Genomic DNA, 70,983 nt, shown 5'->3' on the forward strand with positions numbered 1-70,983 from the left:
TAAGATCATCAGTCCTAAACTAAGCACCATGCTTAATTAAGAGATAAATGAAACTACTTCAAACCTAGACATATACTAAAGCAAATAAAGGTAGCATGAGAGCATTTATAGAGTTCTACTCAAGTGGAGATGAAGTAGTGTGATTAGTATTTAACAAATTGAGCATGTCTCAAAGGTAGGGACAACCAACATAGCAACATGGCAAAGGATGTTTTTATGTAATGTACTCCCCCAAGCTTGAATTTTTGCAAAATTTAAGTTTGGAAGAATTTAATTCAATGTTGTATGATGATTGGTTGAACATACCTTGTGCTTGTCATTCATCCGATCTTCTTGCTCCAATCCTGGAAATGTTAGTGACAAGAATACCCGAAGAAATTTTTTTATAACTATACTTATATGCTCAATACACAAGGTAATGTTGCAAATAATTAAAAGCTCATGTTACGATCCGATCAGTGCTTGTTTTAGGACACTAAGCTTGTCCTTGGAAACCATTGATTTATGACGGCGAAGTGGTTTCCCCTCTAACGCTGACCTATATCAAGATCAACTCAACGAGATCTGCAATATTTGTTAAAGACATATGCATCGACTACCGCCCTTTTAAAGTTTTTATAAATAGAAAGGAAGAAGGGGTTGGAGATCTCAAATGTGGTGATGTTGGAGAGACCAATGGATTGGGAAGATGTTACATATGAGCATGGAGTAAATAAAATGACTATGAAATAAATTCCATGCTCATTAATGTTTGGAGCGAAATCCATGTGGTATGGTGAAAATGGTAAGGTGAGTGTGGTAAAAAGAAAAGAAAAAGGATACACGGGCGACTTGGTTCGAAACTAGCACAGCTACCGTTCCCCGGCAACGGCGCTAGAAAGCTTGTTGGGTATTTTAAACGCAAACAGAAAAATCCGCAAGCGCACGGATACCGATGTAGCTTTCACCCGGGAGTATTCCAGAGTATCGATTTTCCACAGGGAACGTGAGTGTACTAATTAAGATTCAAGATCGCCCAAGAATAACTATATAATTATTTTTGGTGGGAAGAGAGGAAGTTTCCTGAGAGTTCTCTAATTGATCTAAGAATCAAGAATTACTTCAAAGATTATTTATTTCGGGACATCAGAACACTAACCACAGAAAGAGATGAGAAGGGGGCTAGGAAGCTCTGACTACGGTCCTACAAACACCGATCCGAACGAGGTAGAATACGTCGACCGTTAGGGTTGTCACTACCCTAGGGCTACCACAACAATCCGCAGGATTGAGTGCAATTCCAGGTAATTGCAAGACTAAACACCACGTCTAATCTATTAATTACTACTCTAGCGTTATAAAGACTAGAGCACTTGATGCAAGCGGGAATCCAATAAATAACTTGAATGTAAATAAAAGTAATTAAAGAACTCAGGGATTATGAATTGAAGAACATGGAGAACGATGAAGAACAAACCAGTTGCTGCAAAAGTATAATGTTGAGAAAGATCCGACAGATCCGGCTCCTTCTCCGCTCTCCTCTTCTCTCTCCCTATTTTCTAGATTACAACTAGAACTAGAACTAGAGGAACTATAACTAGAACTAGATGAACTAGAGGATCCTCTCTACTTGGATGAAAAATTGAAACCCTAGCTTTGATTCTGTAGAAGAGGTATGCTCTCCAGGGGCCAGGAGGCCTTGCTTATATAGTCTTTTCAAATGAATCTGGGCCGTCGGATCAAACCGACATCAATCGCACGGTTTTCCTTGATCCCTTAGGTCGATGGAGCACGATCCGCAAAGTTGATCGTGATTGGTGGAAAAAGGTGGGCGGGCGCCCTGTCCCCGAGCCCTCTCGGCTTCCCGTTCGTTCCCGTGGCTTCTGGAGTCTTCTAGATGATAGAAAATTGCGCGGCACGTTAATATCTCTATGTAAACCCGACGTGTGGGCTTTTCTTCCGTATTTCCTGATAACCCTCTGCAGAAATAGATAAACACCAAAACTCGTGGAATTCTGTCAGATAAAACCCTAAGTCTGGGTGTCAGTTGCATTTGGATCCCTTTCTATGATTAGTTGACGGTTAAATGTGAGCATTAAGGACCGTCAACAGTAAGCTAGTAGAACAAAAACCAATATAATATTTGAATATATTTTTTTTTGTGACTAAAATATTTGAATATATTATAGAGGAATAGATGATAGCGAAGGCCAATTATTTGTTGATTGCAGGGCGAAAAGGGCGCAGAAGATTAGCTGTTGATCTCTACATTTACCGGCTGAAACTGAAAGCGAAGGCCAATTATTCTGTGATGAGGCGCGGAGAGGTAGCTAGCAAATTCTTCATCTGCTATATTAACAGATACCGTTTGGTTTGGTCACCGGCTGCGATGTGACCGCGCGGCGTTAAGGTCCAGTTCGTCGGCGGTCGGCCCCCGAGTGATCGCCGTCGACGGCGCTATCGGTTCGTGCAGTGCGGCACCGTACCCCGGTACGTGTGGCTGCCGCACGCGCGACGTCACACGCCGGATCCGGAAGCTTTAGCATAGATTTCTGAAGATGATGGAAAACAACAGCGCTTGGGTTGGGTGTTGTCCAAGATCTCGTTTGGTTTCCTCAGTTAAAATTTAACTCAGGTCACATCAAATGTCTACACAAAGTTAGAGAGTATGTTTTTTGGAACGAATTTTTTAAGCCTAGTTATAACACTAATTGTCAAATAAAACGTTGTTACACCCGCAACCAAACACAACACTCTACGTCTGGATGATGAAACTGCCCGCACCTGTGTCCCATATTATACCTATCACATATATAGTAGTAACGTTTTATAATCTCTCATGAAAACTAACACAGAAGATAAAAGACTAAAATATCTTTCGAAGAGTAGAGATAGAGATGTAGTAAAAAAAGATATATTAAAAACGAGTTATATTAAAAAGTGAGAAGGCCATATTTTAAAATAAAATTTAAATTCTATAAGATCATTTATTTTGGAATGGAGGGAGTACATCTTTTTTATAGTCATCATAAATTGAGGTACTCCTTCCTTACCAAAATAACTACTATGCATCTCATTCCCATAGACTAACTTATATAAAAAGTTATTGATAGTATTTGTATCTTCTGCTATATTTAATACTATCTCAGTTTGAAATTAAATTAATTCCTAGAATTATCCTAAGTCAAACTATCTAAAGTTTGACTAACTTTATGTGAAATGATAACAACACCCATAACATTAAATAAGTATATTATAAAAAATATACGACGATGTATCTAGTGATACTAATGTGGTGTCATAAATATTAATATTTTTTATATAAAATTGATCAAACTTAAATTAGTTTCACTTAGAATAACTTTAGAAGTTGATTTTATTGAAGAAGAAGAAGGGAGTTATAAAAAATATATTTCCCAATTAATCTAATGATACTTATTACGCAACACGAGTATTAATATATTTAATCAAATTTAAAGTTTGATTTTTAAAGAAAAACGTGATGCACAGTTATTTTAGGACCACCCGGTCAAGTCAGTTACTAAGGCCTTGTTTAGTTCCCTAAAAATTTTGCAAATTTTTTCAGATTCTCAGTCACATCAAATCTTTAGACGTATGCATGGAGTATTAAATATAGATAAAAATAAAAACTAATTGCACAGTTTGGTTGGAATTGACGAGATAAATCTTTTGAGCTTAGTTAGTCTATAATTGAACAATATTTGTCAAATACAAACGAAAGTGCTACTATTCCTATTTTGTAAAAAATTTTGAAAGTAAACAAAGCCTAATTTTCTCGGTCCACACTTTTCATGTATCCCAAAGTCTGAATATTCAAGCCCTATTTGGTGGCGAAGGAGTCCCCTATCAAATGGTTTAGTGAAAGAAGTTGTTTGAAACTGTTTTTTCAATGAAAATAGAGTATGAGTCGTTTTGGAGGAAGCTCCGCCTCCGGCTCCTCCCGAGCAGCGCAAGAAGTAGATCCGGCCACGGTCATGTTGCCACCAACCCTGATTTGATGATTTTAACAGCCGGGGTCGCAGACGTGACACTGGCCTTTCAATTCTCTCTCGCAGAGGGGCAGGAACCAGCACCAGACAAATGGGCAAAAAAATGGCCACCAAGCGCTGCGCCCAGCAGCAGGAATACAATGCAGCATGTACATATTCGGCATTGCTTATCTAGACTATGTAAATATACTTTGAGATTCGTGTTGCTACACTTCTTTCTATTATTTTACATATCTTGATGTATATTCAACGGTGTGGATAAACAATGTTCAGCATGCAGGTAAAAAAAAAACTGCTTCAGCAGGCCTTTGTTGCAGCCGACCTTTTCGCGGCCAAGGACAGGCGCTGGTCCGCGCCACGAGCTGCAGGAAGTGTCGGAAAGGCCTGCACGAAAAAAAAAAAAGACGTGATGGAAACATCCACCAGAGCCCGTCGTCGTCACCGCTACGACTACGAGGGCGTTCCGGACCGGCATTGGTTCTCGCAGAATCTACGGTCCCGGCGCTGCCGCGTCTACGAGAACTACTCCTTGTCCTTGGTGCTTGGTCTCATCAGCTGGTGCGCGTGCCAAATGTGCAACCGCATCGGTGCCTCCATTTTCCCTGTGCCATAAACTGAAGGCAAACACCGCGCGCGCGCGCGCGAGACGTACGAGTGTCGAGGCCATCAGCCGCTGAAAGCGGCACGCCGGCCGGCACCCGACGAACAGAACGACACCTGCCAGTTTTTGCAGGTACTCCGTACAAATGATCTCCCTGCAATGCAGGTCATCTGCACGAATCAGCTTTCTTTTGTTGGTATACGGGTCACGATGTGAGGTCTTGATCCAAAAACTTTTTGAATTGAAACACGGTACCAATTTCATTTATATTTGACAATTACTATTTAACAATAGACTAACTAGGCTCAAAAAATTCGTCTCACAAATTACATATAAATTATGTAGTTAGTTATTTTTTATTGATATTTAATGCTTAATACATATGTGACAAGAATTGATATGATTAGGAGTTTTGAAAAAAAAATAGATTTTAAATGGAACTAAACAAGAACTAAATCTGATGCAGGGATGGTGGTAACCAGGGCCGTCAGGTCTAGGAAGGAGAGGACGCACGCGCTCGCAGGCGCAACGCATGGGATTGTCAGACATTTGGGCAATTGGGCCTAATTTTTTACAAGTTAACCTATTTTTGGAAAAAAAAACATTTGGCCCTCTAAATATTTAAATCGAAGTTTGGATCCAGCGAGTCAGCGCTAAGATTTCTGACTCCGAGGTAAAACGTCTCGGAGCCACAGATCCTAGCGCCGACCTCAGAGCCACAGATCTTAACGCCGAGATCAGATTTAAAACACACGTCCCATCTTCTTTGTCCGAGAGTGCTCTCATTTCTTCTTATTCTCGGGTTCTAGCTTTCTTCTACCCTCCCAATCTCTTGAAATATTTAATTTTGACAATTAAAATTTGGATTTGATCCGTAGATCTTCGCTAGCAAGGTAATCTCACTCCCCTTCTCATCTTTTATGTTGTGATTTGGTATATATTACATGTATTTTTTACTTAACGTTGAAAGTGATTATTAATTTATTTATTATGTAACGGTAGAATGCCAAGGCGCGGTAAAGCTAGTAAGCTAAGGTAATCTCTGAATCATCATTTTTAGATTATGTTTTCACTAATTTCCAATAGATGAAGAACCTAGGTTTAGGGTTTATTATTTTTATTTTTTGCTTATTACTTGTAGCTATGGACGGACGATCGATAGTCCGTACGACCTAAAGCCTCTCCCTAGCGGTGTTCCAAGACTCATGTGCTTTTGTGGTGATCCTTGTAAGGTAGATATTTTTGAAGATGAGAAAACCTACAAGCAGAGGTATTGGATGTGTTCCAATTTTGCATGGGAGCCTACGCCGCAACAACGCCGTAGCAAATTTATTGTGAGAAAATTTTATTGTGCATTATGTAGTTTATGTCATATGAAGCATGATTTATTTTTTTAAAAAAAATTATTTTTATTGCAGACCCCTCCATCGTTGTGTGATTTTGAGCAGTGGATCGACACTGAGATCAAAAAGTCAGACAAGCGGCTTCTAGAAAGCCTGAAGGAGTGGGATGCAGAGCGTGCGAAGATATTCGAGATGAGATGCAAAGAGGAGGCTCTACAGAAGGAGCACAAGGAAGAGGAGGAAAGGAGACATGTTGCTACATTAAGGGAGGAGAGTGAGAAGAAGCTTGAGCATGTGCGCCAAGCAAAGGCAGAGATGGAGGAGAATCCTAATACGCAGAGGAAGGGAAAGTGGCCTCATTACACTCAGTAATTTTCATTAATGCTAGTTGTATGGTTGTGTTGGACTTTGCAATGTGTTATCATGTAATGGACTTTAAGTAAGGGCGTACCTAGGTCATGTTATGTGTTAACTAGTTTTTTTTTGTCATGTTTCAAGTGTTAGTGCACATGTTATATTTGTTTATGGTTTTATTATTAGTAGTGGTTATATTAAGTTAATTATTGCAGAAGTAGTGAAAAAATATAACGAACTAGTGGAGTACATAATTGACACCATAGAAGACATTAAATGGCATGTCAAAACATGTACCAAACTAGGGTACAAAGGTCGTGGACTAAACCTAACGTGCCTTAGGTATTTGAAACCAACAACAAGCACATGAAATGACATGTAAGAATATGTGCCAAACAAGGGTACATAGTTCTTTCAACTAACCCTAATATACCTTAGGTAATTTAACCAAACAACAAACATATAGATATGGCGTGTGAATGAGTTCGGTTTGAGCTACTAGCGTGGCCGCATAGCAAATTGTGTTACACCTTCTCCAAAGTATCCACCCATTGTTGGTACCGTGCATGGAACCCACAAGCTAAGTGCGCCGGCATGCATATGGTGGTTTGTTTTACAACGTGTAAGTAGACACCATACATTTCGACAAGTGATGGTGGATGTTTGAATGGGAAAAAAATCCATGACTCTGTTTTCTATTGTCAATATAACAGCTAGCTATAGGCCCGGATCTGTTTGATCATTAGAATTAAATTTATTCTAATAATTACCATGGACTAACTAGGCTCAAAAGATTTTTGTCGTAAATTTCGACCAAACTGTGCAATTAGTTTTTATTTCCATCTATATTTAATACTTTATGTATGCGTCTAAAGATTCGATGTGACGGAAAATCTTAAAATTTTTTGGGTTTTTGGATGAAAATAAACAAGGCCCTAAGGTCTTGTTCCGTTATCTAAGATTCATTCCCACCTGAATGCTTTGCTTCATAAATTTGTACTACGCAGGAAAACTTCTAGGCCTGGAATAGCTCGTTCCGGAACAACCGAACACGGCATAATGGAGATCGGCAGCTGCTTCTTCGATGCGAAAGTAATGATACTCTTGATCAAAGAAAAAAGAAATTGAACGAGAGCTTGCCCGACCAAGAAGTCATGGAGCTAGCTCGAACAATAGAGACGGAATCATCTGTGTGTCAAAAGGTACTTGAATCATAGCAGAGTAGTATGGTCGGACAGTAAACTTAAGCTGGTAGAAAAAGATGAACAATTCAAGGCTGTTGAGATCTTATTGTCATAGTGAGAATCATGATTCTAAATAGTGTGAATGTATAATCTGGATTTTAGATTAAAAAATAAAGAGGGTATTGGGATCTTATCCTTATAGTGATTATTGTTTTTACCCAGTAAAAATCTTCAAATAGTAGGTGCGGCATAAATAGTTGAATTAATTCTAGTAGAATCTCATTTCCAAATCTATGTGTTCAGGTCTCATTCTCATTTTTCCATTTTTGACCCTGCACTCATATCTACCTTGAGGTGAATATGACTGCAGCTAAACAAGCCTTGATTCTTATTTTTTTCTTAGGGCATTCTCAGCGCAGGTTTTATGGCTTAGTTTTCAACACATTAATATTTTGGAAACAGCGTATAATAGTTTCATCCCTATGAAACTCTCTCTACCTTCATAAAACTCTTATCACTTATCTCTTTATTAATACATTGTTACATCAACATATTTAATGTCCATAAAACTCCAGTAAGACTCTATTGAGACTGGCCTTAAGAGATCTATCTTAACACTTTACACTCACGACTAATAGGCAATGTTTTCCTAAACGCTAAACGGTAAACAGTCGGTCACCTGCCGTTTAGCCATTATTCGGGCTAAACAGTCCATTAAACGGGCTAAACGGTCAATTAAACGGACTAAACAGATGATTAAACGGAAACGGTGTACCATTGTGTAGCGTTTACACGGCGTTTAAACGGTCTAAACGGCCGTTTAGGCGAACAGTGCTAATAGGTGACCTATAGGACAGTGCACAACTTCGCCTACTGGTTATAGTGCATGCATGTTTTGGAAATGGGTGTACACGTTGCTGTTGTGTTTATTACCTGTCGTCCGATCCATTCAATAAATCCATTCCAGGAGAGCATGGCCAGTTCCAAGTTCCAACATTTTCGGTCCACACATATCCTTTTTGTGCCACAGCTCTGATTCTGACTCTTTTGAGTGTCGCGACTCAGCGCGATCGACCCATCTGGCCATCTGGAGTTATCACAGTCCCCACGACACTCACACGAGAGGCCATACAGAAATGTGGTAGGTGATGGCGGGGCGGCTGCGGCTGGCTGGCTAGCTTGCGGTTGGTGAGAAAGTGACCCGTTTGAAAACTTCCAAGTTAATTTCATTTGAATCACCCGCGCGTGCGTACTTATTACCGATATAGCCATACGCATAAGTCAAGCAAAGTGGTCAACTCCTGCTATATATATATATATATAGGCCCTGTTTGGTTACCCTTGCTAAATTTTAGCTAGCTAAACTTTAGTCACTTTAGTAGCTAAAGTACCAAACACATTGACTAAAAGGAGTCACCCAAGAGTAGCTAAAATAATTTTAGCTAGCTAAAGTTTAGCAAGGGGAACCAAACAGGCCCATAGTCCGCACAAGTCGGCATCCGGAATTAATATTTCACAACAAAATATTTTTTTAAAAAAAAAACAATAAGAGCAGAGTTGAGCTTTTTTTCCCTTATACGAAAAGCAGGGTTGAGGATTTGGGCTGGGCAGGGCAGCGTGATGGATCAGTTCAACCGTGGGCCGAGTATAGCGCAAAGATCATTCTGTGCCGGGCCTGCCGGCCGTCTAAGCACGCCAGCCATCAGGTGAGGTGCTCTCGGCCGGCGCCTCTGCAAAAAGCCCAGTGCAACCCAACCCAACCCAACCCAACCCGGTCGACCCACGAGAAAATACCGAGCTCACCGCACACCAAGGCACGTCTGGGTCCCGTACCGACCGAATCGCACTGCGCCGTGGCCGACTGGACGTGGCTCCCGCGCCGGCCCGCGGGCGAGCAGAGCCGCGACGGTTCTCTCCTGTGTGATCGATCGATCGATCAGCGATCGACGCCAAGCCAAGCCTCGTCGCCGAACCGAGCCACCAGTCAGTCAGTCACTCACGCACCCCCTGCAGTCCCAGGCCAGGCTGTGCTGCGCGCGGCGATGGCTACGTCGTCGACGCTGGGCCAGACGCAGCGGTACGCGGCGGGGGCGCTCCTGGCGCTCGCGCTCCGCCAGGCGCAGACGCACCAGACCGTCCTCCTTGGCTCCCACGGCCTCGACGACGAGCCCCACCCGGACGCGGCCACCGCCGTCGAACCCGACGCCCGCGACCTCTGGACACACGAGTCCCGCGGCCTCCTCCGCCCCGTGCTCAGGTCAGGTGACGATCGACGATCGTGGTCTCTCTAGCTAGCTCCATTCCCCGGCCGGCCGGCCGGACCAATGCAGGCACGCATTCTTCTCCATCATTTGCGTGCGCGCATGACGATACGTGACACCGTTTCTCGTAGGTTTCTTGAGATCGACCCCAAGGCCTGGGTCGGTGTGGAGAAGACGGCCGCGTCCTCTGATCCCAAGCACCACATTGGCGCCGTACGTATGCACCGAAGATTTCGTCTTCGATTCACCTCGATCATCGTCGTCTTAGTGGCATGCCAAAAAAAAAAACATTTCATCCTAAACCGTGCGTACGTCCTCTTGCCGTGGATCGGATGCAGTTCCTGCGTAAAGTGATCGAGGACGAAGACGACGACGACAAGGCCCGGTCGGAGCGATCCGATCAGGAGCTGGCGCTCGCCAAGGCCGTGGACGCGATGGCCATGGGCCTGGAGTGCGGCGTCGTCGGATGCGCCGCCGAGGCGCTCAAACCGGCCGAGAGCCGCCACGGCTCCAACTCCGACGACCCGGCGCTGGCGGCGGCGTCGACGACGCGCACCAAGGACTCCCGGAAGATGGCGGTGCTGTACATGCTCCTGTCCGCGTGCGTCGCGGACGTGAACATGGCCGAGGAGGGCATGGGGTCCCCGCGCGTCACCAAGGGCTACGACGCCCGCCACCGCGTCGCGCTCCGCCTGCTCGCCACCTGGCTCGACGTCACCTGGAACAAGATGGTTCGTCGTCGTCCATTGCATGCACCACGCATCCAGCATCGCTAGCTACGAGATTGCTACGCGCGCTATATTGTTGTGCATTGCATCCAGTGCGGTTTTGTGATTGGGTATCTTGGCATTATTGTAGGAAGCTGTCGAGATAATGGTTGCTTGCTCTGCTATGGCTGCAGCAAAGGAGGAAGAACAGTCACGTGAGAGTTCGTCACCGAATAGCAGATGGGAGAACTGGAAGCGTGGAGGGATCATCGGCGCAGCCGCGCTGACAGGAGGAACACTGATGGCTATATCTGGGGGTATGGATTATTCACTTCAAGTCATGGGGTTCATTTGAAATGTCAGATCGATCTTGATAAGTTTGGACATTTATATATGTGGTCAAGTTTGCTGAATTTTTGCACTAATTAATCCGACAGGCTTAGCAGCCCCAGCAATTGCTGCAGGGTTCACTGCTCTAGTTCCAACATTGCATACACTTCTGCCTATTATAGGTGCTAGTGGTTTTGCTGCCATAGCTACTGCTGCTGGACACACTGCTGGCTCTGTAGCTGTTGCAGCATCGTTTGGAGGTGAGCCTAACAAAATGTTGCCTGACTATTACTACTCTGGTGACACTTTCTTCATTTCACATTATCCTTTTTTCTTGATTCTTATTAGCCCTATATTTTGTACCACTTACCGATTGTTGGTGAAAATATAGTAGTTATCATCATCATCTTAGTAGTAATAATAATAGTGAACCAGTTGGATTTGGGAATAAGTTAAGAAACAGGAAACGTATTACTGATTATTGAGTCCATAGCGACTAAATCATCATCTTTTGAAATCAGCTGCTGGAGCTGGGTTGACTGGGACCAAAATGGCCACAAGAATTGGAAATGTGAAAGAATTTGAGTTCAAGACCATCGGCCAGAACCATAACCAGGGTGTGAGTTTTTCTTCTCCTTCTATGTGCAGTGTGACCTGCTTCATGCTCAAATGGTCTAAACGGGCACAAAGCAAGTTCTTGTATTTCAGGAATCAGGAAAAACATACGAGTGAAATTTATTGATTACTGTTTTTTTTTCTTTCAGCGCCTAGCAGTTGGCATCTTTATTTCTGGATTTGCCTTTTCTGAGGATGATTATTCAAAGCCTTGGGAAGGATGGAAAACTAACTTAGAGAGGTACCTATTTCTTTAGCAGTTAAATGGTGAACATTGCATTTCTTATGCAGTTCCATATTACAGAAATAAAAAAAAATGTATCTTGAACAGAGAGTTCAGATAACATGGATAGAACTGAGTTTCTCAAGGTCATTATATGTGTGGAAAACAGTTGGCAGTGCATTATTGTTTTGAAGATTGGCTTGTATAACTAGAGCGTAGCTGAATTTTTTACTGATATGATATTTGCAGGTACATTTTGCAGTGGGAGTCTAAGCATGTAATTGGCGTCAGCACAGCAATACAGGATTGGCTAGCATCAAGTAATTTTCACGTGAACCCATAATTTGCATTGCATTATTCCATCATTAATTGCAGCAATCTGGTTATAACTGTAGGATTAGCAATTGAGTTGATGAGGGAAGGTGCAATGCAGACTGTGTTAAGTGGTATTATTTCAGCATTTGCCTGGCCTGCTACCTTGGTGTCTGCTGCAGACTTTATCGACAGCAAATGGTCTGTTGCTATTGACAGGTAGCACTACAAACACTAGTTAGCTAGCATTTTCTGGCTATTTTTTTGTGCTCTTCTTTTGTACAGTTTTGAGCTGTGTAAAACTGAATGTCACTATTGAAACTTAAGAGCTCTACTATGAGGGCTCTTTCTTAAATTTAGCCTCCTCTAATGGAATGGCTGATCTGTTCACTAGATAGATCTAGTGCATGCTTCGGCTTGATTAATCTGGTAGATGCATCCAGGTCAGATAAAGCTGGGAAAATGCTTGCTGAGGTTCTGCTCAACGGATTGCAAGGAAGCAGGTTCTTCTGCCTACAATGTACAGTACTTTCTTCAGTAAACTTCCTTTTCTCTACGGAGCTAATGCTGGCACCGGCACCAAAATGATTCCAGGCCTGTCACTCTGGTCGGGTTTTCGCTAGGAGCTCGTGTTGTTTTCAAGTGCCTGCAGGAGTTAGCGCAACTGGGAAATAACGGTACATCTAAACTGCTGTCTGCACATTGGGAAGTTAATTTGTTGTAGTTTATTCTGATGGTTTGTGACTGACAGTGGGAATCGTTGAGAGGGCCGTGCTCATAGGTGCGCCGGTTTCAGTTCAAGGTGAGATGTGGGAGCCTGCCAGGAAGGTATGATGAATCCGAGAGCTGCTATTCTGAAATCTCTCCAGACGACATCCTCAGTTGTCAGCATAATCGCATGGCCTTGCCTCATTAATTGCAGATGGTCGCCGGAAGGTTTGTGAACGTGTACTCCACGAACGACTGGATTCTCGGCATCACTTTCCGCGCTAGGTACACCCCACATCCATTCTTCCAGTATGCAAGCCACTTCGGCAGTTTGTGCTGTGGCTGTGACTGACAAAATGTTGTACGCTGACTCAGCCTATTCACACAAGGTTTGGCCGGCATCCAGGACGTACATGTCCCTGGAGTAGAGAACGTAAGTGCTCTTTGGCACCCAATCTGTTCCGTAACATCAACAAGTTTGTTTCTAACTGCACCCGTTTTACTTGAATGAATCGCTGCTGAACATACAGGTTGACGTTACCGAGCTCGTTGTCGGGCACTCTTCGTACCTGTCGCTTCTCGAGAAAATTCTCGACCATCTTGAGCTAAACACCTACTACCCTGTGTTCCATCCCTGCACAGAATAAAGAGCGCCGTGCAATGCCCATGCATGGGTTACATACTGTGTTTCAGAGTTTGCACAGCCGGCAGCTACAGCTACCCTGAATTTAGCGATAGACTATACAGTAAATAAAGGGATGTTCTGCTGAAGTGCCTCTGGGATTTGCTGTGGTGTAATGTGTGACCGGACGGCACGTCGTGGGCATCACTGTGGCGGCACCCGCGAGAGAGTCCAGTGGCACACCACGACACGACGAGGCAGCATTCATATAAAGCGCCAGCATCCGTATAAAGCGCCGTGCAGGCTCGGCCAGGTGTGCTTGGCTGCCGGTGCCGCGTCAGTACGGGTACAGGGACGCATTCCGTTCTTTGCCGCCGGCCGGTCACCGTTGGCCGCTCTTCTGTAGGCATTCGTACGATGCACAACACCCTGACCAGGGATTGTAGATGCCCACAACTCCGTTTAGGCCTTTTTTTTTTTTTTTAGAAATCAGCACGATAACATTTTTATTTATATTTGATAAATATTGTCTAATCATAAATTAACTAGGCTCAAAATTCATCTCGTAAAATATAGACAAACTATGTAATTAATTATTTTTTAATCTATATTTAATGCTTTATGCATGTGCTGCAAGATTTGATATGACGAAAAATGTTGTCCATTCTGCAAAATAGATGAAGAAGTAAACACGGCCTTAACTGAACAAAAGGGGTGCATTCCTGCACCAAAAGCCATCAGTACCTGTGATAAACTTGAAATCCTAGTTTAGCCATGCTCCTCCCCTGAAGGATATGTACTACTACCAGCTTACTGGTGCCGACACGGTTAATAAGCGTTCTCCTATACTTACTACCACGAAAGCATATGCTGCTATACAAAAATGTGAGGGCGACCAGGCAATTGGGCGTTCCGCTTCCACGGCAATGGCAATCACCGGTGCACGTACGAGCATTTCGAGCCCTTCCAGCAGTGGCCATTCTCGTAGTATTTACATACCCCCCTCTGGGACTGCCCTCTTGACGAGGGTCTTGACGAACCACCACTGCCATGGTCATGACGATTGTCAGACCTCCTAGGGTAGTTTGAGCCACCCCGCCGCGAATCACTGCTGTGAAAATGCCTGTCATGTTGGTGATTCCCCTGGCTGCCCCGACTGGGGTTACCAGACGATGGATGCCAGCTCCTGTTACTTCCGAAAGCCTCTCCCCAGCCTGCATTCTTGTCGCTGATTCCCTGTTGTCTCTTTGATGCTTCCAAAGAGTTTCCTAGAGCCTCTTCCCAACCAGCAGCACCCTTGTCGCTGCTTGCCTGTTTCTTTGCCAAAGAGTGCCTCCCTGTTGGTGTCGTCGCTTGGTGACTAGAAGACAATTTACGGTTTTCGCTGGCACCAGATGTAACCTTTGAGCTCTCACGACCTGATGAATGCCAGCCTGAAGCTTTTCTGCTTCCCTCTGGTGATGAACTTGTTCGTTGCCAGCCATCAACTTTTGCACCCCGATCTGTAGAAGAACCAGAGGGTTGCCAACCTGCAGATTTTGTCCCCCCCTGGGTAAAAGAACTTGATCGTTGCCAGCCATGAGCTTTTCCACTCCCCTCTGGCGATGTACTTGACCGTTGCCAAGCAGAGGCTTTTCTGCTCCCATCCGGGGATGAACTTCGCTGCCAACCTGAAGATTTTGTGCTCCCTTGTGTAGAGGGGCACGATGCTTGTGAACCTGCAGCATTACCAATCCCTGCAAGTGATAAGGCTGGTGGTTTCCAACCAGAAGCTTTTGCACTCCCCTCTAGAGATGAGCCTGGCGGTTGCCAACCCAAAGCTTTTGTGCTCCCATCTAGAGATAGACCTGATGCAGTGCTTGCTTTTGGTTTTACCTAAAAGTGTCAGAAGCAATACTTTAGCTAGAACATTGTGTTACTAAGTTTTTTCCTCTAGTCAAGAGATGAATCAAGTTGGAATCTTACACCAGTTAGATATATGATTAACATTACCTGTTCTGGCACTAAAGAACCTGAGGCACTTGAGTTTGCATGTTCCATCTTTTTATCCCCTTGTGTTGGTAATGTTTCGACAAAAGCACCATCTCCTTGGTCCGCTCTCGCCTCCTCTACGATGCATGAAGTGTCTTTTCCATCAGCTCCAAGACCTGTAGAAGATTTTTGTAAGACTAAAAGTTGTGTAAGGAAGCAAAGACAGAAAAAGATAGGCATCTTAACCTGATGAAGTCTGGAGACCAGGTGTTGGTGAAGGCATTGACCACATGTCATTACCAGGGTCATCTTGGACGCCCCATAGAGCAGAATCAACAGCTTCACCCTGATAGTAACTTGGTTCACCCCAAGGGGACAATGCAATAGGACTAGAGTATTGTGGTTGTTCTTCCTCAGCTGAAGCTGGCATTAAATTTTGTAAAGAACAATCTTGTTCTGTTAACGATTCCAACACATCTGATACAGCAATGCCTTCAGCATCAGATACAGGATTGACCACTTCATTATTTCTCTTTGTCACATTATCTTCAAACAGATGCTCTAATTGATTGACTGAGCCCCTATCTGTTGGACATGATCTCTCCTTAAGTGGTTGCAAGCTATCAATTTTACTAGTAGGTGCACCGACACATGTCTTTGTAGCTAAATTCTCATGTGCTACTGATGTTGATCCTGACTGGTTCACGGAAGTCTCCTTCCCCTCCAGTTTTGGTATAGGATTAGGGTACTCGGACAAAAGATCTTGAGTTTTCAAGGAAAACAGTGAGCCACTTTTAGGTTCAGGAAGCCGATCAAATGATTCACTTGATGCGTCAGGTTGGCATGTTTTACGCTGATCCATGCTTGCCTCGATCTTCCTTGAACTTGATGTAGATGTTGGATCTGGTTGGGGAATGCAGGCAGGAGCCCCTGACTGACAAGACATAGCAGAAGCAGAACTCGAATTTCTGTCTTCAACAGGATTTGTTGGAGAACAGCTCTCTGGCTTTGCTAAAGCAATAGATAACTGAAGGTCATGAGCTCCAGCATTTGTAGCTGAACTCCACGAAGAACCTTCCTGCAGGCACATGGCTTTGAACTCCGGACGACTTGTAGTACTAAGGGAAGTGGCAGGGTCTCTCTCAGATTGTTGTGGAGTAAGAACTGAGACATGCGAACTACATTTAGATTCAGTTTGCATTTGGTGCTTCCCAACGCAACCATCAGGATGCTGCTGCGCATTACTCTTCCGACTATGATTCGTGGTTGGACTCCAAACACCACCATTGTCCTGACTACTGTTCCATTCACCAACCCTGTCTCTTGAGACCCTTTCATCATGAGAACCGGGTGGTACATATGGTCCAGCTGAAGATAGAATTGTGGATGAATAGTTAACCTGATTCTGGACCTCATGCAAAGCATGAGCATCTTTCGGAGATCTTGATGGCGAAGTTCCACCCAGAAGCTTTAGATCTTTTGTTGGACCATAACACTCAGCAGATGAGCTAGATAATGCAGAAGAATAGACCATGTTATAACCCATAGGGGAGGAAGAGTTATTTGCATTTGAGTTTATTCTATCTTCACCACAGCCTTCCCATATTGATTTATCACTGGTAGTAACTGCTGAAGGCTGAATAAAATCTTGCTGCTGCTTTGGGAGCACTTCAGTCAACAGTAGTGAGTTTTCCTCACTCTCAAATGTAAGCCATATTCTCAGGTCACGTGGGAAAAAACTTGCCCACCTGGATAACTGCAAAAGAGTAAATGGGCCCTGAACATTTCCATTAGGGTCCTTGTAGTGCCAAACTTTTTCTGGTTCAGTGTCATTTGATAAAACTCCAAGTGATGCAGGCTCAGGAGCCATGTTGTTTAAATTAATGTTACTTCCTGCACCTGATCTGTGGTCCACATCCTCTGTAGGTAGACTGCTAATGTGACCGCTTGCATCCACACTCTTTTGTGCATGATTCTCCACAGAATTCAGTTCTGTCCCTTTTCTTCCTGGAAATAATTGATCTGGTCCATTCCGATGCATGGTCCAATCAACTGCATACAAATCAGCAAGCAAGTTCGCAGAAGTTCAATATCACTGAACACATCATTATAGAATAATACAGTTCAAGTAAATTAAGTACCAGCTTTCTTATAATCTGGTTCTTCAGCGGATTCATAACTTGGATCCATCCGGGGATCAACATGTACTTCTGGAACTTCATTAATCATGCGTTCTTTTTCTTCAGGAGTGTTCAGAACCTGCAACTTTTCTACACACTCTCTCAATGTATGATATAGTTAAGGATCATAAATAAAACAAAGAAAGGAACCCTGGCTGATAATAATTTTCTCTAGCAAGATTCAAACCGCAAAATTATGGTAATAAAAAAGAAGGCCATAGCATAAATCTTTGAGCTTTCACAGATGTGTCACATCAAATGCAACAAAATATGAATCATATTTGTCAAAAGCTGCTTTTATAGAGAATCTTCTCTATAAAAAAAATGGTGCAAAAGTTCATTTTTGAACACTCAGAATTCGAGGATGACAAGATTTCTATGCTCTTCCACAAAATTGCAAATCAATAAGGCCAATCCAAAGGCACAAAAGTGAACAAAAGAATAAAAGACAATTTATATGAAACCTAAGGTACCTTAGAAAACCTATAAAGTATTTCAGCACAGGTTTCACTAAAACTTTAGAACCTCTAATAGGGACAATTGAAGATTTCTATGTCAACTTTGCTTGAATAGTATATCCTCATGGATTAATTCTTTACCAAAATACCAAATAACAGTTCTAATGACAATATTAAAATGTTATCTCCATCAAGCACACACAACTAGGCATCCCAGGTGGTATAAGAAAAGGCCAAGGGATAATGTATCCAAAATAAATGGTCCACGTGGGCAGAAGCTGAGGCAGTGTGATTCCTGGGCATTCCCAGGAATACCCAACTTATTTTGCAAAAGGCCATGTATATGTAAAATATATGCATGTATGTACATAGTTTTATGTTTGACCAAAATGATTTTTCAGCTCCTGAGCAGCCCATCAAGCTCTAGCTACTCTCTTTCTAGTCCCACACTCCTGCATTAGCATGTTGGCCATCCTCCTGCTTATATATGGGGTAACGTATGTCAACAGCCTTATCATAATATAATTAATGACTCTAGGCGTGTTTGGAAGCTATTGTCCACTTATCCAACATGTTGACAGGCCAAACATTGGCGAAGGACTCGGTTGTCTAAGTTTGTGCCAACGTTTCTTTCTTCCTTTCTTTTTTTTCTTTTTTTTTTTGTCTTGTGTGCGCGCATTTGGTGCCAATCCAAACAACCACGCTGCCACCAGTAAATAGACGCAAATTGATTGTGCAAGCTGGTGGCAACATCCAAACGTGTCTTCAATCTTTTTCTATCTCTCAAGTCTTGGCGTCGCCTGGGATCCCTATCTCCTTAACTCTTTGTCTGAATCAAAACCCTAGGTTAAGGTAGGGCTGCTACCAGCGCAACACCCAAGCGACAGCCAAGAATATAAGGATAACCAAATCAAAACCCTAGGTTAGGCCTGGTACCGGCGCAGCGCCTAAGAGATAACCAAGAGTATAAGAATAACCGATTCGTGAACAATGGAGTGGTCTACCAGCAAGTAGTGCTAGCACCCAACATGCTGTAAGACCACACACAGCCTATAATGTTTAGTCTACCATGCAGCACACGAATGTTTAGTTTCATGTAGATCCTAATAGAGTTTTGAAAAATGAATAACAAACCAATTAGCATGAATTATCTCTATGGTGGTATCTAGAATGTGAATCATTTGTGCTCATATTTATCTTATCACATATTATTTTGTGTTTACGTCTTTTATGTTGGGAATACCCAACTTGAAAATCCTAGCACCGCCACTGATGGTCCAGTGTAAGCAATAGAGATTTGAGGGGCAAGACACCTCCCTGGAGGCAATAATAATCCTAACTACCAAATATACTCTAACACACAGGAACAAAGAAAATGTAAGAGCAGCACATTATTACGAGAAAAAGGATATTCCTTTCGACGTCCAGTTTCACTAGCACGGTCACGGAGATGGCTCAGCCTCTGTTTCTCATTTTCCAACCACTGGAAAAGAATTTAACAAAGCATGTCAGGTTATAAGTAAAGCTAGAGGAATTCTAAAGTAATCAAGGCTCAGCAAGCAGCAAATGTTCCTTTAAAAGATTTTGCTTACATCTTTAAATCGCAGAGATTGGAAGATTTTAGCTTTCTCATAGACATCTCCCTGATTGATTAAAAAGGAAAGAGGAGATATCAGATTATGTAAATTCGATAGACTTGGAATTCAGATGTGTCATCATATATTGAATCAAAGCAGTACCACTTTTAACCGAGCAGTTAGACCGAACTTCATACTCTGACGTAAGCGCTTGCATTCCTCCTACACAATACATGCAAATGAACAGTGTAAATAGCTGGTTATATTAACAGTCCAACATGTATATAATAGATTCAATATGGGTAATAATGAGAACTAAACATTTCAATAGCTAGCTAAATTAAAATGGTGAAAAAAACAGTCCAGCATGTATACTCCCTGTCTCTTTTTATTTGTCACTATGGTATTCGTGCTGGTCAAACTATCCTAAGTTTGATTAGGTTTGTAGAAAACATTGGCAACAATCGTATCTCCAAATAAGTTTATTATGAAAATAGATTCAATGTTCTATCTAATGATACTAATTATATACCATAAATGGGAACAATATCAGAGTACCCCTGGAGAGCCAAGCACCTGTACGTTAGATATCTACCAATATTAATATTTTATTGTATGTATTTGGTCAAAGTTGAGTACATTTGACTTCTCGTGAAGTGAGAACGACAGATAAAAAGGGACGGAGAGAGTACAATATATTTATCATGGACGATTTCTACATTATCAGCAACTTCCAAGAATGTAAACAGTATACCACATCATAAAGGTATTTAGCCAAAAACAAGAACAAATTAAGAGGCCAAGGAAACAAGCAACATACTGCATTTTATCAGATCGAATGGAATAACTGAGATCAAATTTTGTACAACTGTGTTTGAAAAACATATGAACTGTATACGATGACATTCAACACCAATCTCTTACTGAACTCTTGTGATTTTAATTGCATTAAGATTTAAGATCCAAATTGACTTTACCGTAATTTTAGCAAAGAAACATGGTATATTCAATATTAGGAGTAATGATTTTCATTGCTGAAGTGAACTTTAAAGTAAAGATAAGTGCTAAAAAAACATTACCAACAGAAAACCCAAGTATGATATTTTTGGTATTATAAAAAATCACAAACTGAACTGTAAAATAATCTCTAATATTTTTGTAATAATGCTGATTTGTGCTAAAGGTATATAGTGAGTTGATTAAACAACAAAGGGGAACCGATATATAATATATATCATAATCAGGAAGGTTCATTCTACAGTACTAGCCTACTAGGCCTCGAAAAGTAAATGTTTGCACTACATATCCTTGGATGCATCATCATAGAATTGTTGTCTTATATTTAATTACCTCTGTGAAATCCTGATTTGAGATCGTATCCATTGTGATAATCTCTTTTTTTTCTAAATTAGAGATCTCAAGAGCATAATCTGTTGTCTTCTTACCGACAGTGTATCGCTCTGCAACTTTATGTGTACCTACATATAGAATTAAACCCAGGTAGTGTAAGTATTCAGCATCACAGGTCTATACTCTGTAGTAGTAGTAATCTTACCAAGAACTTTCACTAGTCGGTACATATCTTGCTTGTTGCCAAGACCAGAAATTCTTATCCTCACAAAAGCGCCAGCAATTTTGTCAGAGAATGCAGTAACCTCATCAATAAGATCTTCCATCAAGCTGCGACGCAAGTAAATTAGATTGATATTGTGCATGTCAATGGCTGCATAATCATCTGGATTAATTGTCAGTTCTCTTTCAATCTTCTTATGAGCCTTCCTCTTCTTATCAGAACCTAATTTATCGGTCAACTCATTATATCCTCCATTGTTTACTTGAGCCGAATCTGAATCAATTGCTCTCTGACTATCTGCATTCAATGTTGGAGCCTGTTTCACAAGATAATGCATTTCCAAAAGCTTTAGCATCTCAAGATGACCGACACGTGGTTTTCTAAACAAACTGCTAAGCCTTGCATCACAGATAATCTGACTTTTTCTGCGAGGATCACGGAGGTTATTTTGCTTTATATATTCAAGCAAAAGAACCTGGACATCAAACTGGGAAATATAAGAACTATCACCATTTCTCATGTGTCCTATGAATTCCAATAGCTCAGATGATGCCCATTTTGTGTCACCTGGCAAGGACACCCCTTCACCTGTTGATCCATTTGGTAAGCTTCCAGCACTGTTAATTGAGATTCCACACTTCCTTGAAGTAATGCCACCGTCTATTTTACGTTTTCGTCCTCTTTTTCCTGAAGAGTTATTCTGTCTCCGTTTCTTTGAGGAAGTGTCAAAAGTAGCATCTTGGCTTGCATCATATAGTTCATCAGATGACTCCTCTTTCTCTCTCCTGCCAGCAGTAGTTGGAACAGTCCAATGGGTCTTGGCACTTTTTAGCTCTTCAATCGTTAGTGAATGCTTCCCTTTCAGATCCAACCAATATAACTTGAAAAGATACTCCCAGCTATTTTGATCATCAAAATCAACACCAACCTGAAAGGGCAAAATAGGATCACCAACAGACCTAGGATGGAACCATTACTTGCTCAAGGTATTTGTATGTCAACAAAGTAGTACTGCTTGTTTCAGGCAGGTGGTTGCAAAAAGCAAAAGCTTACAAGATTGACCAGCCAATACAGTTGTGTCATGTATCAGGATCAATGTCTATTTGGTTATGTATCAAGATCAATGTCTATTTGGTTAAGGCATGAGCTACTAAAAATATTATGACATTTTGAGTTTTATAGGTGATGCCAGTTTTTTTTTTTTACTCCACGTACATTATCCACCATTCCTTCAATCTAAAACTATTTTTTCAAACAGTAAATTGAAGCCAACACCACCCGTACCAAAAACTTAGAGCTAATACACTGGATAGATCAACTAAAAAAAAGGTACCAACAGTATATGCACAATATGCCATAGCGAATTTTGAAACACAAATGTAACCGGACTAGACAAACATGCCTTCAGCCCTTCACTACCGGCAACTGACCCAGCCCATCTTCTCACATGGTGGGAGGAAGCACAATCTAGGATAGCCAAGAATGACAGGAGGCGCTTCAATGGTCTAGGCATCTACACCATCTGGAACGTCTGGAAAGAAAGGAACAGGAGAATTTTCTCCAACTCGCCTGAGACGGCGCTGCAGGTGGCTTCAAGAACAAAAAAGATATCCTACAGTGGAGGAGGGCCCAAACTTGGAGCATATAATCGTTTTTAAGTGCATTTGTATTTTGTTTTTCGTCTCCCCCAGATCAAGGTTGGGGAGGGGGTGGCTGCAAAACTGCTGTACATAAACTCTTTTTCCATTCTTAATTGAGAGGCAGAGCTCCTGCCATTTTACTTTCAAAAAAGAAACACTAATGTAAAAACCTCAGGAAAGGCATGGCATTTGATATGACAATTGAAAATAGCATAAAAGATGCAGAATAACAAGGGATCTTAACACAAAACCATGGCTCGGTAGCAAGATGAGAAATTTGTTGTAGAAAACTATCAATAAGAAATTAAATCACAATGTATGCCAAAATATCCCTTATCAATTATCAAGACTTGTCTTCCAACATTAACACAACTTATGGACTGACAGTCACATGCCTTGTGGAACCAATTTATGACTTCTTGATGCCATGTCAGCCTGCTGGCTGAAACTATTTATTTAATCATATCCTGAAGGTTGAAGGCTCAATCGGAAATTTTAAAAGTATAGGTATCCAAATGAAGCTTAAATAAGCTTGGGACCAATAGTGATATTTATTAATTTATTTTTACTTCTTCACTGAGAGCAGCACCTAACATTCTTTCTATACATATCTGTGTGTAAAAGACGCTTCTCTAGCTAAAGAAGAGGAAAGCACAAATAAGAGTTAAAAGTTGGGTACCTTTGCACCATCGTCTTTGGATTCTATCAACAATATAGTACCATAACATGTGTCACAGAAGCCCTTGTTCCCTCTAACGCCAAAGAATTTGCCTTGTTGGATACATCCTTTGCAGACAGAGTACGTACAAGTATAACACATATACTGTACTGCCTTTTCGCAGCTGCTGCATATGTGCCACCCTGATATGTGTGTCATCAAGAAGTAAAGTGCATATGAAACCATCACATTTGAATTGTAACTACAACTCGTACATGCACATATCCATCATTGTACTTCTATAAAAATATAAAATCATCACAACAAGATAATTTTGTCCTATCCAAATACCATATAATGCCAAAGGACATATTCTTCTCTCCTATGCCAAAGTACAATAAATACCTTTTGGCTCAGTCTTTAAACAGAAATCTCCAACAAATCACATTGCAAGAGCTATACTGCTAATTTTGTCCTCTTCTAAGTTCTAACAATTCAACATATACATAGTAGTAACACTGAAACATTTGCATGCTGGAGTCAAATGAGATGGCAAGATTACCATAACTGACAAACTCATTTAATTTGGGAGTATATATATATGCATTAATTACCATCTGTTTCTGCTTGAATGTTGGTATACTTATTTATTTCAAACATTTCCTATTTCTTCGACAGCTCATGACTTGCAATATCTCAAAAGTTATGGTATGTCAAAGTGCTATAATACCATCTACTTAAGCATTAATATTTAGTTAGTACTAGCCAGTATCCATTCAAGAAATGAGTCCACATTAAACATTGAGAAGATGCAGTCCACAAGAGAATAGCTCACCACAATCCCACTTGCCCCGACGCCGAAAGAAGGATTCGTCTCGCTTGATGCATGCAGGATGGTACACCTTCGGGCAACCCCTAAAGGCAAAGTGAAGCTTATCAGCACCCGCAGTGAAGTGGAAGCCCGCATTACTGTTCCGCACGTAATACAACAGCTAATCTCGCGCGCGCGCGCACACACACACAAACCTCCGGTCGCAAACCACGAGGTTGCCCCCATCGAAGCATATGAAGCAAACCACCTCCTCATCCTTCTTGTTCACCGGCTTCACCGGCGCAGGCGCAGGCGCCGCACCGTCCCTGTTCTTCGGCGGCCTCCCTCTCTTCCTCTTCACCGGTGCCGCGGCGGCAGGTGGCTGCTGCTGCTGGGGCGGGTGCGGGTGCGGGGCTGCAGCCCCCATGATCGATCCGAGGAACTGCTGGTCATCAAAGCCCTCCCCGTGGCGAGGCGGAGACGGTTCCCTCTTCGTCGCCGCCGCGGGAGGAGTCGGCTGCGGCTGCAGGTGCAGATGCGGCGCGGCCCTTCGCGCGGGCGGAGGCGGGGGCTCCGGCACGGGAGGCGGCGGCGGGAGGCGGAGCTCTGGGGGCCACTCGGCCTCGCCCGGGGAGAGCACCTCGGCGCCCGGGCCGGTCCCCGCGTCCATGGATCAGCAGCCCCACCCAAGGCTGGCTTCGCCCAAAAACCCTAACCCTAGCTCGTCCTCCCTCCACGCTCGCTCGAAGGCCTGCCTCGTCGTCTCGCCGCGCGGCCTCTCCTCTCACGGCCCCGAAAATGAGGTGGTTGGTGTACGACTGCGAGTGCGAGCGGTGGGCAGGCAGAGAGAAAGAGATGACGACACAGCGAGCGAGAGAGGGCGAGGCGGAAGCTCGAAATGGGAAGGCAGAGGGGGCAAACGGGCGACCTGGCGGGCTAGCGTAAACAGGGGATGGGAAGCCACTTTTCCCAGTAAAAATCGCGGCGGTCTGGGTGGTTTTTGGGTCCGGGAGCGGGGCGCACCGGCACGGTAGGCACACGGAACAGAGAAAAAGGCGTGGGCGTGGCGGGGGCCGCGTTCGTTTCTTTTCTGCGCCGGGCGCGGCGCTGGTCCCTCGGCGTCCTGCTCGGCTCGACGATTGGAGGGAGCGGGCGGGGACGGGAGGAGGACCCGGAGGCCGGAGGAGACGTGTGTTGGCAGTGTAGACGACGACGGGGTGGTGTGGTTGGTCGCTGCAGTTATTGGGCTTACCCCCGCTCACGCAGTGGGTCGATGTCTAGTCTAGGAGGCGGTGGCCGTGCCGGTGGCGTCGTGGTCGTGGACTCGTGGGTGCGCGCACCTTTTGACCTGTGCGAGCTGCGGAGTTGGGTCGTTTCTGTTTGGCCTTCGTATCACCGCGGTTCCCGGCGACTTCTGGCGCCCGTTCTCCGGTTTCTGCGGAACGCGGGGCGCCGTGGCCGGCGGGAACGGCCGTGTCGCTTCGGTTCGTGCGCGCGCGATCCGGCCACGACGGCCGAAGGAATAGTTGCCCGGAGTGTGGTGGGGGACGGGGACGCGATTTCTAGCATGGCGAGCAGGCGGCTCTTGAGCCAGTGAGGCTGTCCATGTTTATTCTGACACGGCGAGGGGCGACCGTTGTATGGATCTTGTTCAGCACGTGATTGCTAGAAAGCCCGGTGCTTTGGTTGCGCGCATTGCAAGCCACGACATGCTTCGCCATCGTATCTGATCACTGACCTGCACATGCTGGTTTTTGGCTGGCCGCTGTGCCTGTGTGTGCTCGACTCGTCCCACGTCCAACTGTTTATGCTCCGGCAGTCCGGTACACCGGCAATTATTATATATATAATAAATAATGCACCAAGTATTGTGTTGTGTACATTTGCATGGTCTCCTTGAGAAACCAATGGCTGGTACTGTTTTATGGACAGTTGAGTGCAAAGTTGGCTAAGCTAAGCGTGCTTAAAATAAACAACGTGACGTGCACCAGGTTTCTGATCGGAGAGGGTTACGCCGTTACGGCCTTTTTAGCTAGTGGAGAGATAGCGAAGGCTCCTTTTTTTTGGTCTGTCGTGTGCCGACGATGTGGACGGATGAGCAAGAGAAGACCACGTAACCCGTCTAAAAGCTGCACAGGTAAACACAGGCCAGTAAAATATGTATTACACGTCGGAAAAGCACATGGTACTTGATCGGAATCGGATGTACTACAGTAATTCACTCGGCCAAAGAACCGAAGAAAGAAACTAGCCAAAGTGTGGCACAGCGGGGCACGAAGACGACACAAAACCTGGTACGTTTGACGAGCGCGCCGCGCATCCAAACACGTCGTGACACGTCAGTTAGCTGTTGCGCACGGACTCGTTGCCCAGGGGACAGCGATCGATCGATAAGCAGCCATGCTCCGTAGTGGTAGTAGTACTAGTGACTAGCATTTGCAGCGCCAGACAAGGACGACGACGCAGCAGGCAGCAGCACCCCTGGCCACCTGCATCACGTACGTACACGAGTCACGCAACAACGTGCCCGTTCGTTCAGCCCGCATTACTGTTTGGCCCGCGGCTTGTTCGGTTTGCTCTCATGCGAAGCATATCACGGCTCACCTTAGCCGTCCTCTATGTTTAGTTGGGAGAGCCCGTGTTTGGTTGAAAAGTATATTTTCTTCAGTTCTTAGTATGTTTAGTTAGTGGAACACGTTACCTATCAATGCTTAATGCAAGCGGTGTCATCATAGTATCACCTCATGTCAAATGAATTGTTGTTGAAAGCTTGCTACGGAATCGAAAGGCGTTTCTCTTATGCGTGTTTTTCGTGAGCGTTTGACAAGATTTTCGTCGGTATCATGACGCAAATGGTGTCGTGATACTCACTATGCCTCAGAACTGAAAGGTGTTTCGTTAATGCATGTTTTTCGTGAGTGTTTGCCAAAATTCTCGCTCGATATCGTGACACAAGCGGTGTCGTGATAGTCACTGATTACCTCACCTAAGATGAATTGGCTTTGAAAGCTTGCCTAGGAACCGAAAAGTGATCCTCTAATCCGTGCTTTCGCGAGCGTTTGCCGGGATTCTCACTCGATGTCGTGACGCAAGCGGTATCATGATAGTCATTAATTACCTCACGTCAAATGAGTTGTCTTTGAAATCTTGCATCAGAACTAAAAGGCGTTTCTCTAATGCGTGTTTTTCGCTTGCGTTTGCTGGGACTCTCACCCAGTATCATGACACAAGCAGTGTCGTGATAGTCACTGATTACCTCACGTCAAATGAGTTATCATTGAAATCTTGCCCCGGAACTAAAAGTGTTTCTCTAATGCGTGTTTTCCTCAAGCATTTGCCAGGATTCTTGCTCGGTATCGTGACACAAGCGGTGTCATGATGGTCACTAATTACCTCACGTCAAATGAGTTGTCGTTGAAACTGCTTTGGAACTAAAAGGTGTTTCTTTGATGCGTGTTTTATGTGAGCATTTGTCGAGATTCTCGCCTGGTATCATGACACAAGTGATGTCGTGATAGACACTAATTGCCTCACGTCAAATGAGTTGTCGCTGAAATCCTGCCTCGAAACTGAAAGGCGTTTCTCTAATGCATGTTTTCTACGAGCGTTTGCCAAGATTCTCGTCTGGTATCGTGACGCAAGCGGTGTCGTGATAGTCACTAATTACCTCACATCAAATGAGTTGCATTGAAATCTTGCCTTAGAACCAAAAGGTGTTTCCCTAATGCTTGTTTTCCACGAGCGTTTGCTAGGATTCTTGCTCGATATCGTGACGAAGTGGTGTAGTGATAGTCAGTCAGTACCTCACGTCAAATGAATTGTTATTGAAATATTGCCTTGGAACGGATAGGCGTTTCTCTATTTTTCCGCGCATGTTTGCCAGAATTCTCGTCTGATACCATTTATAGTCAACATATCACAGAAACAAGCAAGTACTAAGATACGTAGTATAATCTAGTTCATTGTTTTGAAGTAAGACATTATTATTAGTTTTTGTCATGTTTAAAGAAGAATCGATCATTGTTGTGCTAGACTTGGGGTATGTCAAAGAAGGAATCTTGCCATAGCTGTTGAGAAACCAAACATACATTTATAGGAATGGGTGCATATATATATATATGAACCACTGCTCTACAAAGGCCTATATTTTGGCTAAGATTATCTAATTAACTCTATTATGACATGACATTTTTAGTTTTTTTTTCAAATGATTCTCTTAAATACACCTCTAATGAAATGTTTTTAAAAATAAACCTTTAGTTTGGCGCCATCATCATTGGCGCCAAGGTTATGATGCCATTATCATTGGCGGCAAGCTTGGTGCCGTTGCCATTGGCGAGCTAGGCAACTGGCATTGTGATACCAACAGACAGGTCAATGTGCCTGGTGATCTGCTTTTCGAATGTATTTCACATTTTCACAGCCGCTAGGATGAGGCGCGATGAGCAGTTCGATCGAGGAGTCCCCTAATAAATGTCAAACATGTGATAATTCTCATCTAGACCGTGTGCTAAGAGCCTGTTTGATGGGCTAGGCTATAGTCAAATTAGTTAAAGTTGACTAGCTAGTTGTTTAAACTTGTTGAAGGCTTGGCTAAAAATTAGCCCACCACGAACTCATCATAGATAAGCCGATTTGACATGGGTGCTCGCATTTTCCTAGATTTATTCTATGATTTAACGGCGTTATGCTTTTAGTGGTAAGCGACGTGCCCATCGACAACGAGATGCATATGGTGACTTCGTCAATCTCGAAATTTACTGGTCCAACTCGGTTCTTTGGAGGTGCTCATATGGATAGGGTGTACTTGTGTGTCTTCATAAGGGTGAGTATGCCTTCGTGTATGTGAGCATATGCGTCTCTAAGTGGGTCTCGCAAAAAATTGGCCCACCTATTAACCCTCTATTTGGATACACTAGAGCTAATTTAGCTATTTCTTAGCTAGCAAGCAATTACCTCTTATATCTAACAGACTCTAAGAGATCAAATATGAAGTTCATATAAATTGGTCTGCTGAGGCTATTTTACTACTTCCATACCAAAAAGAAGGTAACTAAGGGTTGCATGTCATGTAAAGTGTTTCATGTTTAACCAAATTTCTAGTAAATGATATTTACATTTATAGCTCTAAAGTAATTTATTATGAAAATAAATTTTGTAATTAATCTAATAATATTTATTTAGTATTATAAATATTGATATTTTTAATCTATAATTAGTTACATGTAAAGGTATTACAATATGGCACTATGCTAGAATTGTATCCTTTCTAGGACGGAGGGAGTACAATGGCATAGTCTAGCCGCCGTCGCTGCCGCCGCTCCTACCTCTATCACTGTTGGTCCCCCTCTTTCCCCTTCAGTGATAATCACCAGAGGCCGGAGGGACTGGGATCCATCGTTTTTAATAAGTTTTTTCACTAGATCGAGTCTTTAGGGTTAAGGTCTCTCCATACCAAGTTACTTGGTTTTGGAGATTTATTTCCTCCTCTTCTTCTCCGACGACAGTGAGATGGTAGGATGGAATCGTTTTCACCATGGCGACTACGTTGAAGATGCAGACAACAACTAAGACGTTGATATCCTTACCGATTTGACAACATGGAGACTTTTATTTTTGGACGGTGACATCAAGACGGAGATGGTGCCGCCGCCATGAAATAATTTTTCTGGTCTCTTCTCTGCTTTACTGTGGTTAGATCTAGCCACGATAAAAGACTAGGGAGAATAGGTTTTCGATTAGTCTTTCTCATTCTTTGGTGGCAGAAAGAAAAAAAAAGACACCAGAAAGAAGAAGTTTCTCCTCCTACATGAATGTTGGCCATCGTTTGTTGGGCATCTGTTCTCATGCCTTTTTTTGCCGAGTGTTTGCCTGTGCGATCATCCATACTGCAAAACGTCATACATGTTTGGTTTCGAGATCTGAAACTATTCACAGCTTATAATTTAGATAATTTTTTTCTGAATATTTGTGTAGTCCAAAGTGCTTGTAACGTATTCATGTACCCAACTATTATCTAATATAATTCTTCTTTCATCGCAAAAAAAACAACAACAACGACATAGTCTTCTAAATTATACTTTGTTCATTTATTTATGTTTTATTATACTACTCATAATTATATCTTGTGATTATTGAATAGTACATTTAATTACAAATCTAATAGTATCAAGTTTGTATTATAGTAGTCAAAAAATATTGGCCAAATTATTGGTCAAAGTTTATACAGTTTGAGTGTTACATACCTGAAATGCCTTATAACTAGATTGGAGGGAGTGAATTTACTAATTGTAGGCTCTGACATAACCTCTCATGTTAATTTTGACCAACACGTTCATAGAAATTCTCGCAATGGTCAGAAACATTTTGCATTTAATTTGGTAGACTATAATTCTCATCGTCAATAATAACCATTGGATCTATTATGTTTCATAAAAAGAACCACCTCTACCATTATAAAGATTGCTTAAAGTAACCCCTAGTTTTGCACCTAAATTATTCACTTCTACCATTATGAAAATAATGCAAATAACTACATAAATTTCTATATAAATTACTCACATTTGTCATTATAAAAAGATAATTTAAAATAACCCCTCAACTTACATCTAAGTTATCCAGAATGCCCCTTTTTTTGACTAAATTAACCATTTCCATTTATGAAAGATAATTTTAAAACACTAGATTCGTATATAAAATTACCCATCTCTATGATTTTACGAAAATATATAACCCTAAAAATTTCCATCTAAATTACTCGCCTATACCATCACTCGTCTATACCATTATGAAAGAAAATTTAAAATAACCTCTTAGTTTTGTAACGAAATCAACCACATCTTCCTTTATGAAAGATAATTTAGAATAAGCTCCAAAATCTATATATAAATTACCCGTATATGACATTATAAACATTAATTTAAAATAAACCTGAATTTGCATCTAAAACACTCATATATGTCATTATAAAAGATAATGTTAAATAACCTATAATTTTGCATCTAAATGAACCACTCTGACAGTATGAAAGAGAATTTTAAATAACTTCATAATGTTTTTTTATACATGTCCATCTCTATGAAATACAATGCAAACCAGCCTCTATGTTTACATTCAAATTACCCACATATGCCATTATGAAAGATGACATAATAATAACTTTTATTTTGTATCTAAATTATTCATCTCGGTCACTGTAAAAAAAACAACAAAATATCACTCAAATCTACATGTGAATTCTAATATGATATATTATGAACAATTCATATATCCATAAAGTATGGTATACAAACTTTTTAAAATATATATTAATACTCATAGCACATGAGTTATCATAATTTAAACTAAGGTTTTAACTAAATGTATACTAAGATACATGATGGTGTTATGCAAGGGAAAATTAAATTATGGATGGATGAAAGAACGTTATAAAGAAATAAGTGGTAAGTTTATCACAACTGGATATAGATTACAAAGTATCTATGTGTCTATTAAGTTAAAAAACAAAGAAAAAAAGTACAAATTAATATAAGTAATTTATTTATCGATATCAAAATTAAGATATAATGTCCCATAACATTCTAGCATGTGTGAGACCACTGATTAATGGACTAGTAAAAATCAATCGATTTCATTTTTTTGGGCTGTCTAAGGAAATATGGGTTCTATCATCAAAAGTAAATAAAAGCGAAATGTGTCGCCGTCCATGCTACGTATCAATATGCACACGGCGTCCAACTCCACTTCGTCCTTCTAGACCAGGATCTGTTCATTCCTGTTCACATTGAGAATCTTATTACAATAACACACAGCGTGCGACAGGGAAACATAAGGATCACATGCTCATCTTTCTTGTGGAAATGTAAGCTACGGGCCTACGCGTCAAGAACATACGGCAAGGAATTATGCGCTACCAAACAAGCGTAACGGCAGGTGAACCGTACCAATCAGCTCACAACTAAGGATGAAAACGGTCGGAAACGGTCGAAAAACTCCTCTATTGTTTTCTACATTTATATTTGAATACGAACACGAAAACGGAAACGATATAGCCGGAAACGAAATCGAAAACGAACTTTCGGTGTTTCGAAAACGAACCAATTCGATCGGAATTATGTCGAACACGGTCGGCATACGAAAATTCAATACGAAATACCGACCCACGGTCCATAACTTAAAAAATGTGCATGACCAAACTAAGAAGTGCATGATCACATGATAGTTAACAAATAACAAGTGCATGGCCTAGGGTCTTAAGTATCAGAACAGTTCAGAAACATATAGTCGCCGACACGCTCATATAAGTTTAGAATAAGCAGTTAATTAATAAACATAGGATCATAGGACATGAACATCTAGTGATCATCGGCATCATCCATGGGATCACTTTCCATGTCATTTGCTTCCTCATTATCCACCTCATTGTCCTTATCTCCCTCCTTGTTATTTTCCTACAAGTATGCAAAGTCAATTAAATGAGATGTAGCAGCTAGTACATTTCATAAGAGCATCTCCAACGGTTTGTCATTCTATTTTGTCATTTGTGTTATTTGGCAAAAAGGTAAAAATCACTCCTCCAACGGTTTTGCAAATGGGTTTGCCATTTTAGTAAACTTAGCATTTGAGAGGCTCCCCTTGGCATATTTGGGAGTTGGCTTTTGGATTGGCAAATGCTTACGGCCGGTTTTCCTGCGTCAATTCCGTGCGCGGCCTGCTCTCTTTGGCGCCGTTTCCTTCGTCGGTGGGAGTCCTCGCGCCAAATAGAGTCCGTGCCGCCATTGGTTTGCCGCGACTCAAAGACGCAGATCGAGTCTGCTACGTCGTCCCTCCCTAAACGCGACTGTGAACATGGGCAGCAGCTGGGGGTGAGGTCCAGGTAGCGGCTACTTCCACCGGGAACATTATGCATCACGAGGAAGATGAAGGCGACGACGGACACGAACCTGCGACTGCGAGCGGCGGCGCCTCCCTTCGCGCGAAGGGAAACACGCGCGAAGAAACACGCCCGTGCGACAGAAAGACGCGCGCAAAGATTTGGCTGGGTCCACTAGGGCCTTGTTTAGTTCTAAAATATTTTGCAAAATGGACACCGTAGCTTTTTCGTTTGTATTTGACAAATATTGTCCAATCATGGACTAACTAGGCTCAAAAGATTTGTCTCGTCAATTCCGACCAAACTGTGCAATTAGTTTTTATTTTTGTCTATATTTAGTACTTCATGCATGTGTCTAAAGATTCGATGTGACGGAAATCTGAAAAATTTTGCAAAATTTTTTGGGAACTAAACAAGGCCTACGTAATTGCCAAATCCAAAATGCCAAACCATTGGGGATGGCCATATTTTTTTCCTTTGCATTTGCAATTGGGAGTTGGCAAACACTAACAAATGCCAAACAAAAATTGCCAAACCATTGGAGGTGCTCTAAGAAGCGTGCAGCTAGTATATTTCATAGAAAGCAGTCAATAAACATACCTCAATTTTCAGCTTAGCCACAACATTAGTCAAAGCATCAACCTCAAGATCACTCACAATTGATCCAAGCTTTTTAGAATCTGAAAAAATAAGGATAAAATTGAATGCATTATTTGGCTGCAAGTGCAAGTCTCAACTACAAGTATCTAAGTAAAAATAACAAGTAGAATCAGCACCTTTACTTGCTGCAGCAACCCAATCCTTTGTGCAAATTAAAGCCTGTACCATCTCAGAATCAAGACAACTACGATAGGGATCAACAACACGGCCAGCAGCACTAAAAGCAGACTCGGATGCAACTGTTGACACTTGCATGGCCATTACATCCCGAACAATTTGTGAAAGAATATGATACTGTTCTCTCTTGTTTTTCCACCATGCTAAAATGTCAAACTCACCATAAAGTTTCACTAGTGGTTCTACCATATACATGTCCAACTCATTTGCCTCAACCATTCCAGGTTCACTTGCTTGATATAAGAATTCTTCTAAGCCATGGTCTACATTTCCCATTAGTACATCTATGTTACTAGATCTAGGTGCAGGTGCAGCCCCTTGACTAGTTTGCTTTGATGATGTAGCATAAAAGTTGTATAATTTCTTTACCACACTAATAAACTCATCAAGTTCAGCTTGATAATAGACACCATGGAACTTCTTCATGTAGTACTCAATGCCCCTTTTCTTATACCTAGGGTCAAGAAAATATGCTACAGCTAGTGCAATGTTTGACTGCTTCCAATATTTCTCAAATTTTGCATTCATAGAAATTGCCATTTCTCTAATTGTAACATTTTCATCATAGCACCACTCATCAAGCAAGACCTTTATCTCACAGAAACCTCTATAAAACAAATTTGCAGTAGGGTATGAAGTGCCAGAGAGAATTTCAGTGAGATCATAAAATTTCTTCAAGCAACCATAAAGTGTCAATGCATTGTCCCATTCATCACCAGATGGAGAAAACTTGTCATACTTACGGCGATTTGAAGACTTCAGCCTAATAAATGCATCCTTGTAGTATAAGGCATCTCGCAGCATTAGATAGGTAGAGTTCCACCTTGTTGAAACATCCATTTGAATACCCCTCTTTGTATCCAACCCAGCTTCAGTGGCACACTTCATAAGCTCTTCCCACTGCAATGGAAACCCTTTCACAGCTAGTACAAGTGATTTGATCTTGTTGAGTGTTCCTGAAATGACTTTCAACCCATCTCTAGCAACTAAATTCAGAATATGGCAGGCACATCTAACATGAAAAAAAATCCCATCACAAACTAGGGAACCATTACCATTGTTCTTCAAATCTGAAATTATATCGTTGACAGCCACTTCATTTGAACTAGCATTATCCAAAGTCAAAGCAAACAGTCTATTCTCAATGTACCACTTAACCATAACTTCAGTGAATGTTTGAGACAACTTTGCACCAGTATGCCTACCTTTTACATTGAAAAAACCAATAATTCTTTTTTGTATGTGCCAATTATCATCTATCCAATGAATAGTAACACACATGTATCCTTTGTTCTGGCATGAGGTCCACATATCCATTGTTGCACTAAAGCGGCACTTCAAAGTTTTCAAGTGTGCATACAAAGTTTCCTTTTCAGCAAGATATGTGCCCATTTTTTCTTTCCTAACAGTGACACGTGATTTTATTGGAAAACTAGGACGAAGAGATTTGATGAAATCAACTAGATACTCATGCTCAACTATATTGAAGGGATATTCATGCATGGTTATTGCCAAGTTTAATTTCTTCAAGGTAGCTTCTTGGTCATATTTGTAAGGCTGAACATGAGCAATTTCAGAACCAGGGTGCTTACCAACATTAAGCTGTTGTTGTCCCTTCACAATACTGTGTCTTGTTAGCAAATGGTGCTTGAATGAAGTCGTCCCATTGCTGCCCTCAGCTCTATATTTCTGGTCACACCTAGCAAAATTGCAATGCCCCCACATCTACTCAACTAGGTTTCCTTCCACCTCTACATACTCTTTTTTCTTGGTGTAATATTGCCAGACCCATGATGTGCATTTCTTAAACCTCTTGCCAGAAAGGCGAGCCTGATCTGGATCATCATCCTCTTCAACAATTGGCACTTGAGTAGGTGGAGATATCGTTGCTGGTGCATCACTATCAACTGATGGTGCTGGTGCCACTGATGCTGCCACTGATCCTAGCACTGATGCTGCTGTAGCTGGACTTTCACAAGTTTCACTGGATGCAACACTTTGAGATAAAGGCTTTCTACTCCCTGATCCTACCAACAGCCAAGTGAAACATTGCTAAATCAGAAAAAACTCTCAAATATCCAAGTAATCAAGCATATCCTTAATCAAGCAAAAAGATCCCAAATAGCATAGAAAGAATGGAAGGTGAACCTGCTGTTTGAGACGGCTTTGTTGTCGATGCTGGTACGGGCGGCGGCTCCAGAAGGTCACGCACGCTCTTCGTCTTGGGCTTGCTCCCCTTGCCCTTCGTTCTAGGAGCGGAAGCACGCTCTCCAGTGGGCGCCATCTGCAATGCCAAGGGCATATTGTTGTCAATTGTGCAGCAAGACATATACTGCACAAATTCAATAGAATACGAAAGGAGAAAACAACATGTATAGAAAACTGATCAAACAAACTTAGCATAATGAATTCAGTTAGCAGTAGATTGGTTGCAATTGCAATAGCATGTCAACTGAACTTGCTAATCTGTGCTTCAAATTAAAATCAGATCATGATGCCAAGTTTTAGCCATGAAAGAAACATCAGATTAGGCCAACTTAACAAGATGCTTTTTAGTTAATACTTTACATAAATGGATTGGTACGGTTGCAGTGGCATGTCAAAATCACATTTTAGACACTACTCCATCAGCTTAATGGTCAACAGCCAATCGCACTGAACTAATTAGGAGACCAAATTCACACACCACACAATCAGGAGAGAAGACAGTAGGGTGAATGGGTGATGACGAACCTGAGATCTGACGTGTACAAGGGCCTCGGTGGCCGTCTCCTTCCTGGCACTCGCCGCAGCAGACCGGCAGGCTGCAGCGCTTGCGAGTCGCGAAGACCGGCAGGCGGCAGACCGGCAGGCTTCTTTCAGGCGAGTTGCAGCTTCTTGCGAGTTGCAGCCTTGCAGGCTTCCTCAGGCTCCAGACGCTTCTTGCGAGTTGCAGGCTTCCTCAGGCTCCAGCGGCTTCCTCGGCGGAAGCGAACCGTGGTGGACGAAGTCACGAAACACGAAAGGGATAGCAGCCAGGGGCGCCGCGCCGCCGCCAGGCTCAGGTCGGGTGCGGGAGTGCGGTCTGCGAGGTTGGGGTGGGGAGTGGAGGGAGTTAGGTTAGGGTTGTGTTATTGGGCTGGGCCTTAGCTGCAAACAAAGAAGTCTGGAGTGGGACTAGGGGTTATTGGGCTAAATTCGGATACTACCGAATTTTGAATACGGAGTATTTCGAATAGAATGTAGAAATGTAGAAATCGGTCGAAATAAGCTCATTCCGAATTCCGCTCCGTTTTTGAATTATTTTCCGAATTTCGTACCGGATTCGAATTATTTCGAGAAAACTGAAAACGATCGGGTAAAATATAGAAAACGAAGCAATTCGGTCGGGGATTTTCGTTTTTGTTTTCATCCTTACTCACAACTTGTCCGAACTACGAACTAGTAGATCCTATGTGTCCTGTCATCTGCATTCCAAAATCGGCCATATGCATGATATCGAAGCTGCCAAGCTGTGTTATTGTTTTATTCCACCACCTAGGAAACACCTGCTTTCGAAAATGCACATAGCCGTAGTCCGAGGTAGTTATGTACGGAGTATTTCCCAACACAATCTTACTCCAGGACATCCAAATCTTTCCAATCTTTCCCAGTGGAACAACCACTAACCCACGGTTACAAGGCCCTGCGTCAATAGAAAAGAGAAGGACGGGATCAGAATTCACAAGCTGCCAAGTTTGAGTTAGATGGACTGCATAGAGGCAGAGACCCATACCCTACTGATGGCTTATTGCATTGCTTCAGCCACAGGTCAATGTGCTTGGCGATCCTCTGCCTTACTGTACTGACTGCTACTGGAGATGAGCAGTTTGAAGAGTCCCCTGATCAGTGCATAACAAGTGAGCATTCTTACTAAACTGGGTGATAAATCAAGAGGTTAAGTATAAAACTCATGTAAACTACTCTGCCGACACTAATACACTATATTACTATACTGTACTCCTAGACAGAAAGAAAGTAGATTATTGTATTATCCTGGTGATGATGATCAAGGTCAGTATTCTATTGCAATCATAACAAAGCTTTATGGACCGATTATTATTTTTTTAATACCTTCAGTCCTGAAAGGCCATTGCGGACATCCCCTCAAATCAGTTCCATGTCCGCAATTTCTGCATTTCATTAGGTACGATGGCACTGCATATGTTGTGGATCATCTATCAGTACACAAAGCCAGCTATATAAGAAAAAAATACTTACACAGCACGAAATAAGTCGTTCGGATTTGTATGGCTAATGGTTACAGAACAATGAATACCATAAAGAGTTCTGGAGGACTCACTGTCTTTCGATGATTTCTGCTTGGAGGCATGACGCCACGGATCTTGGGAGCCATTTGTAAACACAATTTTAGAAGCTGTACGTATTTGACGAATTATCAGAGAAATGACAAGTAGATTGGAAAGTCAAAAGAGCTTCTCATGGTCACTTTGATGTCACACACACAACAGACAATCAAAGCTAGGTAGAGACGAACCAGCAATTCCTGTGCCTCCATAATACAAGTTCGTCATGAACACATCCGGATAAACGCCTTCCCCAAAAACATATCTGCATAGGTCCAAATGGTACCTGGAAATTCAAAACGTGTAAGGTCTCCTATTAGTATAGTGCATTGAGATGACTAAAGAAAAGTACATAGTAGCCAGTATGCTCGTGCTACTACAATCCTAAAGTTATTGTAACACAGTTTGGAATATCAGAACATGTAAAACTTGATCGATATGTCAAAAGTCAAAACACACAGAAGGATAGGAAATATTACTTCGTATTGACCCTTGCAGAACGAACGCTATCATTTTTGGGCGCCACTTGAAAGTAGGCGACCTCACTGCAAACTTGGAACCACCAGAGTCTAGTACCTGCAGGTATGTAGATTTGAATACCAAACAAGAGTTGTCATGGTGTTCACTCGCTCTTAGATGCAAGCACAGTTTCTATTTTTTTTTCTTAAAGGAAACAAGTAGAACATCATTTACTAGAATCCTCTGGAGTTGTTTCCTTCAAATATTCTCGATCATACGAAGATGGTGGTGTCTCCATTTCTTTAATGTAAAAACCTTTCACAAACTGCGCATATGCTTCCTGCAAAACCAGTAAATGGAGGATAAAAAAGGAAGCTCTAAAGGGGGAAGAAATAATAGGAAAAAATATATAATTTGTTTGGTTATCCATCGATATATTGCCTGCAGAATTTTCACTGAATAGTATAACTGTTTCCCAGCTTCATAGATATTGAAGTACTTTGCCTATTCCTCCTATTTTCTTCTGGCACAATTGCGGGCATTGAACTACTAAGAGAACTTGTATATAAAAGATTATCATACATGTAGTTATTTCTTTGTTTCTCCAGAAGATATCAAGTACAATTATAGAAGAAGGGACATGTACCACCAAGTTTTTCCTGTTCTTCTTTGCCTTTATTAGCTGAGGGCACAAGGCATCTGGATTCCCATATTGGAACTGAAAAATAGCATCGGCTCTCAAACACTCACAAAAGATACTTTTCAACAGAAGCAACATAGAAAAATATTATGCATACTGTTATAGCTGCGGCATCTGCCAGGAAGAAGAGGAAGTCACCATCATTTTTCAACTGCACGCAGAGCAAAACATATCATCAGATAGTTGAAGTATGTGAAATTGGCATCATCAACTTCGTATATACAATAATATTTACCGTCTGTGCTCCAAACAGAGTCTTCACCGAGTGACTGTCCAACCGGAGCTGTTCATCAACAAGTTCAGTTATTTCCTGAAGGATAGCTTTGCACTGAGGGCCAGCTGACTCTCCAACCTACGTACATAATAAAGGAGACCTGAATTGGGTAGAAGTACATAAATACAGCAGACAGAATTAATATGTGCCATCTCCACCTATGCCCGTACTATTAACCTGCTTGTCAAAATCGGTGTAGTTGTACACTGCAAGAACCACCCCTGAGCTCGCGAGGCTCCCACATGTCAAATGGGGGAACTTGAGCCTGAACCAGGCGCTGAGAGCGCCAGCATAGGAGATCCCGATGACGAACCAGGGATTGTCGAACCCTGATGATCGATTGTACCGGGCATTCAAAGATTCCTATAAAGAGAGAGAAAAAAAAGGAAAATTAGAAAAAAGGCTCACGATTATTACAGTACTTGAAGCACTAGATGATGAATCAGGCAACAGAATGCCAATGCAACCTGATAGTACTGCCGGAAGACGGCCAAGTCGAACAGGGCCTGCTTCGACGACAGGAACCTCAGGTTCTCGGTGGTGAGCTGCTTGAAGGGAGAGCTCTTCCCGTAGTACCGGTGTTCCGGCGTCACCACCGCGGCGCCGAACTTCTTGGCGAGCACCTGAGCACATGGACCAGGCGGTTCAGCACGAAACGGAGTACTGTCCATGTGTACGTGACACTGAGAGTGCGATGCGAGTTGCAATTGCAACTACTCACGGCCAGGTAGTCGTTGGGGATGCCGTCGCAGGCGGACTCGCCGCAGATGCGCAGGAAGACCGGGCCGCTGGGGGCGCGGTGGTAGTCGAGGAACTCGAAGTAGCGCTGCTTGAATTGCCGGTGGTCCTGAAAAGAAAAGCCGCGGCCCGGTGGCCGGCGTGAGCGAAGACGCTCCCATTCCAACAAGAATCCTGCCCCAGTAGGACAAGTACGGGCGAGCGCGTGACAGGCCAGGGAGCCAGAGTGGGAGTTAGACTCACAGTGGGGGAGAAGTGGTCGAGGCGCTGGTTCATCCACCGCTCGTCCTGCGTAAGGTGCCTGCTGCCGGCGGGCGCGGCGGCGGCCGCGATCGGCTCGGCGGCGCGCGCGAAGAGGAAGGCGAGGAGGAGGAGGGAGACGATGCGAGCGCGAGACCCCATCATCCGTTTCAGTCCAGTAGTATACTCCTGCTCCGATGGCTGCTGTTGTTTATGTAATGTGAATGTGACCCTTGGGCTGGGCTTTTGTGTTGTGCCGGCCTGACGGGACCGCCGCTCCGACAGCGGCCTGCCGATGCCGCAGATTGCACGTTGCCTTGAACTGTGCGAATAGAAGGATGGTGCGAAGGCCTTGATTAGTTCCGAAAAAATATCGGATTTCGCTATTGTAGCACTTTTGTTTTTATTTAATAAATATTATCTATTTATGAACTAATTAGGACCAAAAGATTCGTCTCGTTATTTACAAACAAACTGTGTAATTAGTTTTTGTTTTCGTCTATATTTAATGCTTCATACATGTGTTACAAGATTAGATATGACAAAAAAATCTTGAAAACTTTTTTGATTTCGGGAAACAAGGCCTAAATAAAACTGTCTTCGTCGTGACGTCGTCCATGATTAGGTACTGCAACTGCTCACTGCACCTACCTTTGTTCAACTTTTGTGTTGAATACGATGTGCCAGTCAGTAGAGCACCTCAAATCATTGGCACCTCAAATCATTGACGCTTTCAAATTTTGGCCTTGTTTAGATACATCCAAAAATTTATTTTTTTCCAAAATTCCTCGTCACATTAAAGAACACATATATAGAATATTAAATATAGATAAAAAATAACAAATTATATAATTTATCTGTAATTTATGAAACGGATCTTTTAAGCCAAGTTATTTCATGGATGGACAATAATTACCAAATACAAATGAAAGTATAGAGTGCCCAAATCCAAAAAGTTTTTGGATCTAAACAAGGCCTTTATTCAGAAAATTACCACCAAGGGGAAACATCCCAATCATTTCTCATGCTAAAGGGTATGCGCCAGATGTATATGTATATTAACGAACTTGTCAGTGTGCAGATCGTTAAACATTTTCAAATCATGGCATCGTCTCTACAGGTCAACGCATCCAAGTCCAAAACGGTGGACATTTCTCACGTCTGAGCACCGCAAGCAAGCATCCCATGATGCCGAGAGACTGAGAACTGCCTCTTTTATTTATTAGCCACCGGTGAATTACTCAGCAGCCTGTATTGTTCGCGGAAACGGTATACTACCACAGTACTGCAAGAAAAGGAAACATATTTGCCTAGGTCTAGCAGCACATGCTTATAGCTTTACAGATTGATCAAATAGTAGATATGGCCCATCTGCTTCCCAGTGATGGCTCCTTGTCATGTCCTGAAATGCAGATACAACAACAATGTTAGTTCAAAGTTGGATTGAATTGGAGGTGGCGTAGCTGGCGGTCATCACAGCCCTTCGATGGTGCAAAAAGATCAGAGCCAATGTTACAGAGGCATTAGATAGAAAATATCAAGGATAATTGAAAACTGCTATATTCTGTGGCAGAGCAGACACAAACCAAACTAACCTTGCTCTTGGCATTCTGATAACCACAGGTCGATGTGATCGACAATCTCCTTCCTTACTTTGTTCAGAGATTCAGGAGGTGAGCACTTGGATGAATCGCCTGGAGGGGAGAATACAAACAACTCGAAATTGGGATCACTTACGTATTATACAATCTAGGGGACTAAAGCTAACTTTGATGTCGCAATGAAAGCAGGAATTATAATTAGCAAATTCAAAGGTCCCCTGAGCTATCATGTCAAGCATAGTTTCAGTGAACGTTTCAATGATGGATCTACCTTCAATGTTTGAAGGAGCTTGAGGGCATCCAGAGAGATCACTGCAATGTCCGCAGTTTTCGCATTCAATTAAGTATGATGGCACTGCAGGCATAGCAGAACTTTCATAAGCAAATAGTAGCATCAGAAAAAGAAACGTTTACCACTTTTATATCGGATAAAAATAATAGTATTATAGTGTATGTGTATATGTATGAAACAAGGAAATGTTGACGAAGTGACATGTAGGACTAAAAATGCTCACATTCGTCTGAGGATTTCTGCTTAGAAGCATGTCGCCATGGGTCTTGAGATCCATTTGCAAAAACAATTTTAGAACCTGCAGGCATGTGATTTAGTAATTTCAAATACTTGAATTTTTTTACCAGTAGGTACACTACTATGGAAGTCGCACTGTAATCTGAAGTATTGTGCACACACAATTGCACACAATTGGATATCCACATATCGATTTAAAGATCATACAACACAGTTTCTAGCATGGCAAAAAAAAAACATGGGCATTAGCACTGCAGATATGAAGCCACCCAACTCTTTTGTTGTTCCTCTACAGTGTTCATTGATCCTGACCTCACATATCTGCCTGTTGTGCATCTGGAGTACCCAGACCTCACAAAATTGATTACTGACACACTGATAGTACTATCTCGTAACAATCAGTAGTGGAAACCTCAAAAATAAATCATGATAAATCCTCATTATTTTAAATTTTTCCAAAGGAAGAGATGACTCAAATTTTAAAGGTAAAGGAAAGCAAAATGACATAAAGTTAACTCAAGGACTGAAGCGAATAATTCAGAGGATTCAAAGGCCGTACCTGCAATTCCTGTGCCTCCATAGTATAAGTTTGTCATGAAGACATCAGGGTAGACTCCTTCACCAAAAACATTTCTGCACAAGTCCAAATGGTACCTAGAAACAATTGCAAACACAAGGATGCAAATGAATACAAGGTTTAGAAATGCAATCACATTAAAACTACAGAAGATCCTGGTTGGTAGACTGAGATAACTTTTCTTTAAAAAAAGAAAGAAAAAAAAAACAGAGATAACTTTCATATGTCGATGGTGGAAGTGCTCATCTTAAGATTTGATAGTGGCTAGTGCAGCTTTGTAGTAAAATAAGAAAAAGGATAAGCAAAGGATACTTGGTAGAGACAAAAGCTGTGACTGAGCATAGCATAGTATCCCTATTAACCTTGTGTCAATCTTTGGGGAGCGAACACTATCATTTTTTGGTGCCACCTGGAAATATGCAACCTCACTGCAAACTTGGTACCACCATAGCCTATATGCTAAATAAGATTAATAGTCAAATGCATGGTCAATAAAATAGAAACAATGTTCAGATAATATTAACAATAGCCATGCACATAGTTTCATTCTAACTCTTAAATCATGATATTTGGTAAAATTGAATATCGGGGCTGGCATTTACAGGATTCAGCAGGAGTTGTGTTCTTCAAATATTCTTGATCATATGATGCTACTGATGCGCCAAATTTTCCAATGTAATAATCTTTGACGTAACTAGCAAATGTTTCCTGCATAATAACAGTTGTTAGAGCATGCTATATTTACTAGAAATTTAGGTAGCACAACTGAAATAAAAATCAAGGTCCACAGGGAATTATCATGTGCTTAAGAAAACAGAAAGTTTAGCAACTTAGTCATCACATGATTCTTGGAAAATGTTTCCCTTTTAATCCTGCTTTCAAATAACACACTACTTACCACCAAGTCTGTCCCATTCTTCTTTGCTTCAGCTAGTGGGGAGCATAAGACATCAGGATTACCATATTGGAACTGCAAATGGTATAGGCTCTCAATGGTCACTTGCTTTCAACAAACAATGAGGTCAAAAGTAGATGTAGATGGATCATACCGCAATAGCAGCAGCATCCGCCAGTAAGTAGAGGAAGTCACCATCATTTTCTAACTGCAAGTATACAAAATAAAAGCATGAACCTAAGAGCAGTCATTGGTGCAAACCTATAAGCTTAAGCATGTTTTCCAGATCCATATATGAGAAATAGCTTAAACTTTAATATAAGAAAAGCTTAGGCCAAAGAGAAGCATTGGTAGGATTCATAAGTTGGACACATCAGAAAAGGAGATGTCTGGCTTGCATGAACATACAACTCTTCTACGGACTGTTCACTGGTAGCCAATAACAGTAGTGTGGAAATGCTCAGACTTTAACCCCATATATGATATGATGTATAAAGAAAAAAAGAGATGGAGATATTGCTATCTATACTGTAAATGCACTCTCTTTTAAGCACCACCACTATATTTCTCTTCAAATTAGCACTGTCCTCTTTATGCATACCAAAACCATCAACACAATATGTAAGATCATTCAACATGAAAGTAAAAAAAATGTAGTTGCAAACTAAATATGATCGCGAAGCTGTATTAACTAAAAAAATACACTTCATATCACAAATGGATACCTTTGGTGCTCCAAACAGCTCCTTAACTGAATTACGGCCAGACTGAAGCTGTCCATCAACAAGTCCTGTTATTTCTTGAAGTGCTGCCTTGCACTCAGGACCAGCAGAGATCCCAATCTGCAGAGATGTAAATCATACACAGAAGTAGAACTTCGAGTTCAGGTGCAGACTGAAGTGCTTTAATGTTTAATGCATAAATCAAGATCTGCTACTGCACAAACCTGTTTGTCAAAATCAGTAAAGTTGTATACAGCAAGAACAACTCCTGAACTTGCTAGGCTTCCACATGTCAAGTGAGGAAACTTCAACCTGAACCAAGCACTGAGTGCTCCAGCATATGATCCTCCAAAAACAAACCAAGAACTGTCTGCCCCAGAGCGATTATACTTAGCATTTAAGGTTTCCTACAAATGACAAAAATCAAAGTTCAGAACAATGGTATACACATTTGAACACTGACAAATAATATAATCACATATGCACACTGCGCACCTGATAATATTGGCGGAAAACGGCAAGATCAAATAAAGCCTGCTTTGATGACAAGAACTGTAGATTTTCTGTTGTTAAACTGTTAAAAGGAGAACTCTTTCCATAGTATCGATGCTCAGGAGAAACCAATGCAGCACCAAATTTCTTCGCCATCACCTAATAACCCATCAACATTTATATGTCATCTAACAGCTGGAGTTGTTGCATACAAACAGATGAGTAAATTACTAAATTACAAATCATTTCTAGAGTAAGCAGTATAGGATGTCCAATCATTTAACTTAAAAATTTCTGGCTGCATGTCTGTATACTCATTAAACTCACAGCTAAGTAGTTATTGCCAATCCCACTGCATGAGGATTCTCCACAGATGTAGAGGAAGATCGGGCCATTTGGAGCTCGGTAGTAGTCAAGAAATTCATAGTAACGCTGTTTGAATTGCCGATGGTCCTGCATATATAAAAAGCATATAAATTCCTCGTCCATACCATGGATACAATGAACTACGTCTGTCTCTTCTTCTGGAGTATAATACCACTGAGATAACAATAGCAGGTTACAATCAAAGCTCCACAACATTGTGACTTGAAATTGAATTAGCTAAGAAGCAGGGAATTACAAAACAACCCCATGCTTTGCAGCAGACTAGAAACACAAAATAGGTAAAAAATACAAAATAGGTAAGAAGGATAGGCTAAAAAGTCTATCTGTGTAGCAAGTCCACCTCATTCAAAAATTTCACAGATCAGGGACCCCACGTCATGCTTTAGAAAAGAAATAATTAGGTAATAATTAATAAGGTTGGGTATCTGATGATCTGATCCAACACTTGAGGATTGTACTACATTGCGCTGCTAGACATCACATACAGGAAGAGCCATTGGTTTGTCTTCATTGTAGAGGTGACATGACGTGCACGTGAGCAAGTAAAATGGTGTCATCGAAGTCATCCAAGCATGATTCAGGAAAACTAGGAAGAATTTTGGCATCTTCTATTTAACAGAGAAAATAAACAGAGTAATTCAAAGCTGTACACCGTGATGTGCCAGCAGCAAATCTCTCAAGCTTCATTAATTTGGAATGTTCTCGTACCAGAGCTTGTATTTGTACGTGCTCTGCTACCGGCCTAGTCGCCTAGAGTCCCAGACAGGGGACCCAAGCTATATAATCCCAAGTTTCCCAGCAGTCCCAACGAACGACAGAGCGACCCTCGAGTCAACATAAATTCAGAGAGAACACGTCGATTTGCAGTAGATACCGTCGGGTTGAAGTGATCGAGGGTCTGGTTCATCCAGTGCTCCTCCCGAGTTAGGTATCGGTCCGCGCCGCCGAGGAAGCCCCCTCCTCCTCCGGCGGTCGGCGGCGGGAGCCAGAAACTGACGGACTCGCCGCCTCGCGCGAGCATGAGGAGGAGCGCGGTGGCGGCGACGAGGTGCGCGGTGGCGGTGGCGACGCTGGCGGAGGCGGACCCCATCGCCGGCTGCTTGATGCGTCCCGGTGGTGGGATGGATGGGGGAGATCGTTTGAGGCTTGGAGCTATGGGCAACAGGGCAAGAGCCGAGACTAGAGCAAGCAAAGCAACGCAAAGCAAATGTCAAGAGGAAGATTTTTTCTTTTTTTTGAGAATTTTTCTGTTTCTTTTCTGAGAGATGAGAGAAGAGGAAGTGTCCCCGGTTATTCTTTTCCTTTTCCGAGAGAGAGGAAGCGTGCAGGTTTTTATTCTCTCTTTTTTTTAAGGAAGACAGTGTTTCATATCTGATACTAGGAACTTTTTGTGTGAGAGGAAGTGTACACTTCTTTCTATCTTTCCCTTTTTTTTCTATTTGAGGAAGACACTCAATTCATATCTGATATACATCAAGGAGCTTTTTGTGTGAGAGGAAGCGTACACTTGTTTCTCTCTTTCCCTTTTTTTAATCTAATCTGAGGAAGACACTCAATTCATATCTGATATACATCAAAGAGCTTTTTGTGTGAGAGGAAGTGCATACACTTCTTTCTGCCTTTCCCTTCCCTTTCTTTACTTGAGACTATCTCTAACGATCGTCACCCAAAATACAAGACTCATTTGTCCTTTGGTAGCGCTACAGGTAAAAGGTTCCATACCTATTTTTAGTCTTCTCCAACAACAAGACCTAAAAGACAACACTCTCTGCAAATGGGTCTCGAGAAGAGAGGATACTCAAATTTGGGTTATGCCTCTCCTGATACCCAAAATAGGTCTTCCGTATGGGTACTCTGTTGGAGGCTATAGGTATTGTGTTGGAGACCCATTTTAAGTTTGGGTTCTCAAATGGATCTCCCTGTTGGAGATAGCCTGAGGAAATGAATTTCCTGCTGCTCGGTTAAAGTGGATTTCGTAACCGCGTGCATGGGTAACGTACTTTTTTTTTTCTTGAGGAAGCATGGGTAACGTACTAACGTAGATGCGGATAGTATTGGGCCGCACGTTCGAAAGGCTATCGACTTGGGCTTGAGCTGTTGTGCTCTCGTTGTAGTGTGGGGGGGCATTCGTTGCTAAGGCTGAGTGAGATCAATGGGCCGCATTCTATAGAATTCGGCGTTCATGGGCCCGACGAGTTCGTCGGTCTTGTGCTCCGTGTTAGTTTCTTCTCTCTTTTTTTTTTGCGTCATGCTTTCCTCTATTTCTTTTTTCGAGTCCCGTTACGTTTGTTTGCTATTTGTAAAAAAGAAAAATGCAGCTCCACTTCTGAATTCCGATGCACAGTATGCAGGGTTATGATGCGAACAACACGTTTGCGCTGCTTAGAGTAGCATGAGTGTGCGTTTAGCAGACATCGGGTCAAAAAATGCCTTGGTCACATCACACACACACAAAATCCAAACATTTGAGCTTCGCACAAAATCCCATCGACTTCGCTCCCACCGACTACAGTCCTCTCCTCTCCCTCCCTCCCTCCCTTAAGGACGGAAACCAACGAAGAAAAGAAGAGAAAAAACGCCAACGCTTCCAATAAAGCCACGAATATATCTATCATCACTGCTATTAGGCGGCGTATATACTTGAAACGAGAGCGAGGAGCATCAGGCATCGCACGGCGCTAAACGCTTGCGGTCAAATTTAAAAAGCAGGCGCCGGGCGCGAGGCGGTCGAGCTCGAGCCGGCCGGCCAATGCCAAGCGCGTACGTGCGCGCAGGCCCGCGCCCGTGGAACAGACAAAAACAACGCCAACGCGGGGGAGGGGGGGGCCGCGCGCACGCTGCCTCTGCCTCGCGGCGCGGCGCGGCGCGGCGCGCGCGAGGGACCAGCCGGCACGGCACGGCACGGACCCAGGCACCCAGCAGCAGGCGCGAGCGAGCGCGGGCGCGGCGTGCGAGTAGGTGACCGGTGTTTCGGTTGGTAGCTGCTACTCCTACTGCTACATGGAGTCCTCCTACGTGCGACCGATACTGATACCGCGATATTCCCCGGGCCTTCCTGCTCGTCAGCCGTCAGGCTCAGGCAGGCAGGCATCGCCGCGCGCCCCGCCGGCGTCTCGGCGCGCGCACGCAGCACAGCACAGCACAAGACGCCGAGGGGAGCCGGTGGCCCGGGCCCTTGTCGCCCGCCCCGGCTGGTCGCTCCGCTAGCTCCAGACACACACAGCACAGAGCAGAGACGGTTGTAGTTGTAGCAGGTTGTACGAGTCGCCTACTCCTACACTTGCGCGCGCCTGCTGCTGCGTAGCCAGTCACCGCCTAGCCTAGAAGATCTGGACATGGCATCGGATGGGAGTGGTAGGTGCGGCTAGCTTGTTCGACGGTCAGAGCGTGCACAGGCATCCATGAGATCAGAGGGGGGGTTGTGTGTTGAACGAGCTTTGATCTAGTGCTAATCCGGGGTGCGTTGTTGTTAGTTGTTAGTACTCTACACAAGCTGATTGGGGGGGGGGGCTGTTCCACCAGAAATGGTAGGCCGGTGGACGTTTAGGCGGGGAGCTAAAACTGGTCGCGCCTAACCTGAGCCGGTGGACGTTTAGGCTGATTGGAGAGACAGCGTAAGTACGTGCCTCTGAATCGATCTCTGTCAATGGAGTGAGTGAGCACAGCTATGCTGTGGTCGTACGTACGGTGTTCCACAATCCATACATACACACAAAGCAAGGCCTTGTTTAGATGCGAAAAGATTTTGGATTTCGCTACTGTAGCACTTTCGTTTGTTTATTGTCTAATTATAGACTAACTAGGATCAAAAGATTCATCTCACGATTTACAGGTAAACTGTGCAATTAGTTTTTATTTTTGTCTATATTTAATGTTTCATGCATATGCCAAAAGATTCGATGTGACGGGGAATCTTGAAAATTTTTTAGTTTTCGGAGGTGAACTAAACAAGGCCCAACAATGAAAGGATAATATAATCGCACTCTCTGTGCCGGCCGGTGTCCTCGAACAGACACTGATAGGTCATGCAGCACCGCGGGCAGTGCGTGGAATCTCTACAGTTCTGGCGTAGCAGTAGCTCTCTAGCAGCGATGTTCTTGATCAGTGATCACCATCCAAACTTTTGTCCTCTACCGCCTGTAAAAAGCATTACTAGTTGCGCGTCGAGAGGTCCTTTTCTTTTCCCTTTTCAGGCTGCCACGTCAGAACCTCTGAACCGGGTGCCAAGTGCCAACACACACACACACACACAGTCAGTCACACAGGTCGTCGATGTGGCGACGTCTACGACTGCGGCGCGCGCAGACGCAGAGGCTCCAAAGCATAGGAAAACAACTCGCGAATCCCTCGCGTGCACGATGCACCTGAGACCCACGGCGCCCTACACGACACACAGATTGGAACCGTGGTCGAGCGGCGAGACCACGAGAGAGAGAGAGAGAGAGAGAGCGAAGGCGCTTCTTCTGGTTCTCGTAGTGATGGACTGGTGGTGGTCGTGCTGTTGCTCCTCCTTCGGTCCCCCGACAGCGACCCCGACGCGACAAGCACACCAAACCGTCGCGTCCTGCCCCCTCCTGCGGCGCGCGCAGGCGCTGAGACTGAGACCGACGCGGCGCTACCGGCCACCGCCTGGCTGCCGATTCCCAGGACGCTCCAGGGCCCCCCGCTTGTCTCCTTGGCTCCCTGACCCCTGCCTCAGCTCAGGCCTCGGCTGCCCCGGCCTTCTTTTTGCAGACCCGACCAGTATTCCCTCCGTTTCCAAAGAATGCACTTCATTGTAAGGCCTTGTTTAGTTCTATCAAAAAACTATTTCTTAAAAAATTCTCTGTTACATTAAATCTTGCGGCACATGTATAAAACATTAAAAATAGATTAAAAAAATTAGTTGTATAGTTTGCTTATAATTTACGAGACAAAACTTTTAAATCTAGTTAGTCTATAAGATAATAATTGTCAAATATACAAATAGAAGTACTACAATACCCAAACAAAAAAAATCCCTAACTAAACAAGGCCTAAATCTAACAGTCTCCTTAAAAATAAATCTAATAGTATTCGGTTTGATCTTTTTTTTTATAAATGTATATGAAGATTTATAATATTAAATAAATACAAAATTATTGTTAGGTTAACAGTGCAATGTATTTTTCATAGCATAGAGATTTACCAAGTACAATCATAATTGTTTATACTATTTATATAAGCTTATTCGATCTTAAATAATTTGATTTGGACTTCCTATTTGTATAAGTTTATCTATCGAATCTGTTAGCTATTTAATAATGTTTTTCTTTCATAATAAATAAATAAACAGTAAGCTCAGTTCGCTTGTCTTATGTCTTATAAGTCATACTTTTTCAGCAAATAATATTTTTAGTCATAATTTTTTTAAACTAGTAAACAAACTCTTTTGGCTATAACTTTTCAGCCAAAGCAACAGGATGGCATGTACTACTATTTTGCGATGGAATGAGTGTACAGTATGGCATGCATCAAAAGAAACCACGAGCAGGTAGGGTGCAAGGACCGTGCAGTGTGTTGCGCGACACTGTGTGAATAACTGAAAAAGGCCTCGGTGCCCGTTGCGGCTGCTGTATGCAGGGAGATGGGGACAAGAAAAGGGGTTGGGTGGGATTCCTCGGGCTGTGAAGCGATTACAGAATGAAGCTGCTTGTTGCTATGTGCTGTAGCTCGAATCTTCAGATGTTCTTGTGGCTGAAACTCTGGTCTTGGTCCCCGAGCGGTTTCTGTTCCTCACTTCCACATTGATGTGGGACGGAGTCATATATTAATGAGAGATTTTCTCTTGCGTCAAGAAGGGACAGGCGCTCTGCCGGTCAATCAATCAATTTTCTCTTGCGTCAAGAGGAGAACGAAAGTTTTTTCACGGCTACAGTTTTTCTGATTGTGCTGCCTCGTCTGTACCGAAGGAGAAGCCTATGATGGTATTTTCACATGATTACTCACGGCATTAGGGCAGTCCCAATGATATATTAATGATGGTTTTTATCTCTATTAATTATCTTGCCAACTAGACAAATTGCTGATGTGGTTAAGAGACAAGAGAAAATATAGAAACCGTTTCCTAAAGAGGAAACGAAGTCGCCGCAAATACTGATGTTCGAGGAAACGATCTGAACTGTGTTGGAGAGGAATGAGTCGTTTCTTCCTTCTCCCCTTGGATCCCCTGCTCCAGTTGCGCTCTTGCTCCATCGCCGGGAACACCTCCTGCACAAAGCTTGGCTATAATTAATGTTTCTCCAGATAACCTAGTGGATGTTATTTTGGTTTTTCAATATGATTGTGCACAAACCTTAGTGTTGCAAACACAAACTATTATGATTGCTTGCTGGTGTGCATTCATGTGCTTTTGGTAGACTTGGCTATATTGGATGATGTAATGTGAAGACAAGATTGTATGCTTCACTTAATTTGCTGGATGTGATGTAAACATGCAAGAGACAAGATTAATATATATATGTATTGACCTCTATGTGATGTATATGCTTATATATGTTTATGTGATGGACGTTAAGCTTTAATGTGGATTTGATATATATGTCCTAAATATTTTTCAATTGAATTTATTTTTTTATTACATTTCAATTATCCTGTTGAACAATCTGACGCTATAAATATGAATTCTATTGGATGGACTGACGCTATATGTATGGCAAAAGAGTATCTGACGCTATATCCTAGCAATGGACTGTTTAACGCAGTAACAAATCTTGGTGGCATGCTGTCTGACGTTAAAACTCGGGTCTGACGCAATAAGTCTTTAGCGTCAGGACTTACTGCGTCAGCTCAGGACTGACGCTATATCTTTTTTTGCGTCAGATGGTGTGAGGCTGTAACGGCTTTTCGCGTCAGACGGTTCGGCGCCTATGTTGGTGTTGTGGTGTAGTGCGCGTTGCTGGTGCCGAGTCTTGTGTGTGTGGAACTGTCACCGCTGCCGAGGAAGCCATGGCCGTCGTCGTCTCCGCCTCAGCCTTTCGGCGGCTAGCGCTCGCTACCCATGCCGCGCTCCACTGTCGCAATGGTGCCGTCGCGGACGTCGCGGAGTCAGCCGTGGATACGTAGGAGGAAGACCGTGCACCTTGGATGATGAGCAGCCAAACGATCCTTCCTTCTCGGTGAACTCGACCAGAGCTCGACATGGCGTGGCTAGTTGTTTTCATGCTAAATAGCAGCCAAACGTTCCACCGCTAGACATCAAGAGAAGGGCAGGTCGGACTAGATAGAAAAGAAAGCAAAGTCAAATATGCAGAGGATCCGAAGATGCGAGATTGAAATACAGTGAATAATTAGGCAAATTTTAATTTAGACGCTAGTATAAAATCATACAATAGGAAGATAGTTTCTTGATACGGTATCTATAGAAACTGTTGTGGTTTCTTCTATTGAGACTGCCCTTAGGGTCCATGAGGCCTAGGCAAACCCAGTCAAGTCCATTAGTGCGGCGACCATGCCATGTCATGGTCGTACATACGAAAGCATAGCGAGTTTTTCTTCCTTTTCAACATATACAATCCAATGAGAGTTAATCAGAACAAAAGAACAGTAACCGAAGGTCTGATACTCTGATGCGTCGCTATATTGTCTAATCATTATGGCCCGCTAAATTCAAATGGATTGGTCACCCGTGTCTCAGCTCATCAATAACAAAATTCAACTTTGTAGCTCATATGACGTCCAAAAAGAAGATAAAAAAACATGGGACCATTAAAAACACATGAACATATACATAGTATGAATCATGAAAAATGTGTGAGCTTAGCTCTCTATGAAGAGCTATCTCGTTGGCTTGCCTCTCGCGCTCCTCGGCGTTGTGCTTGTCAAGTATGTCTTCAAACCTCTAACCCTTTTAATGAAACTACAGCATGTTCGCCAAGAAATTTGGTTTTTATCACTCTCTCCTTCTTACTATACAAAATATACCGTAAACTGGCTATTTTAACACTGTCGGAGCCGGGAGCTAATCAGGTTCCTTAAAAACCACTTAGGATTCTTTGCACCAGAGCATTTCAAGGAGACGCTCGTGCCTTTGCATGTCGACGCGTGGCAGAAGCCTCACACGACCGTCGACCGGGCAATAGAGCCTGCTCGCACATGACCCTATGGGCAATGAACGAGAGCAACGAAGCTTACCACGAGTGGACTCGAAAAATTTATGCAATCAAACTCAGGACTTGTTTAGATAAAAAAAACTTTTTGTATTTTGATATTGTTGCACTTTTATTTGTATTTGATAATTATTGTCTAACTATGGACTAACTATGCTTAAAAGATTTGTCTCACAAATTACAATCAAACTGTCTAATTAGTTATTTTTAATCTATATTTAATGCTTCATGTATGTGCTGCAAGATTTGATGTGTCGAAAAAATTTAAAAAAATTTAGATTTTGGCGACCTCATGCAGACATCCAGTCATGTGTTTCACAAGCCATGACCCCCTTCTACCCCGGCGGCTGCCAGATTTGCGGCGGCAAGCGGCAGCTCCGGCGGCGCGAGCAAGGCAGCTCCACGGGCCACGACATAGGGATGGGTCCATGCAGCTCCGCAGAGACAAGCAGCCGCTTCATCAGCAGTCTTGCTCCTATACGTGCTGCTCCTCGCCTTCACTCGACGGCATTAGGATCGGGGTCAAGCTCTCTCGCAGTTCGACCCGTAAAAACTACAACTTCTTGAGATCTATTAGGGAGCTAGACAGCAACATAATCAAAAGGTATAATCTGCAGCGTTAAAAACATATAAAAATAAATTTAACAAAGCAGTTTGTACATGTGCCTATGGTTCAATAACTATGGTGCACGTGAAAATGTGATTAATGAAGATGCTAGCAGTATCTAGCTATTCTGATGTGTTATTACTAACGGTGTAAATTCAGAGATAAAAGCTCTGATAGACTTAATTTTTCGAATATAAAATGAGACAACATAGTGCAAATTTAAGAGTGTACTGCTATTGCGTGGGAAACCATTTTTTTCTCATTTTGATCATTGTCACTTTTGAAGAATTTTAATATATGCTACGTGCATATGCTGGATTTATTATTTACTAAATTCTAATTCACTGAACCAATTGTAGACTGACATTCTTGAATGAAAATTGCGAGATCCATAGGCATACGGATCGACAGAAGATCACGAGTTCAAATCATACAACATTTTGTCCAACAGGGATTCTAAGCCAAATGTAGTGATTTTGGGCTCACTAAAATTATTATAGCTAAGGATGATCTTACTGCAATAGCATCTGTAGACTCTAGATATCACACCAAAGACTGTTATGCTTTGAGTACGTCGCAACAGTCCGGTTAGATATTTACAGCTTCGGGGCTATGCCCTTGGGTCTCATTACTAGACCTCAACCGAGGATATGCTTTTTTTAGTGGTTGTGTTCGACTAAAGTTTGGAGTAATTGCACATTTGACCGTGCAACACATTTACGCATAGTCTAGGTAAAAGAATGTTCTCTTTTCTGCTCTCCATGCTTATATCCCCAGATCATTGTCGCCTCTTCTATCTGTTGTACTCCTTATGTGTGGTTTCAAACTTTCAATTGAAGCCTTGTTTATTTTCCAAATTTTTTTGGTTCGGGATACTGTAGCACTTTCGTTTGTTTATGACAAATATTGTCTAATTATAAACTAACTAGGCTCAAAAGATTCATCTCGCGATTTACAGACAAACTGTATAATTAGTTTTTGTTTTCGACTATATTTAATGTTTCATGCATGTGCCGCAAGATTCGATGTGACGAGGAATCTTGAAAAGTTTTTGGTTTTTGGGTGAACTAAACAAGGCCTGAATGAAATTGTGACAATTGTTTATGCTTAGATTCTTATTCACTTTAAGTATTTGTATTCATTTTCTTTTGGGGAAAGTCATAGAAGTAACATATGTGATGGCACTATTCCTACAAAATCCTCAAGATTTTGGCTCGTAGGGCGCACAAGGTGTGCAAAAATTTCTAGTTAAAATAAAAAGTTCCTAGCAGAGAGGGTTGGTGGTCACATGCCCAACAGCATCTAGGGTTCTCCTTGGCCAAAGCTAACTTGCTCATTGGAACCTACTGGTCTGAATATTTTCCCTCCGTTCTTTTTCTACATGTAATATAGTTTTGTTCTAATTCAAACATTTCCACCTTTGATCATCAATTCAAAAAAATCATGTAGTTTAACAACATATAAATTATATAGTTGTATTCTGAAAGTATTTGTCATAGTAAGTCTAAAAACATAAATCTTATGTTAGTAACATGTATATTTTTTTTTGTAAATTGATGATCAAAGTTATAAATGTTTGGCTTAGAAAAATCTAATAATCCATCTATTCCAATTTATAAGACGTTTTAATATCTCTGGATACATAGTTTTTACCGTGTAGCTAGACATAATTTATATTTAGGCCTTGTTTAGTTCGCAAAAATTTTCAAGATTCCCCGTCACATCGAATCTTTGGTTACATGCATGGAGCATTAAATAAAGATAAAAATAAAAACTAATTACGCAGTTTATCTGAAATTTGTGAGATGAATCTTTTGAGCCTAGTTACTCCGTGATTGGACAATGTTTGTCAAATAAAAACGAAAGTGCTACAGTAGCCAAAAAGCCAAAATTTTGCCAACTAAACAAGGCCTTAGGTGCGTAACAGAAGCTATGAATCCTGAAAAGCCAAAATATCTTGTAATTTGGAATGGAGGGAGTATGACATATAAAAATCAAAGAGTACTGGCTTGTAAAAAAAATTATGCATGTGCATGTGGGAAATGTAAGTACAAATATGTTTCCCAACTCCTATAGAAATGTAACATGATTTTTAAAAAGTTTCTGTGAAGTTTCATTCTACCTGATCATTGGTAACGAGCAATGGACAGAGCGCTAACCATTCTATTAGTCCTAGTCTAATCAAACATATAGATGGAATAATTTTTAGTATAGATCCCTTTGGACGGACAAACTCAGATAATTTAACTATTTTTTCATTTACAACCATTAGTGCTATCTCGCCAAAAGGCCTGTGGTCTATGACGACATTGGCTGCAACACAACATCTGCCCGTCAGGTTGGAGTAATCTGACTGTCTGGCCTTGACGGCTTGGCCTCGTCTAGGTAATTATTGCACTTCGTGTGCACGCATTCTGCATTTTGTTGACATCGATATTGTTCGTCTAGTAAATGTCGAATGTCGTAGTTAGTGAACACTCAACACCAACACACAGGGACCAAGTAACTCACTCGGTTTCCTGATAGATTTCCTTTTGACAAATATATAATTGGGCCTTGTTTAGTTCACCTCAAAAACCAAAAACTTTTTAAAATTTTTCGTCACATCGAATCTTGATCTCATGCATGGAGTATTAAATATAGATGAAAAACAAAAACTAATTGTACAGTTTACCTGTAAATCGCGAGACGAATCTTCTAAGCCTAGTTACTCCATGATTAGGCAATGTTTGTCAAATAAAAACAAAAGTGCTACAAATATCAAAATCCAAAAACTTTTCGCATCTAAACAAGACCTTATTCTTACATACTCAAATGTTGCCGAAACTTGAATTGAACTGGACATAAAGATCCTTTTTTCACACATCTCCTCCGATAGGGGTGTCCTCCGGTTACCCTGACGAGAATGGGTGCAGACTGCAGAGTGCTATTTCTAGGCCCTGCGGGTTCTCGGGCTGCTTGCCGCATCGGTTCGGCACCATCTCGGTCTCGGTCACGCAAGCCGGAACCGGAGAAAATAAGGGGGCGTTTGGTTGCCTGCACCAGCCCTCAGTCAGGCTCTCCGCGTGCGAGAACAGATATTTGTTTGGTTGGCATAACTGCTGAGCCAGGCTCCACGCGTGCAAAAAGCCTCCCACAGCCAGGCTCTGCTGAAACGCAGAAATCGGCCATTTTTGTTGGGCCTGGCTCACCTCATGCGAGCAAGCATTGAACGATGCATGACGTGTGAGATAGAGATACGTGAACACGGTGAACCAAACAGATACTGTTGTTGGCCTAGCTGTAGTGATTCAGGTAACCAAATAAGATGCTGTCGTATGCATAGAGCATGGCCAAAACTGGCCTGGCTAGCTCTGTGCGAGCAGGCTCTACCGAGCAACGAACCAAACAGCCCCTAAGGAAGCTTTCGAGTTTCGACCCTTTTGGCTTTTGCCGTGGGCGGACGAAGATGAAGCAGCACGAATCACGATTATTCACGAGCGATGATGCGGCCGTCATGCATGCGGGCGAGCTCGTCGTTGTCTTTTCTGTCCGTAGAAATTAGAAAAATCTCCACGGCACCGCACCGCCGCACCAACCCGGGAGTCCAAATCCGTCGTCCAGCTCGCGCGCGCTTGGCATTGGCACGGTGCACAGCACGGCCAATCCACGGACCCCCCTTTTAGTTCGCCCGAACTGTCACTTGAAGCGAGCCCCGGACGGCCCGACCTCCCCCCCTCGTGCCGTCTCTGACTCCCGCGGCGCGCCTGAATCGGACAAAGCGACCGATCGACCGGTACGGCGGTGCCATTCTACGACGAACTCCCCATCCTATTGCCTCCGACCCCCCGGCGACTTGGGGCACTTTTTTTCTTGGCCACACACACTACTGGCCGGCAGCGGCTGACCGTCCCCGTGCCTGCCCCGTGGGCCCCCGTTTTCGTTCTTCACCGGTCACCGCCATGGCCCAATTTTTTACAATTTGGCCCTTTTTTTGAAAAAATTTCACAATTGGACCCCTGGAAAACTTAAATGCAGAAATGGACCTAGGGGGTCGGCGCCATGAGTCATGGCGCCGAGGTATCACGCCTCGACGCCATGGGTATCGCGCCGTGATCTGTGGCGCCGACCCTTTTTTTTTTGCCACACAAGCCGCCACGCAGAATCCACGCTGGCTTGGCCCAGGAACCTCGGCGCCGTGATCCATGGCGTCGAGGCGTGATACCTCGGCGCCATGACTCATGGCGCCGACCTCCTGGGTCCATTTCTGCATTTAAGTTTTCCAGGGGTCCAATTGTGAATTTTTTTCAAAAAAAGGGCCAAATTGTAAAAAATTGGGACGCCATGGGGTGAGGGTGACGGTGACGGTGACCGGCCCCATATGTTCGATCTGCCGTTGAGTCGTCGTCTGGTTCGCCCGTTTGGGCTGCTGGGTCCCGGCCCGGATTTGTTTTCTGGGTAAAAAGAAAAAAAAACTGTGCTCGTGGCGTGTAGTCACCATCTGAGGGTTATTCTGATCTCGGCAGAACGCGCGCACAAGCTCAGAATCTCACTGAGATCGTGGGGCCTATATTTTATTTTATGCGAGTATATCATACCGGCGGAGCGTAGTATAGTTGTGCAGGAGTATCTGGGAGCATTATTATTTTATAACAAGTTAATTAATTATAGATATAGATTGGGGGAGTATTTTATTTTATTTTAGACGGGCGAGCGAGCGAGATGCATCACGCATGCTTGGGCGCGCAGCAGGTCAAAGAAGCAAGCGGTGGTTGGTTAACTACAGATGCATTCTTCTTCGTCGTCGTCATTTGAGATCTGCAAAAACAATTACAGCGTCACGTAATCCACTTTATTTGCTGCTACCTATATATAACTCCTTATTATATATATCTCATGCAAAACGATTATAGGGTCACGTAATCCACTTTGATACCTATGTATAGATCCTTATTATCTCCTGCAATACTTGCATTGTCCATAGCCCACAAAAAAAAAGTAACACTTTTTCCTTTAAAAGCAACAGTGTCAAATGACAATTCATACCCCTATATATACAACCATGTATTTTCTGCCGAATAATTTATTTATATTTAAGGAGTAGAAATAATGCAATAACTACACTCTTTTTATATTTCCAGTGTACAGGTAGGAATATTGTGGAACGTTTTTCTTCTGAGGCCAGGAACAAGTATCATACTAGAAGATAGAGAGCTTTTGAGCACCAATTCCCAGCATTATTCAACCTTTCACCAGCTTGATCCAGATTGTGGATCACCAACGACGAAAATCCTCATAAGTTTTTTTTTAAAAAAATTACCCATCATTGACACTGATTTACCCCGGGCTCACATAGTACTAGTGGGTGGGGAATGGAAGATCCATGTGTTTCTGGTAAAATGACAAATGAGGGATATTTTACAATCTAGATTCTTATAATCTGGATTTTTCACAATCCACAATTCTTAGGCAGCTTATTATCATAATTCGAAATTGAAACAAACAATGCCCTCAGCCATTTTTTTGTCCTCTTTTGGTATCGATGAATTTGTAGGCACTGAGTTGTTTGGCTGCCTATTGAGGATCGATAGACAGGTAAAAGAAATGACTTGAGTTTTTTACATAGACATTCACTCATTCAATTTTCTTAGTGACCGGATCGTGTAACTCCCTCTATTCCAAATTATAAGTCATTTTAAGAATTTTGGAGAGTCAAAACTCCTTAAGTTTGACTAAAAGTTTAGAAAAAATTACAAAGATTTATGACATCAAAATATTATTATAAAAATATAATTAATGAAGAATTTAATGATACTTAGTTTACACCATAAATATTAGTTATTTTATCATATAAATTTAGTCAAACTTAAAAATTGTTTGACTCCTTAAGATTTCTATAGAATGACTTATAGTTTAGAATGGAAGGAGTATCAAATAGTACTAAAATGTAAGTATAATGGATAACCGGATCGGGGGCACGCAAATGTATGACACGAGCCAAAAGAACAGCACTAAATTAACTAGGATTGGATTGGCACCAATGATCGATCACACCGCCGCGACGTTGTGATTATTCAGTCAAAATCTTTCGGCAAATTGGTCATCGGATTTGGGCGGAGGCCGGGCCAGTTATGGTTAGGAAACGTCAGCCAATCTAGTTCCTACTTTTCTCGTGTGTGATGCAAAGCGTAGAAAGGCGCTACGTCCTGGCGCCACGCACGGAAGAAAAAGACTTGCAATTAGGCATGAAAATCGGATACGGACGGATATTACTGATATCATATTTGTTTTTATATTTTTTGTCGGATTAAATACAGATAATGTCAATTATGTCGGATAAGATACAATTGGATGTCGACATCATAAATATATGATTTAAGTATTCGGATACGGATACGGTATCGGATGTTGAATATTCGGACTCGGATACGGACAGATCTGAACCTCTCTAAACGAATTCGGTGTCGAATACGGTCGAAAAATATCCGTACCGTTTTCATCCCTGCATGCAAGAGACGCTACAACTGCTGCGAGGACCACATCACGCACCATGCCTGTCTGTAAACAAGCAGGACAGTTTGCAAGAGCGGCATCAATGCGCAAAACCTCAATTCCCATCAGAATCACAGGCAGCATGGAAAAAAAAAAGTAAAGACAACAAAAATACTGAATTCTTAAAATGAAGTACTAGTATCGATCATGGATGGATGGGTATCTCAATATATAATTAAAAACGCGCCAAAAGTTGCGTGTTCGCGAAGCAAGATATATAATTAGATGCGATAATTAATTAATTCCTATGACCTCGCAGATTTATATTATATTACTAAATAAATATCCTTGTTATTAGAGATATCAGAGATATATGCAGGGCTGAGAAGCGATCGAGCTTACAAGATTTTCTTGATTATATTATATATGATAATATAATGAAGACTCATGCACGGCAACACTCATATAGCGGTGTGTACTATATAAAATATGTAGAGCTTATATATTATACATTATAGTATGTCTAACACGGCAATACTCATATACCGGTGTATACCATGCGTCACAAATGGCATTCCGCGTAGGGTGCACTGCTCTTTTTTTTAAAAAAAATAATGAGATTGAGAGAGGACATGAAACTACAGCGCTGGACTACACTCCTAGCCTACAACGCACCAGGGCAATGACAACTGGGTCCATGCATGCACCGATGTGGACTGCTTTACCATGCATGCCAAGTTTTGAAAGAGATGGTGCCAGGAGCTATACTAGCTGATTCCTCCATGTTAAATATTCCATGGCCATCACTCTTGCTTTTATGATCCAGCTGATTTTCACTGATTTTCGCGGTGATGCTGTGAAGTTGATACAAATTATCGATCTCCCTAATAACATAAAAATGGAAAGCCTATCTTTAACTTTAATTAGTTTAGAGCATGGTATTGGTATGGAGCACCATATAAATAACTGGGTTAATCTAAGATTCATAAGTAGTGAGTGTTAGTATTCGCTACTGTTAGGGTTTGTAGAGGAGCTATCGGCATCCACCAAAGTGTGAAGCTAGCTAAAGTGCCATAAACTCAACTTGCAATGTCAACAATGTAACCTACACTGGTGATTAAGTTGTTTTCTTCTCTGTATCATACCCTATTTTTCTTCGAACGCTTACTATTTTTCCACATGCTAGTGGTAAGCCTAGGTTTGCTCGACGCGTTTGTCTCGTACCATGCTATCCTCTTAATGAAAAACGCGTGCACAAGCACGATCACGAAAAAGGAAAACGATTTGCCGGCGTTAATCCGACAAAATAAAGAAAACCTAGGTTAGCATATAACGGTCGATACACAAAGGATAACATATGTCGGCATCAATCCGACAAAATAAAGAAAACCTAGGTTAGCATGTAACGGTCGATGCACAAAGGATAACACATGTCGGCATAAATCCGACAAAATAATAGCATGTAACGGTGGATACACAAAAGGATAATGATTTGTCGACTCAATCCGACACATTAAAAAAGGAATGAAGCCTACATTAGCATATAACGGCCGATGCACAAATGGATAACGATTTGTCGACATCAATTCGACAAAATAAAAAAAAAATAAAGCCTACATTAGCATATAACGATCGACACACAAAAGGATAACGATTTGTCGGCATCAATCCGACACAATAAAAAAAGAATGAAGCCTAAGTTAGCATGTAACGGTCGACACACAAAAGGATAACAATTTATCGGCACATGAATCCGACAAACTAAATGGATCACGACATTCTTAAATCGAAATGCAAAGGGTAAGTTAACAAAAGCACATGTTTCGACAAAAAATGACAAATGTGGAATGGCAGTATGTATGTCTTATATACAAGATGAAACAAATGAACAACGAACGCAGTATCTATTATGCTAATATTAGGATTCAAGCTAAACACACATGGAATGAAAGCTTAATGTAGGAGTATATATATGTTCCTTTCCAATCCCCCCTCTGGACTGGAATACGAAAACACTTCGTTCGATCAAAATACGAAAAACACATTGCCCGTACTAGGCCGTAGGAGTGAGTATTTCCACATCTCAACCACGGCCAAATTCAAATTCCCACGGTATCGCATCAACTCTGGCAAATACCATACCCACCACAGCACACAGAAAAACGTCACCGCCATGTGGGTCCACTCCGCTCCACCGAAACTGGCTCCACGCGTCATGCACTTGGACGGTTCGACGACCCACCCCCTCGTCCCCTTTCGCCTTGCCCCCTCCCTCCCTCGATTGTCTCCGTCACGCGAGCGCGCCCGCACCCCCGCCGCGCGCGGTCCGTCACCCTCAACGCGTACTACGTTTGCCACTGCCGGGTCTGCAGCTGCTGCCGCAATTCATTTTTTTTCCTCCCCTTTCCTTTCCTTCCTTTTCCCGTTTGGTTTCGTCACACCACCCTCCACAGCCTGCCTTCCACCTCGTCGCCCCCCCCCCCTCGTCCACTGCATTAATACTGCCACTCCCCGGCCCGCCCCCGCCCCCGTTCCCTTCCCCCCTCCTCCTCGCACGCTTCCGGAGCTATAAATCTCGGCACCCCCGGGCTCCCGTACCCCGCATTCCCGTGCGCGAGCGAGCTCCGGTGATCGCCGGGACCGACAGACGGACCGGCGGCCATGGGGCAGTGCTACGCGAGGAACGTGCACGGCGTCGACGCGGACGACCGCGGCGGCGGCGGCGGCGTGGGGGCGACCACCATCACGGTCTCGGCCGCGTTCAGGGTCGGGTCGGAGGATGCGGCGTCGGGAGCGGGTGGAGGAGGAGGAGGAGGAAGAGGAGGAGGGAGGCGGAGCGCGCGGCCGTCGCCGGCGGGGACGCCGCGCGCGGGCAGGGCCGGGGCCACGCCGGCGCGGTCGTCGGCGGCCGGCAGCCCCTGGGCCGGGAGCCCTTTCGGGCTCCCCGACGGCATCGCGCCGTCGCCGGCGACCTCGGCGTCCACGCCGCGCCGGTTCTTCCGCCGCCCGTTCCCTCCCCCGTCCCCGGCCAAGCACATCAAGGAGTCCCTCGCGCGCCGGCTCGGCCGCCGCTCGCCGGCCTCCGCGTCGCAGGTGCCCAGGCAGCCCGTCGAGGTCCCGATCCCGGAGCACGGGGCCGGAGGCGCGGGCGCCGGCGCTGGTGGGGTGGAGCGGGAGCTTGACAAGAGCTTCGGCTACGACCGCCACTTCGCCGCCAAGTACGAGCTGGGCAAGGAAGTGGGCCGCGGCCATTTCGGCCACACCTGCCTCGTGCGCGCCCGCAAGGGAGACATGAGAGGCCAGGTCCTGGCGGTCAAGGTCATCTCCAAAGCCAAGGTTTTGCCATTCGTGATCTCACACTCCTCTTTCACTGAACGCACGATCTTACCTGTTTCAATCGGGCTCGGTTCCTCCAGCGGATCATGAACCAACTATGTGGGGGGAAATAATTGCCATCCTGTTGTGATATTTTTTAACTCTCATTTCCTAGTGGATCATGGTTTGGTTATTAGTTTCGCAATAAGAATTCCGTATCTCTGCAGTGCCACTAGCACAGATGTTGCAATCATAAGTTCATCACTTGTTTCTTGGCTGCCTTCCAAGGTGATCAGTTTTTTTTGCGACGGTATTGGCATTGGCATTGCCCTGCAGGGTTAGAAAGTACATTGTAGAGATCTTGTTTCAGCAATGCCGCATTTAATGCTTTGTCCTTTTTTATGATCTGAGTGTTCAACTGTTCATCCATCGATGACCTGTTTCTTGCTTTTTTGTTCTTTATCATGGAATAGTAGTTTATGCAATGGCAGTCACTGAGTGAGTTCTTTAGTGAGACCTCAGAGGGATTGTCAGTGTAGTCCATGAGGCCTTGCCACTCATGAGTTCGAATTCGTGTAGTCACTGAGGTTACACGTCTCGGCGCCGTGATTCACGACTCTAGGATATTGTTGTTCACTCCAAGAGTTCAGGATTCCCTTAGTCCATTCTGCATCATTTTATTATATGATCATAAGTAGAAGAAAAGATAGGGAAAAGTATAGGAAGTAAAGAGATGTCTCTTCCAGATTTTTGGTGCCAAAGCTGAGGACATGTTGATATTGGGGACTGCTTTCCACTGACATTGTCCTGATTGTTGAATTATTTAATTTTGATCTGAGTTTTACTTGGCATCTAAAATGTAGGGGACACAGAAGAAATCTACGTGCAGGCTGCATTGATGTTTTCATGCATGTGTATAGTCGCTTTTGTGAGAGTTACGACATAAATTAATTAATGACTATTTTGGCCTGCTATATTTTTCACTTGTGCTATGGAAATTATTTGAGCAGATGTATCTAGTGAGATTAATGTGTTTCTTCCTTCTGTATATTTCTTTATTTGAATTGCGTGCAATTTCTTCCTTGTTACCACATACATACATACATGGTATAGACTTTTTGAGGCTAGAAGCTAACAGATGCTCAAAGGATCCTTTCAATTAGGATTAAGGTTGCTCTTAGACAACCCATCAATTAGCGCTAAATTCACTTTCCTAGCTCATTAGTCATTACACCAGGGGAAAAAATATCTCTTGGCCTAGATTTCATATTTAAGTTTGCAAAAGTCACCTCAATCCTTTGGTTTTCTCTTGCAGATGACGACAGCAATATCTATTGAGGATGTGCGTAGAGAGGTGAAAATTTTGAAGGCGTTATCTGGACATTCCAATCTTGTCAAGTTTTATGATGCTTGTGAGGATGCCCTTAATGTCTATATAATCATGGAGTATGTTTTCCCTCCTCGCCTTTGCATAATATTGATCTATGTAAAAACTGTGGATATTGCATGTGCTGTTTATCTTGAAACAGTATGTATCATAGTGCTCAAAAGTCACATTGTCTACCTTAGGGTTGATGTTCTCTTGCAGCACATAACATTATATATGAAAGGACTTGCTAACTGTTACTCTAGGCCTTTTCTTTCCAGCTAGATTAATAGGAAGTTACATGATAACTGATGTTTTCTTCACCTCTATTGATCAGGCTTTGTGAAGGTGGAGAATTATTGGATAGAATCTTGTCCAGGTATTACATTTTCTTGAGAAATGTTTCGCGAAAACCGCTACAATGTGTAGCTTTGTTACAGTACTGCCTGCTTTTTGCAGAGGTGGAAGATACAACGAAGGGGATGCGAAAATTATTGTTGAACAGATATTAAAAGTAGTTGCCTTTTGCCATCTTCAGGGTGTTGTTCACCGTGATCTGAAGCCAGAGGTCTGTGGACTCTGTTAAGTATAAGTGTATAACGGAATGTGATTTGTCTTGTTGAAAAAACTGTGGTATATTCCTTCTGATAAATCCACCCTTGGATGTTTTTAACAGAATTTCCTATTCAGCACTAGGGAAGAGCGTTCTCCTATGAAGATAATTGATTTTGGTCTCTCAGATTTTATAAGACCAGGTATTACATACCTCCACACAAGGACCATCCAATAGTAAAGGAGTTCTGTTTTACAAATATGTTAGAAGTCAATTGACATAAAATGAAACATGATATGACCTTCCTCCAAAAAATGTTCTAAGGCCTGATGCTCCTGATGCTTTTCCCCCCCTTTACAGATGAAAGGCTTAATGACATTGTTGGAAGCGCATACTATGTTGCTCCAGAAGTTTTGCATAGGTCATATAGCACAGAAGCGGACATGTGGAGTATTGGTGTTATCACTTATATATTGTTGTGTGGTAGCAGGCCATTCTGGGCACGAACTGAATCAGGTATTTTCCGCTCAGTGCTGAGAGCTGACCCTAACTTTGATGACACACCATGGCAATCAGTATCTCCTGAGGCTAAAGATTTTGTCAAAAGACTTCTTAACAAGGATTACAGAAAAAGAATGACTGCTGCACAGGCACTCTGTAAGTACTCTCAGTCTCACTGACAGTTCTTTTTTTCACTTGTAATGTCTGTATGTCAACTGTATTCAACACTTCTTTTTGAAATTTCATTTTTGAAGGACAGAAGTTTTCTTACGTGTCGTTTGCCTGCTGCAGCTCACCCCTGGTTGCGAGATCAGCACGGACAAATACCTCTGGATATGCTAGTATTCAAGTTGGTTAAAGCATATCTTCGTTCGACGCCTCTCAAACGGGCGGCATTGAAGGTTGATATTTTGGTTTCTCTGTCCATTTAACTATGGGAAATGCTTCATGTATGACCATTTTGTGTACAACTCAAGTATAGCCATGCATCTAAACCATTTGATGTGTCTAAGTCCATTGATTGTTCATGATTTAGAGGAATTATAATTTCTTTTGAAAATTACTTAGATGCTTACGGCTATGTTTTTACATGGCTTCCATTTGAACTAGACCATCTTCTACCTTGCAAAACTAGCTGGTTAGGTTTAGTAGACTAGATGAAGGCAGTTGGGGAGCTGAAAATCATTGCATTGGTCTTGCTGAAATCACATTACCCAATTTGTAGTCATATTAATTTTATTTTCGACGTTCATTTGACAGGCCTTGTCAAGAGCAATAACAGAAGATGAGCTTATCTACATCAGGGCACAATACAACTTGTTAGAACCAGACAGTGGAGATGGTCGAATATGTATCGATAACTTCAGTACGGTAAGCACTTATAAATAATAGTTTACCATTTGCTTGTCCGCATTCTTTTTTTTATACATGTGTCATGATGCACTGAAATTCTTTCCGTGTTTGGCACACTGAACTCAGTTTTTCCTTTTCTTCCCTTTAAATATGCAGGCTCTTTTACAGAACTGCACTGATGCTATGAAAGAATCTAGAACACTTGAGATCTTGAATGCGGTATGAGATATGGACTATATAGCCAACCTTATCTACTCCCCTTTTGTATGAAATATAGTTTGGTTCAGCGTTTCATTTTGCCTGTGTAATTACCTTCAGCTGGAGCCACTCGCATATAGGAGAATGGACTTTGAGGAGTTCTGTGCAGCTACAATAAGCCCTTACCAGCTTGAGGCTGTGCCGCGGTGGGAAGAAATCGCCAGTACTGCATTCGAATACTTTGAGCAGGAAGGCAACCGTGCTATCACAATCGAGGAGCTTGCTCAGGTACAGAAGATATATACTGAACTGAGTAATGGAATATATTTGATCTCACTTAGATGTTGATCTAGTTATATCCCTTCTGGTATACAGGAGATGAATCTTTCCGCAGCGGCTTATTCCATTGTCCGTGACTGGATTAGGCCATCAGATGGCAAGCTTAGCTTTCTAGGCTACACCAAGTTTTTGCATGGACTGACAATGCGAAGCGGCAACACAAGGCGGCACCATTGATTCTCTTGCTGCCCTGGTAGTTGCCTGAATTGGTTCCATTGGTTTTGTTGATGGGGAGCTGGAGAGATGGTGTTTTGTCTCTCTTCTTTTGTTGCCTTAGATTCTTGTAGAATGCTTGTAGAGAGAAAGGGAAAAAGGGAAAAAGGAAACAGAAAGTGATAGCTCAAAATTGAGTTGTAGAAGAAAAAGGTCATGTTTTGCGCCTTGGTTCTGGTACATTGTTCGGTTTAAGCTATGAATGGGCATTGTACAGTTGTCAGTTGGCCCATGCTACATGGTGTGCTATGGCCTATGGCCGAACTTGGTTTGTCAGTTGCTGGTCATGGTCGCAACAGCCAACTGGAATTGGTGTTGCGATTTTGGTGAAACTGTTTGAGGCCATGTGGTCATCTTAATGCTTGAGATGGATTGTCTGTTGGGTTTGCCAGCATGTTGCTATCATATGGCAAAGCAAAGCTATCTTAATGCAAAAGGGGGAAGCAGAAAATATCATGCCTTGCTTTTTCCGGACACTTGTACGGCGCATTTTTATGGTCTTGAGGACAATTAACAAATGCGCCCCAAGTACAAAAGGTGCTTAGCAGACGCACTGAACTCATCGGCGAGTAAAGGGTCTTTATCCGGGGGGTTTTGGGAGCCCACTTATAACTTTTTTGGGTTTGGACACTTAGATCTCTGGATTGACATGGAAATCGATTCGTTTCTCCTCTCAATTCAAAGAGATTAGACATGCATCCTCCCAATCTGAACAATTCATCATGATCAACACATGAGTGTTGTACCCAAGCCCAAAGTTGGGTTCCATCTAAGACCATAATATGATTATGTTATTCATTGATTGCGAAATATATGATGTCTCATATTATCTTATATACAGATCTTTATAGATTATTAATTTTTTTCAGAGTATGTATGTTTTTCTTTTTGAAAGGAGGAATATCTCTGCTTTTAGAAAGCAAGTGAGTACAGAGTTCTTACAAACAAGTACGCTAGGGATACCCGTTCAAGAGTATCTCCAAGAGACTCCATATTCTTCCTAATGCTACTCACTCCGTTCCGAATCATAAGTCGTTTTGACTTTTAAGCGACTTATAGTTTGAAACGGAGAGAGTAGGAGTAGAGATTTTGATGAAAAATTATCCTTCAATAGCTTCTCTCTATTTCGAATTTTTCGCTAGCCAAATATAGAATAAGAGAATAGCTCTCTAGAGTGTGCATGAGATATAGAAAAATGTTAGAGAGTGAAAAGATATAGAAATCAATTTTTTATGCAAATGGCTTTTCATATAATAATTCAGAGAGTGAGATTTAGAAAGTCTCTTGAAGATACTCACATTGGGTATATTTTTTCTATGTTAAATTTTGGACATTTGGTCAAACATACAAAATAATTAGGGAAAATCATGGAATTATATTTCCAGTAGGATGTAGCAAGAGGCGGGCGGCACTTTATTATTGAGTCATGGACTCATGGTATACAGTGTGCGACTTCCGACCCTCCGAAAATGAAATGCTTCCATTTTTTTTTTTTGAGAAACATGGAATGATGGAAATGCTTTCAGTAGACTGTAGCCGCCTGACTATCGGGAAATGAAGCCCAAAAGGTATGGGTCGAACTCATTCGGCCCTTCACAGCTTACAATTTGTAAGGTAAGGCCCATAGTTAGCAGGAACTGCTTTGCTTCTGAGCCCGTACGAGGCCCTTACGTGGGAATCTGCTCAGCGTCACAGCGTGGGCCTTTGACCTGGGCCATCGCGTGCTGACGTGGGCCGCAGCTCAATCAGAATCACCACGTATGTAGGGATGGTGTGGATGATGAGAGTGCTAATCACCATGGAAAAGCTTTGGGCTGGGGCTTGCCTTTCCAGGATTGCTGTTTACTTTGTCAATGAGCTCAAAGCCTGGGTAGGGCTTTTCTCGATATTATGGCAGCCATGGCCATCTTTGCGCCTGCCCATTGGTGACCCCTGGTTCCACAAGGCCATCTTGGAAGATCAGCAAGGAGAGCTTATTTAGCAACAACCTGTCTGAGCTGCACTTGGACGCCACCCTTGCCTTGTTGGTTTAGGCTTATCAGGCGAATCTGCTGACGTTGTCTACATGGGAAACAAAAGCGAGTTCTGCCTTGTGGAGGGCATCAGCATGGGTTACAGGTATATCATTGAGGGGCCACCCAAGCCCCAGTCATTTGACCCTCTGTTGCAGTTCGGATAGTTTGTTTCACCCTCTGTTGAGGCTGACGATGTTCTCTCTTATGTTTGATGAGAATGGAGACCTAACAACCGGCGACACATGCCGTTTCCAGTACTACAGCGTGCCTATGTCAGTTACTAGGTCTTCTGTGCAGTGTCCTGTGGTGTTCTCGCTGTGACCAAACTATCATGCTCTGGGTGGTATCATATTAATTCTGTGTTGGATTGGATGTAAACCAGCAGTTACTTTAGTTTCCTTGCTTTGATTTATCATCTCTTATGTTTTAGCAAATGGAAACAATATCTCAGTATGTGTGGTGTTTTCTCAGGTTTTGTACCTGTGCTTGTATGGTAATGCAGTTTTGGTTAAATAATGCTTCTCTCTTTGTTACTTATTGTTGGTATGAATGAACTTTAGTTTGCTATATCTTGTTAAAAATCCATGAAGTTCGCATGTCCACAGCAGCAGTACTGTTTTGGTCAGTTTAGATCAGCCAGCTCGCTGCTGAATTCTTGCTTC

At 42.7% G+C, this 70,983-nt stretch overlaps 5 protein-coding genes across 5 annotated transcripts; 2 read left to right on the top strand and 3 right to left on the bottom strand.

Annotated features, from left to right (window-relative positions):
- LOC8065857 (transmembrane and coiled-coil domain-containing protein 4) lies at positions 9,408-13,398 on the top strand. The gene is made up of 15 exons (XM_021447148.1): positions 9,408-9,728; positions 9,864-9,945; positions 10,071-10,463; positions 10,591-10,756; positions 10,877-11,029; positions 11,291-11,388; positions 11,534-11,625; positions 11,857-11,927; positions 12,003-12,138; positions 12,363-12,422; positions 12,514-12,596; positions 12,671-12,747; positions 12,842-12,912; positions 13,003-13,060; positions 13,158-13,398. Exons 1-15 carry the CDS (start codon positions 9,514-9,516, stop codon positions 13,272-13,274), a joined length of 1,872 nt encoding a protein of 623 aa, XP_021302823.1. The 5' UTR covers positions 9,408-9,513; the 3' UTR covers positions 13,275-13,398.
- On the bottom strand, positions 13,961-25,062 carry LOC8065858 (zinc finger CCCH domain-containing protein 44). The gene is made up of 12 exons (XM_021447107.1): positions 24,333-25,062; positions 24,142-24,221; positions 23,328-23,509; positions 20,991-21,936; positions 20,786-20,913; positions 19,598-19,657; positions 19,451-19,501; positions 19,271-19,341; positions 17,362-17,507; positions 15,467-17,272; positions 15,242-15,396; positions 13,961-15,124 (listed from the first exon to the last, which is right to left on the bottom strand). The coding sequence occupies exons 1-12, from the start codon at positions 24,785-24,787 to the stop codon at positions 14,183-14,185; spliced, it is 5,022 nt and encodes a 1,673-aa protein (XP_021302782.1). The 5' UTR covers positions 24,788-25,062; the 3' UTR covers positions 13,961-14,182.
- On the bottom strand, positions 37,174-40,784 carry LOC8065169 (probable serine protease EDA2). The gene is made up of 14 exons (XM_021456357.1): positions 40,566-40,784; positions 40,306-40,431; positions 40,052-40,207; positions 39,762-39,947; positions 39,546-39,662; positions 39,408-39,461; positions 39,257-39,328; positions 38,845-38,950; positions 38,631-38,727; positions 38,343-38,437; positions 38,148-38,222; positions 37,919-38,002; positions 37,581-37,686; positions 37,174-37,490 (listed from the first exon to the last, which is right to left on the bottom strand). Exons 1-14 carry the CDS (start codon positions 40,725-40,727, stop codon positions 37,481-37,483), a joined length of 1,446 nt encoding a protein of 481 aa, XP_021312032.1. The 5' UTR covers positions 40,728-40,784; the 3' UTR covers positions 37,174-37,480.
- On the bottom strand, positions 41,600-47,104 carry LOC8065170 (probable serine protease EDA2). Its single transcript, XM_002466907.2, has 14 exons — positions 46,640-47,104; positions 45,706-45,831; positions 45,382-45,537; positions 45,111-45,293; positions 44,890-45,006; positions 44,319-44,372; positions 44,168-44,239; positions 43,872-43,977; positions 43,632-43,728; positions 43,252-43,346; positions 42,679-42,753; positions 42,435-42,518; positions 42,158-42,256; positions 41,600-41,964 (listed from the first exon to the last, which is right to left on the bottom strand). The coding sequence occupies exons 1-14, from the start codon at positions 46,853-46,855 to the stop codon at positions 41,912-41,914; spliced, it is 1,533 nt and encodes a 510-aa protein (XP_002466952.1). The 5' UTR covers positions 46,856-47,104; the 3' UTR covers positions 41,600-41,911.
- LOC8065171 (CDPK-related kinase 3) lies at positions 63,479-68,693 on the top strand. The gene is made up of 11 exons (XM_021455651.1): positions 63,479-64,305; positions 65,600-65,730; positions 65,988-66,029; positions 66,110-66,218; positions 66,327-66,405; positions 66,564-66,860; positions 66,996-67,105; positions 67,464-67,574; positions 67,713-67,775; positions 67,875-68,042; positions 68,130-68,693. Exons 1-11 carry the CDS (start codon positions 63,631-63,633, stop codon positions 68,268-68,270), a joined length of 1,926 nt encoding a protein of 641 aa, XP_021311326.1. The 5' UTR covers positions 63,479-63,630; the 3' UTR covers positions 68,271-68,693.

This window comes from Sorghum bicolor, chromosome 1, assembly GCF_000003195.3.
Source record: "Sorghum bicolor cultivar BTx623 chromosome 1, Sorghum_bicolor_NCBIv3, whole genome shotgun sequence".
NCBI classification, from domain to species: Eukaryota; Viridiplantae; Streptophyta; class Magnoliopsida; order Poales; family Poaceae; genus Sorghum; species Sorghum bicolor.

Coding starts and splice junctions, on each gene's coding strand:
- LOC8065857 (XM_021447148.1), top strand. CDS start 9,514: ATGGCTACGTCGTCGACGCTGGGCCAGACGCAGCGGTACGCGGCGGGG. Junction 11,626..11,856: donor TGGAAAACTAACTTAGAGAG/GTACCTATTTCT, acceptor TGATATTTGCAG/GTACATTTTGCAGTGGGAGT. Junction 13,061..13,157: donor ATGTCCCTGGAGTAGAGAAC/GTAAGTGCTCTT, acceptor CTGAACATACAG/GTTGACGTTACCGAGCTCGT.
- LOC8065858 (XM_021447107.1), bottom strand. CDS start 24,787: ATGGACGCGGGGACCGGCCCGGGCGCCGAGGTGCTCTCCCCGGGCGAG. Junction 20,914..20,990: donor CCGACTAGTGAAAGTTCTTG/GTAAGATTACTA, acceptor TTCTATATGTAG/GTACACATAAAGTTGCAGAG. Junction 19,342..19,450: donor AATCTCTGCGATTTAAAGAT/GTAAGCAAAATC, acceptor ATTCTTTTCCAG/TGGTTGGAAAATGAGAAACA.
- LOC8065169 (XM_021456357.1), bottom strand. CDS start 40,727: ATGATGGGGTCTCGCGCTCGCATCGTCTCCCTCCTCCTCCTCGCCTTC. Junction 40,208..40,305: donor TCCCCAACGACTACCTGGCC/GTGAGTAGTTGC, acceptor CCATGTGCTCAG/GTGCTCGCCAAGAAGTTCGG. Junction 38,223..38,342: donor TGGAGGCACAGGAATTGCTG/GTTCGTCTCTAC, acceptor AAATACGTACAG/CTTCTAAAATTGTGTTTACA.
- LOC8065170 (XM_002466907.2), bottom strand. CDS start 46,855: ATGGGGTCCGCCTCCGCCAGCGTCGCCACCGCCACCGCGCACCTCGTC. Junction 45,007..45,110: donor TTACTGATTTTGACAAACAG/GTTTGTGCAGTA, acceptor ACATCTCTGCAG/ATTGGGATCTCTGCTGGTCC. Junction 42,257..42,434: donor AGCTCCTTCAAACATTGAAG/GTAGATCCATCA, acceptor TCTCCCCTCCAG/GCGATTCATCCAAGTGCTCA.
- LOC8065171 (XM_021455651.1), top strand. CDS start 63,631: ATGGGGCAGTGCTACGCGAGGAACGTGCACGGCGTCGACGCGGACGAC. Junction 66,219..66,326: donor ACCGTGATCTGAAGCCAGAG/GTCTGTGGACTC, acceptor TGTTTTTAACAG/AATTTCCTATTCAGCACTAG. Junction 66,406..66,563: donor CTCAGATTTTATAAGACCAG/GTATTACATACC, acceptor CCCCCTTTACAG/ATGAAAGGCTTAATGACATT.